The sequence below is a fragment of the Eutrigla gurnardus genome (assembly GCF_963514095.1).
Source record: "Eutrigla gurnardus genome assembly, chromosome: 12".
Lineage (NCBI taxonomy): Eukaryota > Metazoa > Chordata > Actinopteri > Perciformes > Triglidae > Eutrigla > Eutrigla gurnardus.
Genome location: NC_139926.1, coordinates 24,026,067 through 24,087,014, shown reverse-complemented (window position 1 = coordinate 24,087,014; position 60,948 = coordinate 24,026,067). Strand labels below are relative to the sequence as shown.

The 60,948-nt window shown below is 43.2% G+C and overlaps 9 protein-coding genes across 10 annotated transcripts; 7 read left to right on the top strand and 2 right to left on the bottom strand.

Annotated features, from left to right (window-relative positions):
• Nucleotides 1–253: 253 nt before the first annotated feature.
• On the bottom strand, nt 254–3,764 carry LOC311022129 (putative methyltransferase). Its single transcript, XM_084023161.1, has 6 exons — nt 3,391–3,764; nt 3,152–3,312; nt 1,600–1,816; nt 693–796; nt 472–609; nt 254–385 (listed from the first exon to the last, which is right to left on the bottom strand). Exons 1-6 carry the CDS (start codon nt 3,499–3,501, stop codon nt 289–291), a joined length of 828 nt encoding a protein of 275 aa, XP_083879287.1. The 5' UTR covers nt 3,502–3,764; the 3' UTR covers nt 254–288.
• A 766-nt stretch (nt 3,765–4,530) lies between these two features.
• LOC311021827 (putative methyltransferase) lies at nt 4,531–6,832 on the bottom strand. Of its 2 annotated transcripts, none has more exons than XM_084022665.1 (6): nt 6,567–6,832; nt 6,315–6,472; nt 5,402–5,618; nt 5,143–5,243; nt 4,859–4,996; nt 4,531–4,754 (listed from the first exon to the last, which is right to left on the bottom strand). In XM_084022665.1, exons 1-6 carry the CDS (start codon nt 6,675–6,677, stop codon nt 4,667–4,669), a joined length of 813 nt encoding a protein of 270 aa, XP_083878791.1. In that variant the 5' UTR covers nt 6,678–6,832; the 3' UTR covers nt 4,531–4,666. The 2 variants fall into 2 exon arrangements, with proteins under 2 accessions (XP_083878791.1, XP_083878790.1); XM_084022664.1 differs by having other exon boundaries at nt 6,315–6,475; nt 6,567–6,831.
• Nucleotides 6,833–12,894: 6,062 nt separating this feature from the next.
• LOC311021536 (olfactory receptor 6N1-like) lies at nt 12,895–13,824 on the top strand (the record flags this gene model as incomplete). The annotated part of the gene is made up of 1 exon (XM_084022139.1): nt 12,895–13,824. One exon carries the CDS (start codon nt 12,895–12,897, stop codon nt 13,822–13,824), a length of 930 nt encoding a protein of 309 aa, XP_083878265.1.
• A 2,994-nt stretch (nt 13,825–16,818) lies between these two features.
• Nucleotides 16,819–17,736, top strand: LOC311021535 (olfactory receptor 6N1-like; the record flags this gene model as incomplete). The annotated part of the gene is made up of 1 exon (XM_084022138.1): nt 16,819–17,736. The coding sequence occupies one exon, from the start codon at nt 16,819–16,821 to the stop codon at nt 17,734–17,736; it is 918 nt and encodes a 305-aa protein (XP_083878264.1).
• Nucleotides 17,737–25,601: 7,865 nt separating this feature from the next.
• LOC311021534 (olfactory receptor 6N1-like) lies at nt 25,602–26,528 on the top strand (the record flags this gene model as incomplete). The annotated part of the gene is made up of 1 exon (XM_084022137.1): nt 25,602–26,528. One exon carries the CDS (start codon nt 25,602–25,604, stop codon nt 26,526–26,528), a length of 927 nt encoding a protein of 308 aa, XP_083878263.1.
• Nucleotides 26,529–29,292: 2,764 nt separating this feature from the next.
• On the top strand, nt 29,293–30,219 carry LOC311021532 (olfactory receptor 6N1-like; the record flags this gene model as incomplete). Its single annotated transcript, XM_084022133.1, has 1 exon — nt 29,293–30,219. The coding sequence occupies one exon, from the start codon at nt 29,293–29,295 to the stop codon at nt 30,217–30,219; it is 927 nt and encodes a 308-aa protein (XP_083878259.1).
• A 3,069-nt stretch (nt 30,220–33,288) lies between these two features.
• Nucleotides 33,289–34,218, top strand: LOC311021531 (olfactory receptor 6N1-like; the record flags this gene model as incomplete). The annotated part of the gene is made up of 1 exon (XM_084022132.1): nt 33,289–34,218. The coding sequence occupies one exon, from the start codon at nt 33,289–33,291 to the stop codon at nt 34,216–34,218; it is 930 nt and encodes a 309-aa protein (XP_083878258.1).
• Nucleotides 34,219–44,794: 10,576 nt separating this feature from the next.
• On the top strand, nt 44,795–45,724 carry LOC311021530 (olfactory receptor 6N1-like; the record flags this gene model as incomplete). The annotated part of the gene is made up of 1 exon (XM_084022131.1): nt 44,795–45,724. One exon carries the CDS (start codon nt 44,795–44,797, stop codon nt 45,722–45,724), a length of 930 nt encoding a protein of 309 aa, XP_083878257.1.
• Nucleotides 45,725–57,589: 11,865 nt separating this feature from the next.
• LOC311021529 (olfactory receptor 6N1-like) lies at nt 57,590–58,519 on the top strand (the record flags this gene model as incomplete). Its single annotated transcript, XM_084022130.1, has 1 exon — nt 57,590–58,519. The coding sequence occupies one exon, from the start codon at nt 57,590–57,592 to the stop codon at nt 58,517–58,519; it is 930 nt and encodes a 309-aa protein (XP_083878256.1).
• Nucleotides 58,520–60,948: the final 2,429 nt, after the last annotated feature.

The following is a 60,948-nucleotide window of genomic DNA, read 5'->3' as shown; positions in this document are numbered from 1 at the left end:
TTTTGATCAAATGTCTCACTATGTACTCCACTTGGACACTTTGTTCACAGTGGTTTAGTCTTTCCCTGATATCAGACAGATTCACACAAAGACTTCCTGTATGTGCATGTTTTTGTTAACAGAAAACAGCTGATCGTGGGTATAACATGAAAGCAAACGGAAGTATTTCAGATGATTCCTTTGAACTAATTAGCATTAAAAACCTTCACATACAAACACGACTAACACAAATCTAACACACTTTTACTTTCAGAACTTTGATGTTTCTCCGTGACTTTGTGGAAGCTGTCAGGCTTCCCGCGGTTTGCAGGCCAGAAGGTAAAAATACTTGACGGCCACAACCACCTCGGTCTCCGCAGAGCTCGCCCTCATTATGGACATCAACCTGAGGGGAGACAGCGGGTCATCGTCCAGTCAGGACCTCTAACCTCTGCATGATGTCAGCTTTAAAGATGTGGTAATGTAATTTACCTTTGACAGATATCCCCGGACAGTGTGGCGGCCTTCTGGGGGTCTTCCCTCAGCAGAGCCTGATAGCTGGAGAAAGACTCCACCAAGCCCATGTAGCTGGACAGAGGCATGGGCCTTTCCACCCACACACACTCTCGCCTGTAAACACCATTAAACAGTCAGTGTGTGCCCATTCACCATGTGCTAACTTGTATTTTATGACATTTATAACATGCTCTCACCACTCCTTGTCGGGGTAAGCGATGGATTCATGGGCCTCCCGGTATAACTCCATGGAGCTGGGGCCGAGGTGGGGGCTGCGGTACGCCTGCAAGGCTGCATAAAACTGGCAGAACCAAGAGACACCATATAATAATGATCAATACAATATGGTATGTAAACAGCATGAGACAAATATGTTTTACTCAGTGTGTTTGCTTCAGCCTGAGCTTTAATACCTAGTTATAGTGTCTTTATACAATATATTCAGAGTATTTGTACTTTTGTAGGTTTTCTTTTTTAATGTTTTAATAGTGTCAGAATTTAACTTTAATCTACATTTTGACAATGTTTTGTTGAAAAGTATATGCAACCTGACTGAGGCATTTGAGTTAACTGTGCCACAGATGTATCTACTTTCTTAATCGGCCACTAGATGGTGCTATTAATCAATGGGAGACATCCCAGATGAAAAGGGTTCAACACACTGAAGTAATAGATATCCCCAAGAAATGTATCCAGTGAATAACAGACGATAGACAATAATTTTTTTGTTTTTTGCAAGTTTTCTGAAAAAGTATGTTTGATATTTAGAATGAGTATAGATAGGACTTCCTTTTGGAATGTTTGGTGCTACTGAAGTGGAGATTTCTGGCTCAAAAAAAGAAGAGAAACTCTGGACTTTAAAGCTTCACAGGTGAATAGACAATGATTTTTTTGTATTACAGGTTTCCTGAAATGCTTAGTTTCAATATGCCAATGAGCCATTATAATACTCACTTTTGGCCAAATTTAGTATAAAAAACACACAAAATCTCTAAATAGACGAGCGCTGTGGTTGAGCTCCACAGTACGATGCGTCTCCATTTCTGATTTAACGATGTCGGGAGTTCACAATGACTTGTCTCATGTGAATGTCCCAGTAAGCACCTCTTTGCAGACTTGGTTGAGTGCATGTGGGCAGCAGTCTGGGTGGCTGAGCTGCATGTCGATGGTGTAGTTGAGCAGAGCCAGGCAGCCGCGGGGCTTCAGGACTCTGTGGGCCTCCTGGAGGAAGCGTGGACGGTCGAACCAGTGGAAGGCAGACATGGCTGTCAGCAAGTCCACTGAGCCGTCAGCCAACGGCAGCTCCTCAGCCGCACACTGTCTGCAGATCAGATCAGACTTCAGACCACCGCTGACCATAGAAAGGATAACATGTAGGTCTGCACTTCACACACACTTGTACATTTCAGTCTCGTGCTCAATGAACCAAAAACTCCGCCAGCAGCCAGAATCGACCAGTGGCTCGTCTCATTCGTGCATTCAAGTTTGGTTTCACAGATAAAATACAGCTGTGCAGGTATGGAACCCCAAAGTGTTCTATATTAATCATATTAAGAAATGGTTTGAGATACAAAAACTAGCAATTTGTGAAATAACTGAAAATATTAAAACCATTATTACTTATTTATTACTTGATATTATTTTAGCATTCATTTATAGGCTTATGATAACATTATATCATTTATTCATCGAGGTATTTTCATTTCAAAATTACTTTTATAATGTACCCCCTTTCTAGCAAGCTTGGCAACTTTTAAGTCAACCAACAACAGTACAGATTCACAGCAACTAAACCTATTTCGTTTTTAAAAAAGATATATCCAAGATGAAAAACTGACTCAGCAGTAAAAACAGGCTAAAAAGATAAAGACAGAAGATATTATACTCTGCTCACGTTTAAGCAGTAGTTGCATTCTGCACCCACACCACTAGATGTCACCAAATCCCACACACTGGCCCTTTAAAAGCTTGCTATTTTGAAATTGCACAATGTATATCTGGGTTGATTGTTAACTTTGCTGTCATTTATTTGCGTAGCAGGTCACCGTTTCTTATCTAGTATTCTCTGTAAATGATTCACTCACATCAAATAAAGTGTGGCGGCAGGAAGTCCCAGCAACACAATATAAAACATTCTATTGAAATGATGAATAACATACTAATTAACATTTGAAAGTTTTGTTTATGTCATGTGCTAAATAGTAGAATCTGTGCTGATAACAGTCATTTGTGAGACTCTTATACCACACAATAACAATACAGAATCTGTTACATTTAACAATTTATCAATTATCAATTTGAATGTTTTTGAAGATTTCTTAGTTCGCCCACCAACTCCGTGCGATGTGAATATGAATATGAATATGTTGTGAGGATTTGGCCGTCCTGTGCTGACTGCACATTTCTTACTGCATGACCGACTTCCACCAGACAAGGGCCACATTGTTCTCGCTCTGGCCAAGACTCAACAAAGTAGCTTACCGGATTGTCGGAGCTGAACAAATGTTGTGATGTTAATTAATGGTAATATTTCAGCATAATTAACATCAGCTTGCTTTAAAAACACAGTTTTGAGCCTGAGAAAAGAAAACTTTGTTTTCTTAATGTCTTTTCCTTTTCTTTTAAATGTAAAAAGATGAATTTGATCCGTGCTCACCTATACGTGATGTTTGGCTCTTTGGCATGCTGCAGAGCTACTTCCAGCTGGGCAGGGCTGACGTCCGTCCCCACCACGGAGGCAAAGTGTTTGGCCAGCAGCGCTGTGCCTTGTCCTGAGCCGCAACCGACGTCCACGGCCAACTCAAAGGGCTGACCTTTCTGACAAAAACACTGAGCATGTTATTCAACCTCTCTGTGAAGTAAAGTAAACGCCACAATCTCTCCACCGGCCCTTACCTGTTTTCCCAAGAAGTCGAGCACCTGTTGCATGATATGATCCGATGGAGAGATCCTGTACTTCCAGTAGGAAGAAGCATGCTTCTTGCCTTCAAACAGACGGTGAGCCATAGCCGATACCTCTCACAACAACTGATCTACCGTACGTAGAACAGAAAACACACAGAACAGGGAAACTGGGGTTCCTGGGAACAAAAACATCCCACTACTTCCACTGGTACGTGACTTGCTTGACAATGACTCGCTTTAAAGGGGCAGCCTCACACTTTACAGGGTTTTCCCCTTTTTTTCTTATAATGCGTCCAACAATGCCATGTGTTGAATGCAATGCACACTAATGAATGGAAATCAAGGTCAAGCTCAAAGGTCAGCTCATGGTATGCATTTCTGTCAGAAGCAATAAAAACCCTGGAGGTGACGAGGTGAGCTATGAATGTGCAACTCTCCTCTGTCCATAACAACCACAAGTTATTTATTGACAAGTATATTTGCACAAACAAGGAACAATAAACAGAAGTAAAAAAAAAGATGTATAGGAAAACATAAAAACATGTTTTTTATGAAAGGTTTTGTGTGTGTGTGTGTGTGTGTGTCATGATGGTACTCTTTCAAGTTCAACAACGGTTTTATTAGTCAACTGTGTTTTAAAAAGCGTGTCTTCTCATTTAAACCCATTTAGCAGACACTTATTTCCAACGCGACTTACAATAACAACACATTTTTGAAAGAAAGAAACCACAACATACTGTATCATTGCAAATAAAGTAAGAGCGAAAAAATAGTGTTAGTAGTAAGGAGTTAAAGTGTTCGGTCCTCATCTGAGTAAAGTTTTCAGGCATCCTAGTGCCCCCTTCTGTGAAACAACAGTGTTTGGTGTCCTGTATTTCAAAATAATTCCCAGTTATGTAACCTCTCGGTTAGCTGCAAAGGATCAGCTGTTCTTTTGGGAAACTATTTGAGAGGTGAAAATGAAACTTTAAGACCAGTAAAATATAGTAGAGGTTGCCTATGATGCATTAATAGATGCACTAAGTTACTAAACGTTTGTTTCTAAGAAAAAAAACACTGTGTGAAGAATTATTAATATGATAAGTCAGCGGTATCAGCTGTCCGTTACACAAGACAATCACTGGAGATGGTTCTAAAAAAGGGTTTATTTAAAAATGTCCACATTCAAACAACGCTCTCATTCATGCATCAATAAGTAACATTTTTTATACTCATAAATGCAACATATAAGACCCCAAATAAAACACTTCCGGCGCCCCCTTGGTGATCATGGTTTTGATGCCAGGACACAGAAGTATTCCAGTTCCTGCTCTATTTCAGAGTCGGGAGACGAGACTCCCATCTCCTCCAGGAACCTGTGAGACAGCGAGCGATCTCTGTGGTTAATGTTTACATTCAAAGGATCATTGTGTGTGTGTGTGTGTGTGTGTGTGTGTGTGTGTGTGTGTGTGTGTGTGACCTCTTCTCGGTATTACGCAGCAGGTCTTCAGCAGTCTGGGGATCTTTCTTCTTGTAACCTTGAAACATGGACCAGGACTCAACGAAACCCACCAGGTTCCTCACCGAGATTGGCGAGCTCACCCGGCAACTCTCGATCCTGTTGTATTTTATATATAAAGACGATTAAACAATTACTACTGGCATACAAACAATATATGACATAATTTATTCCAGTAAAATTACAATATAATTTATTACATAATATCATTTATAACATAATGTATTACTCTGTGTGGTGATTACCTCTCTTTGTCGGGAAAAGGGATGGCTGAGTAGAGTTCGTCCAGTTTGCCGTCGCTCACGGCGACTCGATTGCTTGTGTATGGCAACAGCTGTTGCCTCACCTGGAAGAGAGTTTACGCAAACACAAACTATTCCACTTTGTTTCTGGACGTCTTGTATAAATGCTTTTTCCCAAGTTTTTAACTAATCCCTTAAATCCCCATCGAGGTAATTGCTCAGATTGAAACCCAACTCCCACAGACCTAAAATCTGCACCCACCTCTTCATATATGTTATTGAGTGTCTCTCCACAGTCCCGGTAACGGAGACTGGTGCTGCATTGAGTGAAGCCCAGCAGAGCCACGCAGCCCCGGGGTTTCAACACCCGACTCGCCTCCGCCAGGAACCTGGACTGATCGAACCAGTGGGCCGCCGACGCCGCCGTCAGCAGGTCTACGGAGCCGTCTGTGAAAGGAAGCTCCTCCGCTGTCCCCTTCCTGCAGCAGAGAGGTCACATTTCAACGTAATAACACAAACAGAGCACAACCGGCAAAAATAAAAGAAATACAAAAGTAAATCCACAAAAACTTGAATTATATTACTGATAATCCACATTTAAAGTAAAAAGAAACTAAAGCACATCATGTGATGGATTTTGGTGAAATTAATAATAATAAAATAAAATAAAAAATACCAAAATATGTTGTTTCCTTTTTCTATCTGTTACATGTGCACATATGTGTAATTAATTGTCCAGAGGGTGTGTGTGTGTCATGATGGTACTCTTTCAAGTTCAACAATGGTTTTATTAGTCAACTGTTTTCAAAAGCGTGTCTTCTCATTTAAACCCATTTAGCAGTTCAAAACGACTTACAATAACAACACATTTTTGAAAGAAAGAAACCACAACATACTGTATCATTGCAAATAAAGTAAGAGCAAAAAAATAGTGTTAGTAGTAAGTAGTTAAAGTGTTCGTTCCTCATCTGAGTAAAGTAGTAATCCAAGCATCGGTGCCCCCTTCTGTGAAAAACAGTGTTTGGTGTCTTGTATTTCAAAATAATTCCCAGTTATGTAACTTCTCGGTTAACTGCAAAGGATCAGCTGTTCTTTTGGGAAACTATTTGAGAGGTGAAAATGAAACTTTAAGACCAGTAAAATATAGTAGAGCACAACCGGCACACACTACCTACCTGTACGTGATGTTGGGGAACCCCGGCACAGCCCTGGCCTCCTCCAGTTGACACTCGCTGATGTCGACGCCCACCACTTCCTGGAAGTGCGGCGCCAACAGCCGGGAGTTCTGACCCGTCCCACATCCCAGATCCACCGCCAGCACATGTGGCGATCCCTTCTGGGGGATAGGAACCAATGTGTTTGTTTTGTGCATCGAATAAGGCAGAATGAATGCAGCGTGATGACAGTATATTCACAGTGGCGTATACCTTTTTATCGAGGTACTGAAGGATGATGTCCTTGAGCTCATTCGGAGGCGTGAAGCGATACTTTTGGTAGGCGGAAGCATGATCCTTCCCCTCAAACAGCCGGTGTGTCATGATGGCGTGTTCTCCGTCCTCGGCTCTGAAACGGTCTCCTCTGTTTGTCTTTTTACCTTCTATATGTCTTGGTCCTCGTATTGCACCTCCGTGTCCTCTTGCTGCTGTAAATCCACACACACTCACATTCTGTGAGCTTTGAACTCTTCACCCACCCCAGCTGCAGATTAGTTAACAATGCCTAGCAGAGGCCGGGCCTCTCGCTTAACCCTTTCATGGCCAGAGAATATCTGCAAACTGTATTTTTAACAGCTGCATATTGACATCATAATGAAAAACATCTCAGACTTTCACTGCACACACTTTCATTGCATGCTATGACACAACCTGGTTTCTTATCTATGCATTGTTAACAGACTGGTGCCAAAGTTGCATTCGCACACAGAATCTCAGATGTGCACTCATCGAGATACATCTTTAACTCGTTTAGGTCATTTATGATTTGTGTATAAAGGACAATCAGAGGACAGAATCCTACCTCAAAGGTCCACTTACTGTCTTTTCAGATCTTTTAATTGTCTTCATTCAGGCGGTGCGTTATAAAAAAGTAATTGAAGAGAATATTGTTAAATTAATCTTGCACGACCGGCCCATATACTGTTTGACCAGGTTTTAAATCCGGCACGTCATCCATCACAATTGGACCATGAGTCCACGACGCGTTAGTCTCCATCTCATTTCACCTTTTGTGTGAAAAGTGTTGCAAAGTCACTACAACTGCCATAATAACCTCATAGAAATATGTGAAATGACGGAGCTTTAGTCGGCACATAATGTGTAAAAAATGCCACAGAAACGATTTAAAGTCCAGCTGAAACGGCATTTTCAGAGTATCTGTCTTCTGTATGATATTTATAAATCATATACAGGGTCGCCCATGAAGTTGGAATAATTTGCAAATATCTTGTCTTTTATAGCGCCAAACAAATGTTATGCATGAATACATATCACCTGGGTCATTGGGAGACATAATGTAATTATTACACCTGATAAAAGGTGATTACTGATGCATTTAAATAGGAATAAACAGAGGATTGCGTCTGAAAACAAAATATTCCAACTTTATGTATTAACTAAGATATAATATTACCTTATGAATGCTGTTATAACGTTAGCTAGCTAAACTGTCTATGTTATTTCTGCTGACACGCTAACATGTTGCTAAGGTTGATCAGTAGTGTTTACTGTCTAGTCAGTCCGTTTACTGTCCAGTCAGTCCGTTTAATGGCTGCGTTTAACACGAAAGAGTGTTTTCAACAACAGTATTCTAGAAAAATGAAGATGATCTTTTTTTGCCTTCATATTCTGACCTCCTAGGACACAACGAGACAAATGATTCGACTTGTTTTTCTGCCACCACAATGCACACGCAACTGCCGACACGTAATTTTATTGTGCTTTCTGAGGCGTTGTGATCATTTCACATATATGTATGTGAGATTGCGCTGTTTATAACAATCTCAGCAAACGTGTGAGATCACTTGGTCAAACAGCTGTTTGCACAAACCACCAACTTACCTTTTGTGTTTTACACTTATGTGTGTTTGTCAGAGTTTGATCATTTGCAAAACTGAAAAACATCTTTGTTTTGGTCTGGTAACCCGGGGTGACCCTCCAGGGCAGCAAAGCAGAGTTTAATTGCTCTCAAAGGGACGAATGGAGATAATGGCCTGTTGACCATTTCCAACTTAGTTATTCTATATTAATAACCTCGGAAAAATAAAAGCATTCAGTGTCCCATCCCGTGGGATCTCATTAGTGTTGACATCATTACACATCAGGGGCGTTGAGCAAAACCCATAATTTATTACATCTAATGCCTTTTTACATTTTCTTCCACTAAAACGTATCTCGAGCAAGTAAACAGTGACACTATGCCCCTGAGTTCTGGTTCAACTCCTAGTGAGGCCACAAGAGGGGTGTCGGGACAGTGGTGGGCATTAAGGAGGGCTGAGGGACTAATACAGTTATTACAGTAACCTTACATCACTCTGGACATGTGTGTGTGTGTGTTTGTGTGTGTGTGTGTGTGGCACCAGTTATTTTAAACTTTGAAAACTGTATTAGGTCTTAAAGATAAGGAAAAGATTACATCATGCGTGTTACATAATCATTTGTTTTTCCTCTGAGCTGTGATTGTTGGATACTTTCATGAGGCTCCACCAATGCTTTATTATTAGGAATCTACTATTCTGTACTATAAGTAATACAAAAAACACATTAACAGAGCTGATGTCTAGCAACATTTTGCTGCTTTGCCTCATGTTTCTATCAGTATTTATTGATCCGTATATATTGATATATTTGAAGCCTGCATGTGTCAGAGATCATGTCATTGTGCATTTGTTCCCTCATTGATTTGGTCATTAAAGAATAATCCTGATGTGAGGGTGATTTTTTTTCTTACTGTCAACAAACTTGCGGCCCGCGGGCCAATTGCGGCCCCTGGAACGATATTTTGCGGCCCCCTACCTAAAGTCAAAGCTTGGTGTTAGTGCAACATTTTTTTCTTCACTTTATCTGCGTGAGTCGTTGCCCTGTGCGTTCTGTATTTTTTAACACTTGTGAGCTACCATAGCTCAGGCTTGTGACAACAACACAAATTAGCAACGTTGGTCACTTGTACCATAATATTCCGGACTATTGAGCACACCTGAATATACACTCACCGGCCACTTTATAGGTACACCTGTCCAACGCAAATTTCTAATCAGCAAATCACATGTTAGCAACTCAATGCATTTAGGCATGTAGACATGGCCAAGACGATCTGCTGCAGTTCAAACCGAGCATCAGCATGGGGAAGAAAGGTGATTTAAGTGACTTTGAATGTGGAATGGTTGTTGGTGCCAGACGGGCTGGTCTGAGTATTTCAGAAACTGCTGATTTACTGGGATTTTCACGCACAACCATCTCTAGGGTTTACAGAGAATGGTCCGAAAAAGAGAAAATATCCAGTGAGCGGCAGTTCTGTGGGTGCAAATGCCTTGTTGATGCCAGAGGTCAGAGGAGAATGGCCAGACTGGTTCGAGCTGATAGAAAGGCAACAGTAACTCAAATAACCACTCGTTACAACTGAGGTATGCAGAAGAGCATCTCTGAATGCACAACACGTCGAACCTTGAGGCGGACGGGCTACAGCAGCAGAAGACCACACCGGGTGCCACTCCTATCAGCTAAGAACAGGAAACTGAGGCTACAATTTGCACAGGCTCACCAAAATTGGACAAAGACTGGAAAAACGTTGCCTGGTCTGATGAGTCTCGATTTCTGCTGCGACATTCGGATGGTAGGGTCAGAATTTGGCGTCAACAACATGAAAGCATGGATCCATCCTGCCTTGTATAAACGGTTCAGGCTGGTGGTGGTGGTGTAATGGTGTGGGGGATATTTTCTTGGCACACTTTGTGCCCATTAGTACCAATTGAGCATTGTGTCAACGCAACAGCCTACCTGAGTATTGTTGCTGACCATGACCACAGTGTACCCATCTTCTGATGGCTACTTCCAGCAGGATAACGCGCCACGTCATAAAGCGCCAATCATCTCAGACTGGTTTCTTGAACATGACAATGAGTTCACTGTACTCAAATAGCCTCCACAGTCACCAGATCTCAATCCAATAGAGCACCTTTGGGATTTTTAGTGAACGGGAGATTCGCATCATGGATGTGCAGCCGACAAATCTGCAGCAACTGCGTGATGCTATCATGTCAATATGGACCAAACTCTCTGAGGAATGTTTCCAGTACCTTGTTGAATCTATGCCACGAAGGATTAAGGCAGTTCTGAAGGCTAAAGGGGGTCCAACCTGTGTACCTAATAAAGTGGCTGGTGAGTGTAAGCCGCACCTACTAACATTGGTCCCCCTTTTTTATGGAATATTTGATGTGGCCCAGCCTCACCCAGACTCTACATTTAGCGGCCCACAGATTAGTTGAGTTTGAGACCCCTGCTTTATAGGGTTACTTTGAAATAGCTTGTGCTGTCAATAATCTATCTTTCATTATCATCGTCAACCGCTTATCTGGTGTCGAGTCAGGGCAACAGCTCCAGCAGGGAACCCGAACTTCCCTTTCTCGGGCGAGAGATTATATCGGGAGATATAATCTCTCCACCTAGGCCTGGGTCTTCCCCGTGGCCTCCTCCCAGCTGGTCTTGCTGGAACACCTCCCTTGGGAGGCGCCCAGGGGGCTTCCTTACCTGGTGCCCAAACCAATTCAGCTGGCTCCAACGAAGATTGACCAGTAGATCGATAGCTTTGCCTTCCGACTCAGCTCTCTTTTCTTTGCGGAACGGTGCGGTAAAGCGAATGCAATACCCCCGCTGCTCTGATTGTCCGGCCAATTCCACATTCCATTGGCCCCTCACTTGCAAACAAGATGCCAAGGTACTTGAACTCATTCACTTGGGGTAGGAACTCATTCCCTTCCTGGAGAAGGCAGTCCATCAGCATCCTGCTGAGATGGCCTCAAGATTTAGAGGTGCTGATCCTCATCCCGACTGCTTCACACTCGGCTGCAAACCGATCCAGTGAGTGTGGGAGGTCACAGACCGATGGTGCCAGCAGGACCACATCATCTGCAAAAAGAAGCGATGACATCCCCAGCACACCAAACTGCAAACTCTCCTCCCCCTGACTATGCCTCAATATCCTGTCCATGAATAACATGAACAGGATTGGTGACAAAGCACACCCCTGGCAGAAGCCAACCCTTACTGGAAACAAGCTTGACTTACTGCCGAGTACCGGAACACAGCTCTTGCTTTGGGAGTATAGAGATTGGATGGCCGGGTCTTCCACTCCTCAGGCACTGTCCCTGACTTCCACGCAATGTTGAAGAGACGTGTCATCCAAGACAGTCCCTCCACACCTAGCATTTCTGGACGGATCTCATCAATCCCCGGGGCTTTGCCACTGAGGAGTTGTTTGACTACCTCAGTGACTTCCACCAGGGAAATTGAAGATCCTCCATCAGCTTCAAGCTCTGTCCTGCTGATTACCTCCTCAGTTTAGGTCAAGATTTAGGTCCAAAACTTACTGTATACAGCTTGGATGGTTCCCTGTTTCTGCCTTCTGAGGTGCCGGACGGTTTTCCAGAAGTACCTTGGTGCCGACCGAAAAGTCTTCTCCATGGCTGCTCCGAACTCCGCCCACACCCGCCGCTTTGCCTCCCTCACGGCAGAGGCTGCAGCCCTTCGGGCCTGTCGGTACCTTGCAACCGCTTCTGGAGTCTTCCGAGATAACATATCCCAGAATAACCCCTTCTTCATTCAGCTTCCCTCTCCACCACGGTGTTCAAGGTTTACCATTCCTTGAGGCATCTGAGACCTTTACACCACAGTTCACTGCAGGCCCTCCGTCTGGGCGTGGCTCCAGATTGGGACGACAGGCTTCCTCTGGGCCGGGTCACCACTGCTCTGCCTCAATTGGTCATAGGGTCTTTTTTAAGTATTCTTAGTCTGGCCCCTCGCCCAAGACCAATTTGCGATAATAAACCCTACCAGGAATTCAAAGCTCCAGACAACACAGCCCTCAAGGTCATAGGGACACACAAACTTCTCCACCATGGCAAGGTGATGGTTCACGGAGAGGTCAATACTTTATGTAATATAAAAATGATAGCTGACTCGTGATCAGACGTCTTCCAAATCTAAAGCTGCAGAATTCAGTGGGAAACTAGATGTCAATATTTAATTTCAACTTTTGTATGATATTGCCATTACACAGTTCGTTGGAAATGTTTATCGTCAAAACGATCTTTATAACGATCAGCGAAATGAAGTGAGTATCAAAATTGTTTTAAAGTTTTGTTTTTTTCATGTATGCATATTTGCCATTGTCGATCCCAGGTGGGGAGAGATGGGGTGACGTAACTATGTGTTTAAAGATAATCAGGCTCTCAGCAGCTCCGCTGAAGCCAAAGAGGTTTCAGCTGCCGGAACACACACAGACAGCATGTAGAATATTTAGGGGTTTTACAGTAAATACAACTGAGAATCTATATCCATTGGAATAAACTTAATTAAATGTTAACTTGTTGATTATAAATGTATGTTTCTTGCTGTTTATCACTGTTCTTTCATTTGGTTCACTGAACTAATGTCAAACCCAACCGACTCAAACAGGTAACAAGGAGTTGCATTGAAACTGTTTATATCCACCTGTAGAATTGTCTTTTATTCATAAAACAGTCTCTGCTGCTGTCTGGGGTAAATGGAAAACAGTACTAACCCACCGTATTTTAACCTCACTATGTTTGTGAACATAGGCAACTACCGCTATCCAGCTTTTGTCCTCTGTCTGCTGCTGTACACTTTCATTGTCACAGCCAATCTCATCATAATAGTGGTGATATTACGAGAGAAAACGTTACACGAGCCCATGTACATTTTTATCATCTGCCTGTCCATTAACTCTCTGTACGGCTCTGCCGGCTTCTTCTTCAGATTCCTGAGAGACCTCCTCTCCGACACTCACCTGATCCCACGATCAGCCTGTTTCACTCAGATTTACATCATTTACACCTACGCGTCATATGAGCTCACCCTGTTGGGCATCATGGCCTATGATCGCCACGTTGCTATATGTCAACCTTTGCATTACCACGATAAAATAAGCCCCAGGATGCTCTCCAAGTTGATTGCCTTTGCGTGGATCTATCCCGTTGTCGCTGTCGCCCCGTGCGTTTATTTGGCCTCCAGACTTCCACTGTGTGGCAATAAGATCCCGAAGGTATTTTGCGCCAACTGGCCCGTCGTAAAGCTTTCGTGTGTCAGTACTGTCGTCAATAACCTTGTTGGCATGTTAATTTCCATGAGCATGTTCTTCCTGCCGCTGATGTTCGTCCTGTATACGTACATACGAATCATTCTCATTTGCAGGAGACGCTCCTCAAAGTTCAAGAGCAAAGTGGTGCAGACCTGCCTGCCACACATTGTGACGTTCGTCAATTACTCTCTTAACTTGTTTTGTGACGTCACTCTCAGCAGAATTAACCTCGAGGAGCTGAATCCATACTTGGCGATAGTTTTATCGCTAGAGTTTGTCGTGATTCCTCCCATCGTGAACCCTCTCGTGTACGGCCTGAAGCTACCAGAAATAAGAAAATGTATATTTAGGATGTTGTGCTCAGAACCAGATTGAGAAACGAGAGTCAGTAGTGATGTGTCGCAATCAAAGCGGTGAATATTGAATATTATTATGTTGTTTTAATTTGTAATTTAGATAAATGTGGAGAGAAGTTTGCAATGTTGTAATTAAATAAAACAACTCCAAGCTGGTTGAATAATTTTCAGATGCTTATTGTCAGAGAGTTTGTTATTAAAAGTCCCATATCATAGTCAGAAAGGTATTGAGTACATTTGCTTTTAATACTTTAGGTACATTCCTGATTATACTTAGTTACTTTGAATCTGGTTCATAAACTCACTGTGTATTTGAAAACCTTTCCTAGGGGTTCCTCTTAGAAACGAAAAAAAAAGGTGTTTGTATCTATAGCTCAGTGCAGAGGAGCAGCTCAATTGCTCGGTATATTCAGTTGCACTTGTTTTAACCTGCCAAAACCTTGAGAAATATATCTAATAATCAAGAATGAAATTAATTAAAGTGAAAGTAAGAAACAGTTCAACTGTATTAATCCCCATCATCACAGGTGGTTTTGTGGCATAAGTTAAGTGGTTTCTTCATTTTAATATGAAGTATGACTTTAACCTGCAACCTGGGCCTGGGAGCCCAAACTAAAAGGACTCCAAACAGCTATAGATTTAATATGATTACTACTTATGTATTGTATTGAATTATGTTACTATACTAACTCATTGTACCCCCTAAATAACTCACAAAAGCACTTAAAAAGATGCATCTGAGCTGTATAGCCTACTAATAAGTGTGTACTTCTACTTCAGAGAAACATATTGTAGTACGACAATAACTGGACAGAGAAATATCATTGGTTACTTTGCAAATTAAAGTTTTGACTCACGACATAACAACTAAATTAAAACATATTATTATCCATTAAACTATCCAGAATCATCCGAGAATTTAAATTTAACATTGTGTTTATGATGCATCTCTTTCACTCTGCAGTTTGAATGCAGCACTTTTAGGATATTAATAGCTCTACTTTAGAACATTTTTTAAGTACTTCCACTGCTGCCAGATGGAACATTACCAGTTAGAGAAAGGGTCAAAAGTAAAGCTAGATGGTTTTTGCTTGGGGCCCTATAATCACTATATCTGACACATATTCAGGGAAAGACAACAACTTGTTTCTCCTTACTGGATATATAAACTAAGCTATGGAGTCCTAATCCATACGAACGTTTAGTCCCTGATATCAAACTTGCCGTAGACAAGGGAAGGCCCCAGAAAGAAGACCAGTTACTGACAAAACCAAATCCCTGTTCCCTGTAGTGACGGGCCGGGACATACAAGACATAGACTAGAGATACAAATATAACCAGGGCTCTATGAGTTGAGGCCCTCTTTGAGGTTTCACCGATGCTTTATGATAAGGAATCTTTACTATACTGTCCTATAGATACATAAACACAAAATGTTTTCTCCATTTGTACAGTTAATCGTATACCAACACCTGACACACCTACCTAAGTGTGTTGATTTAAATAAAAAAACAACAGCACTAACTATTTTAGCATGTTTAATTCATGAAGTTCAGTGAGGTGTTCAATTTAATTTTATTTAAAGTGTCATATCACAACAGAAGTCATCCCAGGACACAAAACATTGAGCAGGAGTCCCAACATCGTCCAGGGGCAAGCGTTACAGCGATGATGTGTTGCCATGATATGGTGCGTATAGTCATGAAACATGAGTGGATCTATAGGATAGAGATACAACCGCTACTACAGCCGTGCTAGCACTTCTATGAAGCTGTACTTCATAGGCCCAGCGCGACTTTTAGCTAAATGCTAAAGTCACTGTGATAACATACTCAAAATTACAATGCTGTCATGTTGATGCAAAGCAAGTATAATGTTCTTCAGGTTATCTTAGCACGTTAGCATGCTTAGAAGGAAGTCATTTCCATGTTCTTTACATTATCGGGTTATCTATGCATGTTTGCAACTTAAAAGGAGTTCTTCAGGTCATCAGGTTATCTTAGCACGTGAGAATGCTTAGAAGGAAGTGGTTACCATGTTCTTCAGGTTATCTTAGCAAGTTAGAATGCTTAGAAGGAAGTGGTTAACATGTTCTTCAGGTTATCTTAACAAGTTAGAATGCTTAGAAGGAAGTGGTTTTGTTCTTCAGGTTATCAGGTTAGCTTAACATGCCAACTTGCCAAGCAAGTTTAATGTGTACCATGTTCATCATTTTAATTTAGGTTATCTTAGCATGCTACCATGCTTAACAGAGAAAATGCTGTCATGTTTAACGTATCATCAGGTCATATTAGGCTGGTGACAGCTAATGCCGGCTTCTCCGATGGTTCTGTGTAACAAACCATCTGGCTGGCCAGGTTACTTTGAAGTAGCTTTTGGTGTTGATATTTTTGATAAAAATTTAAAAAGATTGCTAAGTCGTTATCAAAGGTCTTTCAAATCTAAACCTGCAGAATTCAGCGGGAAAACCACATGTCAATATTTCATATAAATTGTTGTCTGATACTGCCATTACACAGTTTGTTGGAAATTTTTATCGTCAAAACAATCTTTATTACGATCAGCGATATGATGAGAAGTGAGTATCAAAATTGTTTTAAAGTTTTGTTTTTTTTCATGTACACCTATTTTCCATTGTCGATCCCAGGTGGGGAGAGATGGGGTGACGTAACTATGTGTTTCAAGATAATCAGGCTCTCAGCAGCTCTGCTGAAGCCACAGTGGTTTCAGCTGCCAGAACACACACAGACAACATGTAGAACGTTTAGGGGTTTTACAGTAAATACAACTGAGAAACTATATCCATTAGGAATGAACTTACTTACATGTTTAACTTGTTGATTATGAATGTATGTTTCTTGCTGTTTATCACTGTTCTTTCATTCGGTTCACTGAAATAATGCCAAACCCAACTGACTCAAACAGGTAACAAGGAGTTTGATTGAAACTGTTGATATCCACCTGTAGAATGTTATTTAATTCATAAAGCAGTCTCTGCTTCTGTCTGGGGTAAATGGAAAACAGTACTAACCCGCCGTATTTTAACCTCACTATGTTTGTGAACATAGGCAACTACCGCTATCCAGCTTTTGTCCTCTGTCTGCTGCTGTACGCTTTCATTGTCACGGCCAATCTCGTCATAATAGTGGTGATATTAGGAGAGAAAACGTTACATGAGCCAATGTACATTTTTATCATCTGCCTGTCCATTAACTCTCTATACGGCTCTGCCGGCTTCTTCTTCAGATTCCTGAGAGACCTCCTCTCCGACACTCACCTGATCCCACGATCAGCCTGTTTCACTCAGATCTACGTCATTTACACCTATGCGTCCTATGAGCTCACTCTTTTGGGCATCATGGCCTACGATCGCTATGTTGCTATATGTCAACCTTTGCATTACCATGCTAAAATAACCCCCAGGATGCTCTCCAAGTTGATTGCCTTTGCGTGGATCTATCCCGTTGTCGCTGACGCAGCCTGCGTTTATTTGGCCTCCAGACTTCCACTGTGTGGCAATAAGATCCCGAAGGTATTTTGCGCCAACTGGTCCGTGGTAAAACTGTCGTGTGTCAGTACTGTCGTCAATAACCTCGTCGGCATGTTCGTGACCATGAGCACGGTCTTCTTGCCGCTGATGTTCGTCCTGTATACGTACGTACGAATCATTCTCATTTGCAGGAGACGCTCCTCAAAGTTCAAGAACAAAGTGGTGCGGACCTGCCTGCCACACATTGTGACGTTCGTCAATTACTCTGTTACCGTGTTTTGTGACATCGCTCTCAGCAGAATTAACCTTGAGGAGCTGAATCCATACTTGGCGATAGTTTTGTCTCTAGAGTTTGTCATGATTCCTCCCATTGTGAACCCTCTCGTGTACGGCCTGAAGCTACCAGAAATAAGAAAATGTATATTTAGGATGTTGTGCTAAGAACCAGATTGAGAAACGACTCAGTAGTGATGTGTGTCGCAATGAAGGGGTGAATACTGAACGCTATAATGTTTTTTGAATTCGTAATTTAGATAAATGTGAAGAGATATATTCAATGTTGTAATTAAATAAAACAACTCAAGGTGGTTGGATATTTTTCAGATGCTTATTGTCAGAGAGTTTGTTATTAAAAGTCACATTACATAGTCTAACAGGCATTGAATTCTTTTGCTTTTAAGGTACATTCCTGATTATACTTAGTCACTTTGAATCTGGTTCATGAACTCACTGTGTATTTGAAAACCTTTCCTAGGTTTTCCTCTTAGAAGCAAAAAAAAATGTCTTTGTATCTCTAGCTCAGTGCAGAGGAGCTGTTCAATTGCTCGGTATGTTCAGTTGCACTTGTTTTAACCTGCCAAAACCATGAGAAAAATATCTAATAGTCAAGAATAAAATTAATTAAAGTGAAAGTAAGAAACAGTTCAACTGTATTAATTCCCATCATCAAAGGTGGTCTTATGGCATAAGTCAAGTGGTTACTTCATTTATATATGAAGTACGACTTTTACCTGCAACCTGGGCCTGGGAGCCCAAACTAAAAGGACTCCAAACAGCTATAGATTTAATATGATTACTAATTATGTATTATATTGAATTATGTTAATATACTAACTCATTTTACCCCCTCAATAACTCACACAAGCACTTAAAAAGATGCATCTCAGCTGTATAGCCTACTACTAACTGTGTACTTCTACTTCAGAGAAACATATTGTAGTATGACATTAACTGGACAGAGAAATATCATTGGTTACTTTGCAAATTCAATTTTGACTCACGACATAACAACTAAATTATAACTCATAATAGATCCATTAAACTATCCAGAATCATTCTAGAATTTTAATTTAACATTGTGTAAAAGTAAAGCTTGATGCCCTCTTTGAGGTTCCACCGATGCTTTATTATGAGGAATCTTTACTATACTGTCCTATAGATACACAAAATGTTTTCTCCATTTGTACAGTTCATTGTGTACCAACACCTACCTTAGTGTGGCAATTTAAAGAAAAAAACAACAGCACTAACTAATTTTGCATTTTTAATTTATGAAGTTCAGTGAGGGGTTCAATTCAATAAAATTGTATTTAATAGAATTTCAAAGTCCCAACATCGTCCAGGGGCAAGCGTTACAGCAATGGTGTGTTGCCAAGACATTGTTAGAATTGGCTCTTAAATGTGTTCACTTTAGACTTTTTCACTGAACTCATATACAGTATATCATTGGTTGTGCTCATTAAATCAGAGTGACAGTTAACCTGATAAGCAGGAATTTGTCTTGGTTGTGTATGGTGCATACAATAAACATGTAATAAAAAAGAGAAAAAGTACTGGAATAAAAATTTACACTAAAAAATATATAAGAGACACTATAACATATAACATAAACAGGTATGTACAATATAACTGTTTTGAGGCAGTGCAGTTTGTGCAGGGAGTGCAAAAAATAACAAAACAATGGTGAATAATGAATACAATTATGTTGTTTTAATTTGTAATTTAGATAAATGTGAAGAGAAGTTTTCAATGTTGTAATTAAATAAAACAACACATTTTTCAGATGCATATTGTCAGAGAGTTTGTTGTTAAAAGTCCATTACATAGTCTAACAAGCATTGGATACTTGCTTTTAATACTTTACGTACATTCCTGATTATACTTAGAATCGGGTTCATAAACTCAATGTGTATTCGAAAACCTTTCTTAGGGGTTCCTCTTAGAAGCGAAAAAAAGTTGTCTGTATCTCTAGCCCAGTGCAGAGGAGCCATTCAATTGCTTGGTATATTCAGTTGCACTTGTTTTAACCTGCCAAAACCCTGAGAAAAATATCTAATAATCAAGAATAAAATTAATTCAAATGGAAGTAAGAAACAGTTGCTTTATTAATCCCCATCATCAAAGGTGGTCTTCAATGTATTATTAAGTAAGTGGTTACTTACTTAATAATACATTGAATTTATATAGCGCTTTTCATGGTACTCAAGGTCACTTCACAAAAAAAGGGGGAAGTAAGAGTGTGTATGTGAAAGTGTGTGTGTAGGGGGGGCGGGTCAGAGGTCATAGGCCTCTGAGAAAAGGTGCGCCTTTAGGAGCTTCTTGAAGGACTCCACTGAAGTGGCATAGCGGATGAGGGGGAGCTGATTCCACAGAGTGGGGGCGGATGCACAGAAGGCCCTGTCCCCAAAGGTCTTAAGTCTGGTGCGGGGGGTTACCAGCTGGTCATTAGCAGAGGACCTGAGGGACCGCAGGGGGGTGCAAGGATGGAGGAGGTCAGAGAGGTAATGGGGGGCCAGAGCATGTAGGTACTTGTAGGTGAGTAGGACGATTTTGAACTTGATCCGGGAATTGACTGGTAGCCAGTGGAGCTGCATCAGAGTGGGGGTGATGTGCTGCCAGGGCTTAGTGCCAGTTAAAACCCTGTCAGCCGAGTTCTGAACATATTGCAGTCGGTCCAAGGTTTTAGAGGGGAGACCTGTGAGGATGGCATTGCAATAGTCCAGACGGGAAGAGATGAAGCAGTGGATGAGGGTTTCAGTGACTGAGTCTGAGAGTGAGGGTTGGAGTCTTGCAATGTTTCTCAGGTGGTGGAATGCAGATCTTGTGATGTTATTGAAATGAGACTGAAATGACAGGGTGGGGTAAAGGATGACACCCAGGTTGTGGACTACGGGGGATGAAGTGATGGAGCAGCCATCCACTTCCAGAAGAAGATCCCCAACTTTCCTGAGCAGTGGCTTGGGGGCCACGGCCATGAGCTCAGTTTTATTGCTGTTCAATTTGAGTAGGTTAGAGGTCATCTAGATTTTCAGTTCTTGCAGACAGTTGATGAGTGGAGCAGGTGAAAGCTGAGTTGAGGGTTTGGTGCTGATGTATAGGTGGGTATCATCAGCGTAGCAGTGGAAACTCAGACCGCGGTGACGAATAATTTGACCGAGGGGGATCTAAATGGTGAAGAGTAGAGGGCCGAGCACAGATCCCTGGGGAACACCATGGTTGACTGGTGCCAGGGTGGATGTGGCATCATTCAGTGTGATATATTGTTGGCGGTTGGTGAGGAAGGACTGAAACCAGGAGAGCCACTGAGTCCAATGAGCTCAGCAAGACGGGTGAAGAGGATGGAATAGGATACTGTGTCAAAGGCTGCTGAGAGGTCGAGGAGGATAAGAATGGAGATGAGGCCAATAACTCACAAAAGCACTTAAAAAGATGCATCTCAGCTGTATAGCCTACTTACTAACTGTGTACTAATACTTCAGAGAAACATATTGTAGTACGACTTTGACTGGACGGAGAAATATCATTGGTTACTTTGCAAATTCAATTTTGACTCACGACAATACTAAATTATAACGTATTATTATCCATTAGACTATCAAAAATCATTCTAGAATTTAAATTTAACATTGTATTCATGATACATCTCTTTCACTCTGCGAATGCAGCACTATTAGCATATTAATAGTTCTACTTTAGAAACATTTTTAAGTACTTCTACTGCTGCCAGATGGAACATTACCAGTTAGAGAAAGAGTAAAAAGTAAAGCTAGATGGTTTTTGCTCGGGGCCCTATAATCACTATATCTGACACATTCAGGAATGACAACAACTTGTTTCTCCTTACTGGATATATTAACTAAACTATGGAGTCCTAATCCATACCAACGTTTAGTCCCTGATATCAAACTTGCTGTAGACAAGGGAAGGCCCCAGAAAGAAGACCAGTTACTGACAAAACCAAATCCCTGTTCCCTGTAGTGACGAGCCGGGACATACAAGACATAGACTAGAGATACAAATATAACCAGGACTTTATGAGATGAGGCTGTCTTTGAGGTTCTCAGGTTCTGTACTATACTGTCCTATAGATACATATACACAAAATGTTTTCTCCATTTGTACAGTTCATTGTGTCCCAACACCTGGCCCACCTACCTAAGTGTGGCAATTTAAAGAAAAAAAACAACAGCACTAACTATTTTAGCATGTTTCATTTATGAAGTTCAGTGGGGTGTTCAATTTAAGTCAATTTTATTTAACCCTTTGATGCACAACATATGCACACCCCTTCTAATGCACAACATGGGTCAAAAATGACCCGCATTCATTTCCCAGGTTATATCACGTTGGCTGAGTTTTTCTTTGTTCTATCTTTTGAAATCAATTGATTTTATGATTGAAAATTCCAAGTATTCTTTAAATATCTCATTTTTGATGACCACTGATCATTATTTCCATTTTTCCTTTCATACTTTATGAACAAAAATTGTTTTTATATTAATACATCAAGTTTACAGACATGGGTCAAAAATGACCCATTCATCCAAGTGTGATTTAAAATTAAATGACTTAATATTATAATAATAATTTGTTTCAAGTAATTACTGTAGCAGTGAGTGGGGCCAAACACTTATGTATTTAATATTTGCAACATGTTTATTTCTCATTTTGTCACACATACACATACCTCTAATAACAGATAACACGGCTATTGAACTGAACTTTATCTGTAGTTTAACAACTGTAAACTGATGAAATGTGACCAAACAAAATAAAATACAATTGAACACACCACAAGAGCACAAATTGCCATCTCAATTTTTACATGCCTCACAAATGATCACTAAAGCCCAAGTTATGCTTCCGCGTCGACACAACGCAAGGGGACTTGCGGACCCCCCTTACGTCCTTGCGGACCCCCCTTACGTCCAACGCAAGGGCCTGACGTGCACCTCCCAAAAATCCTAGACGCACGTCGAGGCGACGCAACACCAACGCAACACCAACGCAGCGGCATTGGCTGTGATTGGTCCGCTAACTACATCCGCTGGAGACCGCTATCCGGTATCCACTCATAAACACCGCCATTTAAACTTTTAATATTTTTATTGTTTGCACCTCGTTTTATTGTTTGCACCTTGTCGCTTTTGCACAAAGAAATAAAACACCAAGTTCTGAAAAATAGTGGCTGTTTAAAGCCGGAAAGTAAACAAATAGGCTATAACGAGGCTAACGACAATATATGTCAAGAGTCTCGGTCGGTCGGTCAGTCTTTACAAATAACATAGCGCCCTTTACCGGTGTGGCATTGAATTGCATTTCCACACTTAAACCTAACGCAGAACCATCACGGTCTCCAAGCAACTGCGTGGCCGTTGCGTGGCCGTTGCGTGATCACTACGCGGAAGCATAATCAGGGCTTAAGTGTTTGTGCTCCTTGCACACAGGCCTGGTGCACTGGGAACACCAGCTGCTGACTTTTCTGTCTTTGGAAACTGGGCAGATCGCGCACCTCTTCCTCTTCCTTTGGCCCTCCTGTCTGATGTCCTCTTGTGGCTGGCTGGTGGCTGTGTTTTGTTTTTTTAACCCACATCTTTCCATTGCCTCAATAATATGCTTTTGGAGTTTGGGCGTGCCCTCCATGCGCCTCTTCATATGTGGCATGACAAGCTTCCTGCAGCATCGCTATAACCATCACCGTAGTAAATCTGCGAACAGCCATACTCTGGATAAAGAAAATCAAAAGCATAATAATATTTTCAGATGCACATCAATATACATACACATACATGCAGTTTTATTTTGGTGACTTGGCAAAGTAGCTTCAATAACTACTTAGCTAACTACCATAGTTAGCTAATTACCATAGTTAGCTAAGTAGCTTTGCTAACTACTTAGCTTACTACAATAGTTAGCTAACTACAATAGAATTAGCTAACTAAAAATAGAATATAGAAATATATAATAGAAACAGCTAGCTAGCTAATAGTAGTAAGCTAGCTAGCTAATAGTAATTACTTGTAACTTTCTGACTCACTCTCAAGGTAACCTAAACCTAATCAAATATTATGTACAGTTATCTTTGACAATTGTCATCAAATATTTTCTAAGGTATTAAAAAAACAAGAATAATTGAAAAGCAATACTTATTAGATTTGCAAAGGGAGCTTTGCTGAGCTGTCAAATGTCTGAAACAAACATGTTTCACATAGTTTTCACAGTAAATGCATGTGGGTCGTTTCTGACCCATGTGTGTAAACTTGATATAGAAATACAAAAGCTGTGCTTGTTCATAACATAAGAAAGGAAAAATAAAAATGATGATTTGTGCTAAACAAAAACAAGATATTTACTGCATACTTGGAATAGTAAATGATAAAAATTAATTTATTTCAAAGATGTATCATAGAAACACTCAGCCATACATGAAATAACATAGAAAGTGGATATGGGTCATTTTCGACCCATGTTGTGCATTAGAAGGGTAGTGATACAAAAAGGGTTATTATTTAAAAAGTAAGAAAGGAAAACAATAAATAAGGATGTATGATGATCAAAAAAAAGTTAATTGAGGAATACCTTGAATACTGATTGATGAAATTATTTTATTGCAAAGATATAGAAAATTAAAACTCAGCCGAGTCACTTTTGACCCATGTTGTGCATCAAAGGGTTAAAGTGTCATATCACAACAGAAGTCATCCCAGGACACTTAAGACATTGAACAGGACTAGAATACGCTCATTTTTTTCAGACTTAATACAATTTCAAAGTCCCAACATCGTCCAGGGGCAAGCGTTACAGCGATGATGTGTTGCCAAGATATGGTGCGTATAGTCATGAAACATGAGTGGATCTATAGAATAGAAAATACACCCGCTGCTACAGCCGTGCTAGCGCTACTATGAAGCTGTACTTCATAGGCACAGTGATGCTTTTAGCTAAATGCTAAAGTCTATGATAACATACTCAAAATTACAATGCTAAGCAAGTATAATGTTCTTTAGGTTAGCACATTAGCATGTATAAAAGGAATTCTTCAAGTTATCAGGATAGCTTAGCACGTTAGAATGCTTAGAAGGAAGTGGATACCATGTTCTTCAGGTTATCAGGTTATCTTAACATGCCAACATGCTAAGCAAGTTTAATGTGTACCATGTTCATCATGTTAATTTTAGGTTATCTTAGCATGCTAAAATTCAAAGCAGGTATAATGTCTACCATGTTCAAAGTGATAGCAGGTTATCTAAGCATGCTACCATGCTAAACAGGGAAAATGTTGCCATGTTCAATGTATCATCAGGTCATATAGGCTGGTGACGGCTAATGTCGGCTTCTCTGATGGTTCTGTGTAACAAACCATCTTACTGGCCGGCTTACTTTGAAGTGGCTTCTGGTGTCGATATTTGTGATAAAAATTTAAAAAAATTATAGCTGACTTGTGATCAGATGTCTTTCGAATCTAAACCCGCAGAATTTAGTGGGAAAACCAGATGTTAATATTTCATATCAACGTTAGTCTGATACTGCTATTACAGTTTGTTGGAAATGTTTTTTGTCAAAACAATCTTTATTACGACCAGTGAAATGATAATGAGAAGTGAGTATCAAAATTGTTTTAATGTTTTTTTTTTTTACATACACCTATTTTCCATTGTTGATCCCAGAGAGATGGGGTGACGTAACTATGTGTTTCAAGATAATCAGGCTCTCAGCAGCTCCGCTGAAGCCACAGTGGTTTCAGCTGCCAGAAAACACACAGACAGCATGTAGAACGTTTAGGGGTTTTACAGTAAATACAACTGAGAATCTATATTCATGAGGAATGAACTTACTTACATGTTTAACTTGTTGATTATTAATGTATGTTTCTTGCTGTTTATCACTGTTCTTTCATTTGGTTCACTGAACTAATGCCAAACCCAACTGACTCAAACAGGTAACAAGGAGTTGCATTGAAACTGTTTATATCCACCTGTAGAATTGTCTTTTATTCGTAAAACAGTGTCTGCTGCTGTCTGGGGTAAATGGAAAACAGTACTAACCCGCCGTATTTTAACCTCACTATGTTTGTGAACATAGGCAACTACCGCTATCCAGCTTTTGTCCTCTGCCTGCTGCTGTACGCTTTCATTGTCACGGCCAATCTTGTCATAATAGTGGTGATATTAGGAGAGAAAACGTTACATGAGCCCATGTACATTTTTATCATCTGCCTGTCCATTAACTCTCTGTACGGCTCTGCCGGCTTCTTCTTCAGATTCCTGAAAGACCTCCTCTCTGACACTCACCTGATCCCACGATCAGCCTGTTTCACTCAGATGTACATAATTTACACCTATGCGTCCTATGAGCTCACCCTTTTGGGCATCATGGCCTATGATCGCTACGTTGCTATATGTCAACCTTTGCATTACCATGCTGAAATAACCCCCAGGATGCTCTCCAAGTTGATTGCCTTTGCTTGGATCTATCCCACTATTGCTGTCGCAGCCTGCGCTTATTTGGCCTCCAGGCTTCCGCTGTGTGGCAATAAGATCCCGAAGGTATTTTGCGCCAACTGGTCTGTCGTAAAGCTTTCGTGTGTCAGCACTGTGATCAATAACCTCGTCGGCATGTTTGTGACCATGAGTTCCTTCCTGCCGCTGGCGTTTGTCCTGTATACGTATGTACGAATCATTCTCATTTGCAGGAGACGCTCCTCAAAGTTCAAGAGCAAAGTGTTGCAGACCTGCCTGCCGCACATTGTGACGTTCATCATTTACTCTGTTACCTTGTTTTGTGACGTCACTCTCAGCAGAATTAACCTCGAGGAGCTGAATCCGTTCTTTGCAATAATTTTATCGCTGGAGTTTGTCGTGATTCCTCCCATCATGAACCCTCTCATGTACGGCCTGAAGCTACCAGAAATAAGAAAATGTATATTTAGGATGTTGTGCTCAGAACCAGATTGAGAAACAAGAGTCAGTAGTGATGTGTGTCGCAATGAATCAGAATCAGAATCAGAATCAGTTTTTTGCAAGGAATTTGTCTTGGTTGTGTATGGTGCATACAATAAACATGTAATAAAAAAGAGAAAAAGTACTGGAATAGAAATTTACACTAAAAAATATATAAGAGACACTATAACATATAACATAAACAAGTATGTACAATATAACTGTTTTGAGGCAGTGCAGTTTGTGCAGGGAGTGCAAAAAATAACAAAACAAAAAAGGGGTGAATACTGAATACAATTATGTTGTTTTAATTTGTAATTTAGATAAATGTGAAGAGAAGTTTTCAATGTTGTAATTAAATAAAACAACACATTTTTCAGATGCATATTGTCAGAGAGTTTGTTATTAAAAGTCCATTACATAGTCTAACAGGCATTGGATACTTTTGCTTTTAATACTTTACGTACATTCCTGATTATACTTAAATCTATAGACTCCAAACAGCTATAGATTTAATATGATTACTAATTATGTATTATATTGAATTATGTTAATATACTAACTCATTTTACCCCCTCAATAACTCACAAAAGCACTTAAAAAGATGCATCTCAGCTGTATAGCCTACTACTAACTGTGTACTAATACTTCAGAGAAACATATTGTAGTACGACTTTGACTGGACGGAGAAATATCATTGGTTACTTTGCAAATTCAATTTTGACTCACGACATAACTAAATTATAACGTATTATTATCCATTAGACTATCAAAAATCATTCTAGAATTTAAATTTAACATTGTGTTTATGATGCATCTCTTTCACTCTGCGAATGCAGCACTATTAGCATATTAATAGTTCTACTTTAGAAACATTTTTAAGTACTTCTACTGCTGCCAGATGGAACATTACCAGTTAGAGAAAGGGTAAAAAGTAAAGCTAGATGGTTTTTGCTTGGGGCCCTATAATCACTATATCTGACACATTCAGGAATGACAACAACTTGTTTCTCCTTACTGGATATATTAACTAAACTATGGAGTCCTAATCCATACCAACGTTTAGTCCCTGATATCAAACTTGCTGTAGACAAGGGAAGGCCCCAGAAAGAAGACCAGTTACTGACAAAACCAAATCCCTGTTCCCTGTAGTGACGAGCCGGGACAGACAAGACATAGACTAGAGATACAAATATAACCAGGACTTTATGAGATGAGGCTGTCTTTGAGGTTCTCAGGTTCTGTACTATACTGTCCTAAAGATACATATACACAAAATGTTTTCTCCATTTGTACAGTTCATTGTGTCCCAACACCTGGCACACCTACCTAAGTGTGGCAATTTAAAGAAAAAAAACAACAGCACTAACTATTTTAGCATGTTTAATTTATGAAGTTCAGTGAGGTGTTCAATTCAATTTTATTTAAAGTGTCATATCACAACAGAAGTCATCCCAGGACACTTAACACATTGAGCAGGACTAGAATACGCTCATTATTTTCAGAGTTAATACAATTTCAAAGTCCCAACATCGTCCAGGGGCAAGCGTTACAGCGATGATGTGTTGCCATGATATGGTGCGTATAGTCATGAAACATGAGTGGATCTATTGAATAGAAAATACACCCACTGCTACAGCCGTGCTAGCGCTTCTATGAAGCTGTTCTTCACAGGCACAGTGATGCTTTTAGCTAAATGCTAAAGTTTATGATAACATACTCAAAATTACAATGCTAAGCAAGTATAATGTTCTTTAGGTTAGCACATTAGCATGTATAAAAGGAGTTCTTCAAGTTATCAGGATAGCTTAGCACGTTAGAATGCTTAGAAGGAAGTGGATACCATGTTCTTCAGGTTATCAGGTTAGCTTAACATGCCAACATGCTAAGCAAGTTTAATGTGTACCATGTTCATCATGTTAATTTTAGGTTATCTTAGCATGCTAAAATTCAAAGCAGGTATAATGTCTACCATGTTCAAAGTGATAGCAGGTTATCTAAGCATGCTACCATGCTAAACAGGGAAAATGTTGCCATGTTCAATGTATCATCAGGTCATATAGGCTGGTGACGGCTAATGTCGGCTTCTCTGATGGTTCTGTGTAACAAACCATCTGGCTGGCCGGCTTACTTTGTAGTAGCTTCTGGTGTCGATATTTGTGATAAAAATTTAAAAAAATGATAGCTGACTTGTGATCAGATGTCTTTCGAATCTAAACCCGCAGAATTTAGTGGGAAAACCAGATGTCAATATGTCACATCAACGTTAGTCTGATACTGCTATTACACAGTTTGTTGGAAATGTTTTTTGTCAAAACAATCTTTATTACTACCAGTGAAATGATAATGAGAAGTGAGTATCAAAATTGTTTTAATGTTTTTTTTTTTACAGACACCTATTTTCCATTGTCGATCCCAGAGAGATGGGGTGACGTAACTATGTGTTTCAAGATAATCAGGCTCTCAGCAGCTCCGCTGAAGCCACAGTTGTTTCAGCTGCCAGAAAACACACAGACAACATGTAGAACGTTTAGGGGTTTTACAGTAAATACAACTGAGAATCTATATTCATGAGGAATGAACTTACTTACATGTTTAACTTGTTGATTATTAATGTATGATTCTTGCTGTTTATCACTGTTCTTTCATTTGGTTCACTGAACTAATGCCAAACCCAACTGACTCAAACAGGTAACAAGGAGTTGCATTGAAACTGTTTATATCCACCTGTAGAATTGTCTTTTATTCGTAAAACAGTGTCTGCTGCTGTCTGGGGTAAATGGAAAACAGTACTAACCCGCCGTATTTTAACCTCACTATGTTTGTGAACATAGGCAACTACCGCTATCCAGCTTTTGTCCTCTGCCTGCTGCTGTACGCTTTCATTGTCACGGCCAATCTTGTCATAATAGTGGTGATATTAGGAGAGAAAACGTTACATGAGCCCATGTACATTTTTATCATCTGCCTGTCCATTAACTCTCTGTACGGCTCTGCCGGCTTCTTCTTCAGATTCCTGAAAGACCTCCTCTCTGACACTCACCTGATCCCACGATCAGCCTGTTTCACTCAGATGTACATAATTTACACCTACGCGTCCTATGAGCTCACCCTTTTGGGCATCATGGCCTATGATCGCTACGTTGCTATATGTCAACCTTTGCATTACCATGCTGAAATAACCCCCAGGATGCTCTCCAAGTTGATTGCCTTTGCTTGGATCTATCCCACTATTGCTGTCGCAGCCTGCGCTTATTTGGCCTCCAGGCTTCCGCTGTGTGGCAATAAGATCCCGAAGGTATTTTGCGCCAACTGGTCTGTCGTAAAGCTTTCGTGTGTCAGCACTGTGATCAATAACCTCGTCGGCATGTTTGTGACCATGAGTTCCTTCCTGCCGCTGGCGTTCGTCCTGTATACGTATGTACGAATCATTCTCATTTGCAGGAGACGCTCCTCAAAGTTTAAGAGCAAAGTGTTGCAGACCTGCCTGCCGCACATTGTGACGTTCATCATTTACTCTGTTACCTTGTTTTGTGACGTCACTCTCAGCAGAATTAACCTCGAGGAGCTGAATCCGTTCTTTGCAATAATTTTATCGCTGGAGTTTGTCGTGATTCCTCCCATCATGAACCCTCTCATGTACGGCCTGAAGCTACCAGAAATAAGAAAATGTATATTTAGGATGTTGTGCTCAGAACCAGATTGAGAAACAAGAGTCAGTAGTGATGTGTGTCGCAATGAATCAGAATCAGAATCCGAATCAGGTTTTTTGCAAGGAATTTGTCTTGGTTGTGTATGGTGCATACAATAAACATGTAATAAAAAAGAGAAAAAGTACTGGAATAGAAATTTACACTAAAAAATATATAAGAGACACTATAACATATAACATAAACAAGTATGTACAATATAACTGTTTTGAGGCAGTGCAGTTTGTGCAGGGAGTGCAAAAAATAACAAAACAAAAAAGGGGTGAATACTGAATACAATTATGTTGTTTTAATTTGTAATTTAGATAAATGTGAAGAGAAGTTTTCAATGTTGTAATTAAATAAAACAACACATTTTTCAGATGCATATTGTCAGAGAGTTTGTTGTTAAAAGTCCATTACATAGTCTAACAGGCATTGGATACTTTTGCTTTTAATACTTTACGTATATTCCTGATTATACTTAAATCTATAGACTCCAAACAGCTATAGATTTAATATGATTACTAATTATGTATTATATTGAATTATGTTAATATACTAACTCATTTTACCCCCTCAATAACTCACAAAAGCACTTAAAAAGATGCATCTCAGCTGTATAGCCTACTACTAACTGTGTACTAATACTTCAGAGAAACATATTGTAGTACGACTTTGACTGGACGGAGAAATATCATTGGTTACTTTGCAAATTCAATTTTGACTCACGACATAACTAAATTATAACGTATTATTATCCATTAGACTATCAAAAATCATTCTAGAATTTAAATGTAACATTGTGTTTATGATGCATCTCTTTCACTCTGCGAATGCAGCACTATTAGCATATTAATAGTTCTACTTTAGAAACATTTTTAAGTACTTCTACTGTTGCCAGATGGAACATTACCAGTTAGAGAAAGGGTAAAAAGTAAAGCTAGATGGTTTTTGCTTGGGGCCCTATAATCACTATATCTGACACATTCAGGAATGACAACAACTTGTTTCTCCTTACTGGATATATTAACTAAACTATGGAGTCCTAATCCATACCAACGTTTAGTCCCTGATATCAAACTTGCTGTAGACAAGGGAAGGCCCCAGAAAGAAGACCAGTTACTGACAAAACCAAATCCCTGTTCCCTGTAGTGACGAGCCGGGACAGACAAGACATAGACTAGAGATACAAATATAACCAGGACTTTATGAGATGAGGCTGTCTTTGAGGTTCTCAGGTTCTGTACTATACTGTCCTATAGATACATATACCCAAAATGTTTTCTCCATTTGTACAGTTCATTGTGTCCCAACACCTGGCACACCTACCTAAGTGTGGCAATTTAAAGAAAAAAAACAAGAGCACTAACTATTTTAGCATGTTTCATTTATGAAGTTCAGTGAGGTGTTCAATTCAATTTTATTTAAAGTGTCATATCACAACAGAAGTCATCCCAGGACACTTAACACATTGAGCAGGACTAGAATACGCTCATTATTTTCAGAGTTAATACAATTTCAAAGTCCCAACATCGTCCAGGGGCAAGCGTTACAGCGATGATGTGTTGCCAAGATATGGTGCGTATAGTCATGAAACATGAGTGGATCTATAGAATAGAAAATACACCCACTGCTACAGCCGTGCTAGCGCTTCTATGAAGCTGTTCTTCACAGGCACAGTGATGCTTTTAGCTAAATGCTAAAGTTTATGATAACATACTCAAAATTACAATGCTAACAAGCAAGTATAATGTTCTTCAGGTTATCTTAGCCAGTTAGCATGTTTAGAAGGATTTCTTCAGGTTATCAGGTTAACTTACACGTTAGCACGCTTAGAAGGAAGTGGTTACCATGTTAGGGTTAGGGTTAGTCATCTTAGCACATTAGCATGCTGAGAAGGAGTTCTTCAGGTTAACAGTTATCTTAGCACGTTAGCATGTTGAGAAAGAAGTGGTTACCATGTTCTTCAGGTTATCAGGTTATCTTTGCATGTTCGCATGCTAAGCAAGTAATGTGTACCATGTTCATCATGTTAATTTTAGGTTATCTTAGCATGCTAAAATTCTAAGCAGGTGTAATGTGTACCATGTTCTTAGCATGCTACCATGCTAAACAGGGAAAATGTTCCAATTTTTTTTTTTTAAGATTATATTTTCGGCTAGAGCACCGTTCAAGCCTTTTATTATTTTATTCAGACAGTGTGGAAACAGGGAGAGAGAGGGAGAAGACATGCGGGAAACTGATCCAGGGCCTGGAGTTGAACGTGGGACCACTGCGTCGAGGACGTTGAGCCTCTGTACATGGGGCGGCTGCCCTAAACACTGCACCACCAACCGCCCCAATGTTGCCATGTTTATCGTATCATCAGGTCATATTAGGCTGGTGACAGCTAATGTCGGCTTCTCTGATGGTTCTGTGGAACAAACCATCTGGCTGGCCGGGTTACTTTGAAGTAGCTTCTGGTGTCGATATTTTTGATAAAAATTTAAAAAAGATTGCAAAGTGGTTGTCAAAGGTCTTTCAAATCTAAACCGGCAGAATTCAGTCGGAAAACCAGATGTCAATATTTCAGATCAACTTTAGTCTGATACTGCTATTACACAATTTGTTGGAAATGATTATCATCAAAACAATCTTTAAGATCAGCGATATGATGAAAAGTGAGTATCAAAATTATTTTAAAGTTTTGTTTTTTTCATGTACACCTATTTTCCATTGTCGATCCCAGAGAGATGGGGTGACGTAACTATGTGTTTCAAGATAATCAGGCTCTCAGCAGCTCCGGTGAAGCCACAGTGGTTTCAGCTGCCAGAAAACACACAGACAACATGTAGAACGTTTAGGGGTTTTAGAGTAAATACAACTGAGAATCTATATTCATTAGGAATGAACTTACTTACATGTTAACTTGTTGATTATGAATGTATGTTTCTTGCTGTTTATCACTGTTCTTTCATTTGGTTCACTGAACTAATGTCAAACCCAACGGACTCAAACAGGTAACAAGGAGTTGCATTGAAACTGTTGATATCCAACTGTAGAATTGTCTTTTATTCATAAAACAGTGCTTCTGTCTGGGGTAAATGGAAAACAGTACTAACCCGCCGTATTTTAACCTCACTATGTTTGTGAAAATAGGCAGCTACCGCTATCCAGCTTTTGTCCTCTGCCTGCTGCTGTACGCTTTCATTGTCACGGCCAATCTCGTCATAATAGTGGTGATATTACGAGAGAAAACGTTACACGAGCCCATGTACATTTTTATCATCTGCCTGTCCATTAACTCTCTGTACGGCTCTGCCGGCTTCTTCTTCAGATTCCTGAGAGACCTCCTTTCCGACACTCACCTGATCCCACGATCAGCCTGTTTCACTCAGATCTACGTAATTTACACCTACGCGTCCTATGAGCTCACCCTTTTGGGCATCATGGCCTACGATCGCCACGTTGCTATATGTCAACCTTTGCATTACCACGATAAAATAAGCCCCAGGATGCTCTACAAGTTGATTGCCTTTGCCTGGATCTATCCCGTCGCCGCTGTCGCACCCTGCATTTATTTGTCCTACAGACTTCCGCTGTGTGGCAATAAGATCCCGAAGGTATTTTGCGCCAACTGGTCCATTGTAAAGCTGTCGTGTGTCAGCACTGTCATCAATAACCTCGTAGGCATGTTCATGACCATTAGCACGGTCTGTCTGCCGCTGGCGTTCGTCCTGTATACGTACGTACGAATCATTCTCATTTGCAGGAGATGCTCCTCAAAGTTCAAGAGCAAAGTGGTGCGGACCTGCCTGCCGCACATTGTGACGTTCGTCAATTACTCTGTTACCTTTTTTTGTGACATCGCTCTCAGCAGAATTAACCTTGAGGAGCTGAATCCATACTTGGCAATAGTTTTATCGCTAGAGTTTGTTGTGATTCCTCCCATCGTGAACCCTCTCATGTACGGCCTGAAGCTACCAGAAATAAGAAAATGTATATTTAGGATGTTGTGCTCAGAACCTCATTAAGAAACGAGAGTCAGTAGTGATGTGTGTCGCAATGAAAGGAGTGAATACTGAATACAATTATGTTGTTTAGATAAATGTGAGGAGGTGTATTCAATGTTGTAATTAAATAAAACAACTCCAAGTTGGTTGAATATTTTTCAGATGGTTATTGTCAGAGTTTGTTATTAAAAGTCACATTACATAGTCTAACAGGCATTGAAAAGTTTTTCTTTTAATACTTTAGATACATTAGTGATATACTTAGTTACTTTGAATCTGGTTCATAAACTCACTGTGTATTTGAAAACCTTTCCTAGGTTTTTCTTCTTAGAAGCGAAAAAAAAGGTGTTTGTATCTCTAGCTCAGTGCAGAGGAGCAGCTCAATTGCTTGGTATATTCAGTTGCACTTGTTTTAACCTGCCAAAACCCTGAGAAAAATATCTAATATTCAAGAATAAAATTAATTTAAGTGAAAGTAAGAAACAGTTCAACTGTATTAATCCCCATCATCAAAGTTGGTCTTATGGCATAAGTTAAGTGGTTACTTCATTTATATATGAGACTTTTACCTGCAACCTGGGCCTGGGAGCCCAAACTAAAAGGGCTCCAAACATCTATAGATTTACTATGATTACAAATTATGTATTGTATTGAGTTATGTTACTATACTAACTCATGGAACGCTTAATAACTCCAAAAAGCACTTAAAAAGATGCATCTCAGCTGTATAGCCTACTACTGACTGTGTACTTCTACACAACATGTAACAACTAAATGATAACGTATTATTATCCATTTAACTATCCCGAATCATCTTAGAGTTTAAATTTAACATAGTGTTTATGATGCATCTCTTTCACTCTGCAATTTGAATGCAGCACTTTTAGGATGTTAATTGTTCTACTTTAGAAACATTTTAAGTACTTCTACTGCTGCCAGATGGAACATTACCAGTTAGAGACAGGGTAAAAAGTAAAGCTAGATGATTTTTGCTTGGGGCCCTATAATCACTATATCTGACACATTCAGGAATGACAACAACTTGTTTCTCCTTACTGGATATATTAACTAAACTATGGAGTCCTAATAACGTTTAGTCCCTGATATCAAACTTGCTGTAGACAAGGGAAGGCCCCAGAAAGAAGACCAGTTACTGACAAAACCAAATCCCTGCTCCCTGTAGTGATGAGCTGGGAAATACAAGACATAGACTAGAGATACAAATATAACCAGGGCTTTATGAGTTGAGAACCTCTTTGAGGTTCCACCGATGCTTTATTATGAGTGATCTTTACTATACTGTCCTATAGATACATATACACAAAATGTTTTCTTCATTTGTACAGATCATCGTGTCCCAACACCTGGCCCACCTACCTAAGTGTGGAGATTTAAAGGAAAAAACTACAGCACTAACTATTTTAGCATGTTTCATTGATGAAGTGCAGTGAGGTGTTCAATTCAATTTTATTTAAAGTGTCATATCACAACAGAAGTCATCTCAGGACACTTAAAACATTGAGCAGGACTAGAATACGCTCATGATTTTCAGAGTTAATACAATTTCAAAGTCCCAAAATCGTCCAGGATCAAGCATTACAGCGATGATGTGTAGCCAAGATATGGTGCGTATAGTCATGAAACATGAGTGGATCTATAGAATACAAATACACCCGCTATTACAGCTGTGCTAGCGCTACTATGAAGCTGTACTTATAGGCCCAGCGCTACTTTTAGCTAAATGCTAAAGTCTCTGTGATAACATACTCAAAATTACAATGCTAACAAGCAAGTATAATGTTCTTCAGGTTATCTTAGCCAGTTAGCATGCTTAGAAGGATTTCTTCAGGTTATCAGGTTAACTTACACGTTAGCACGCTTAGAAGGAAGTGGTTACCATGTTCTTCATACCATCTTAGCACATTAGCATGCTGAGAAGGAGTTCTTCAGGTTAACAGATCTATTTCGACCTCACTCAGACCGTCACCACGGTCATTACCTTGAATGATGCCCTCATCTCCCTATCCTCGAGACCTATATATCAACAATGTCATGTGACTGACCTTATGAGGCGTAGCTCCCCGCCCATATAAGCCCCAGGTGAGCACGCCGCTTCCTCTTTGCTTCACTCGCCTTATCCGAGACTCGCAGGTAAGTGGTATGTGGTCGGACTCCACTTCTTACAATCCGTCACGTGTGTGCAGGTGCCTTGTGTCCCTGAGGATTGAATGTGGATTTTCCGCGTTTCTGTCGTTTGTGATCACATGTGGTAGAGAGAGTTGTATGCGTTACTCTCTCTCCTCTTTGTTTCAGGAAGACGATTGATTGCAAAGAGCCTGACGGCTCGTTGGGATCGATTAGAAAAAAGAAACATTTACGAAAAAAAAAAAAGAAACATCTGTCTTTGTTTGTTTGTTTGGTTGCTTCCCCATTGACTTGCTGTTCGCAGTGAGGGGGGTTTTTTGAGGTCCCCCTCCCGTGCGTTCGCGCACACTGAGGAGTGGTGGTGCCCAGTTTTGTTTGAAAATTGTTTGATGACTGTTAGTGTTGATTTACCTAACTAAGATATAAAAATAAAAAATAAGGGATAAACTTTATTTATTTTGCTGTTTGGCGAAAGTGGGGTTGCTGTGAGCAGCCTTATTATTATTTTCTCCTTTCCCTTTATCGGCTATACGTAGCTGTTGGGTTTTGCCATAATGGCGCCACATTTGTGCCGGCTCTGTCAGGTGGTTATGGACCCCTGTGATGGTCATCGTGAATGCCCGAGCTGCCTAGGCATGTCACATCTGCTGCAAGATATTGAGGATCCCTGTGCGGCAGCCATTGATCTACCAATGGCAGTGCGCATTCGGAGGGCCACGGGGCTGGAGCAGTCCAGTCGTGCGTCAGTGGTGCAACCTCCGGCGGAGGAGCCTGGAGAGGAAGGACATGCTTCAAAGAGCAGTTCGCGGAAGCGGAAACGGGGCCGCTCCCCTGGCCACAAGCGGGGCTCAGGCAAGAAACACACTGTGCAGTCGGGGCCTAGCTCGGCTAGTAGCTTGACTGATCCACCAGTGGATGTTCAGCAACAGATCCTGGCTGCCATACGTGGTTTGTCAGACAGGCTGGGTAGAGGGGAGGCCCAATGTCCTGCTGCAGCACCCGCATCAGCGCGTGAGTGCTCAGAGGATCCCTCCCCTGATGTTCTCTCTCTTTATGCAGACAGGGATTCAACCCTGGGGGGTGATGATCTGTCTGAGGGTGCTGTTGCATCGGACCGGCCTAGGTCCACTCACCCTGAGGTGGCGTCCAGTCGCAGCACCGCAGAGGAGGAGGGGGACCTCTCGCCCACAGACGTCATTTCCAGAGTACTGAGTGCAGCAAAAATTGTAGGGCTTGATGTTCCGGAGGAGGCTCCTGCCCCGGTGGAGGGGGTTTGGGCAGGTATTTCACAGTCCCAGCCTTCTCAACGACCTGTCTCTGTCCCTGTGGCAGGGGACTATTTACAGATGCTCAAGAAGACATGGAATGCCCCCAGTGGCGCTCCACAGTTTAATGCTGGTTGTCGGAGGTTGGCTAAGACTCAGTATGATCCAGAGACTGGGTTAGGGGATATGCCTCCAGTAGAGCGGGAAATGGCGGCCCTGACATCCCTAGGGCCGGAGCGTGTGACTACAAACCCGCACTGTCCAGTGAAGGAGTGTGAGAAGACTGACCGACTGGTGTGTCGGGTGTATAATGCGGCCACACGAGCAGCCCGTTCTGGGAATGCTCTGGCTATTCTGTTGGCAGCCCTTCGGAGAACGGCCAATCCAGACGACAGAGACACCATGGGCCTGATTGACTCTGCTCTTGTCACCCACTCTCAACTGACAAGGGATGTTGGCGCTTCCATGTCGGCGGCGATGATGGCACGACGACAGGTTTGGCTGGCACAGACTTCTCTGCCAGAAAACATCAGAAAGGAGTTGACCCATATGCCAGTAGTGCCGGCATGTGTGTTCCACCCGGGCTCCCAGGGTGTGCTGGATAAGGCTGAACAGTCCCGTCGGACACGGGAGTCCGTTCAGCGCACGTTCAGCAGAGCGGCTGCTGCCAGGTGGAAACCTAGGGGTTCCCAGCCTGCCCCTCAGTCATCCTGGACTCGCCAGGAGCCATGGGTGCATGGCAGGCGACAGGGGTCAGCGTTCCCGGCTTCGGGTACATCTCGGCAACCGCAGCAGCGACGCCAGGGGTCCCAGTCACAGTCCTCGCCTAGAGCTCCACCACAGAGGAAGCGCCCCCCCAGAGGTCCAGGACCTCAGGGGGGCGTCACCTAGGGGGACGGGGGGGTTAGACGCCGAAGCTTGTTCCCGGCTTTGCCTGGAAAGCTGGGAACGCACTGTGTCGGACCCTTGGGTACGGGCTACAGTGTCAGAAGGGTACAAGATACAGTTTCGGCGGCGCCCCCCTCCTTTCTCCAGGGTTCACATGACTTTTGTCAGGGACCCAACCCAGGCGCAGGTATTGTCAGAGGAAATTTTGGCACTTCTCCGGAAGGTTGCCATAGTGAAGGTCGCTCCAGGCGAACAGCTCGCTGGGTTTTATTCCACGTATTTCCTGGTGCCGAAGAAAGATGGTGGGATTCGTCCCATCTTAGATCTCAGGCGACTGAACGCGTACATAAAAGTTCTTCCATTCAAGATGCTAAGCACGTCTCAGGTCCTGGAAGGCGTGGAGGGAGGCGAATGGTTCACATCAGTGGACCTGAAAGATGCATATTTTCACGTGCCAATCCATCCACTGCACAGACCCTTCCTTCGTTTTGCCTTTCGAGGGCAGGCGTATCAGTTCAAGGTCCTGCCATTTGGCCTCTCCCTCTCACCACGGGTGTTTACCAGGGTGGTAGGGGCGGCCTTGTCTCCTCTCCAGTTGGCAGGAATAAAGATCCTCCCCTACTTGGACGACTGGCTGATCTGCGCTCCGTCCCGCAGCCAGATTCTGGAAGACACAGAGAGAGTGGTCTCACATGTGCAGTCCTTGGGTTTCAAAATAAATGTCACCAAGAGCAACCTCGAACCGAGGCAGGAGGCGGTTTTTCTGGGTCTCCGTTTGAACTCCCTCACGATGTTGGCGTCCCTCACCCCTCAGAGGGTGATGAAAATTCTGGCCCTCCTGGACCAGTTTCGTCTTGGCAGGAGGCTGGAGCTAGTCCACTTTCAGAGGCTCCTGGGGATGATTTCGGCTGCAGTAGCTGTTGTCCCTTTGGGTCTCCTCAGGGCTCGGCCACTGCAGAGGTGGTTGAACGCTTTCCAACTCGACCCCAAGTTGCACAGACGTGTGAAACTTCGGGTTACACGCACATGTCTCAGTGCACTACGTCCCTGGAGGAACGAGAACCTTCTATCCCAAGGAGTTCCGCTTGGGAATGTTCCATCGAGGAGGTCGGTGGTAACCACGGATGCCTCCCTCACAGGTAGGGGGGCAGTCTGGGAGGGCAGGACGGTGCAAGGGCGTTGGGTGCCACCCTGGGATGGCGAGCACATCAACGTCCTGGAATTACGAGCAGTTCAGCTTGCCCTGATCGCTCTACTTCCTTTCCTGCGGGGCAGACATATTTTGGTCAGGACAGACAGCTCTGCCACAGTGTATTATGTGAATCATCAGGGAGGGACACGGTCTCTGCGTTGCCTCCAGGTGGCACAGGACCTTCTGTGTTGGGCTCATCAACATCTGGCCTCACTCAGGGCAGTCTTCCTTACGGGAGTTGCGAATCAGGCCGCAGACCTCCTGTCCAGGACCGGTCCTCCCCCAGGAGAGTGGAGGCTCCACCCAGAGGTGGTGACCCTCTTGTGGATTCGGTTCAGCAGGGCTCGGGCCGACCTGTTTGCATCAGCGGCGACAACCCACTGCAGCATGTGGTTCTCCCTGGAAGGTCAGGGGGGCCCACTGGGGCTGGATGCGCTGTCTCACGATTGGCCGGAAGGGTTGTTATACGCTTCTCCACCGTTCCCTCTGATTCCTCAGTTGCTCAACCGGGTGGCTCAGGGCCGCTACAGGGTGCTGTTGGTGGCCCAGGAGACATTGGTTCACCACACTTCTCCGTCTGGTTCACGGCCAGCCGTGGGCCCTGCCAATCAGGGCAGACCTTCTCTCCCAGATAGGGGGTCAAATTTGGCACCCCAAGCCGGCGGTTTTGCAGCTTTGGGCCTGGCCCCTTCTCAGTCCCTCCCTCGCGACTTAGAGGAGGCCGTCCTGAGGACCCTGGGTAATGCTCGGGCTCCCTCCACTCGGTCTAATTATGACCAGAAGTGGAAGGTATTCTCGGCATGGTGTGGGAACAAACAGGTAGATCCGTTCGTTTGTCCGATTGATCTGGTTCTTGCCTTTCTGCAGTCACTTTTTGACTCGGGCAGGACTCCTAGCACGATCAAGGTTTATTCTGCTGCTATTTCTTGTTTTCATCAAGGGGTTGATGGTGCAACAGTGGGGAGACACCCACTGGTCTCTCAGTTCATTAGGGGGGCGTGTCGGCTGCGCCCACACAGGATACCCAGGGCTCCATCATGGGACCTCCCTGTGGTGCTGAGATCCCTGATGCAGGCTCCGTATGAACCGTTGGATCAGTGCTGCCTTAAGTTTTTGACCTACAAAACGGCTTTTCTCCTGGCTGTGTGCTCGGCCAAGAGGGTCAGTGAACTGCATGCTTTGTCTGTTAGTGACACTTGTTTGCGGTGGAAGGCTGACGACTCTGGGGTGTCTCTATGGCCGAACCCTTCGTTTCTGCCAAAGGTGGTGACCCCTCAAACAGTCAACCAGGTGATTGAAATCAGCGCCTTTCGGCCTGGTCAGACGGACGCTGGGTTGTCTGCGTTGTGCCCGGTCAGAGCGTTGAGAGCTTATGTTGCACGCACTCAGGTTTTGAGGCGCTCGCACTCTCAGTTATTTGTATGTTTTGGGGGACAGACGGTTGGTCATCCTGTGTCTAAACAGAGATTGTCCCATTGGATTGTCGGTACCATCGTTGAGATCGATCGTCATTCCACCAGGGGTGTTGCCACTTCCTGGGCTGCCTTAAAGGGCGTTCCGCTGTCTGAGATTTGTGCGGCGGCGACCTGGAGCACCCCCTGTACGTTCTCCAGGTTCTATCGGGTCAACGTGGCGTCCCCTGCACCTTTGGGTTCTGCTGTGCTGCTTTCGCTTGCTGGGCAAGGTTCTGAGGAAGGGGAGTCCTCTGCTCTTTGCGACACTGCTGGCACTAGTCATCCAAGGTAAGAAAATGTATATTTAGGATGTTGTGCTCAGAACCTCATTAACAAACAAGAGTCAGTAGTGATGTGTGTCACAATCAAAGGGGTGAATACTGAATACTATTGTTGTTTGAATCTGTCATTTAGATTACTGTGAAGAGAAGTTTTCAATGTTGTTATTAAATAAGACAACTCCAAGTATGTTGGATATTTTTCAGATGCTTATTGTCAGAGAGTTTGTTATTAAAAGTCACATTACATAGTCAAAATGGTATAGTGTACTTTTGCTTTTAATACTTTAGGTACATTATATAGGATAATACTTAGTTAATTTGAATCTGGTTCATAAAGTCACTGATTATTCAAAAACCTTTCCTAGGTTTTCCTCTTAGAAGGGAAAAAAAGGTTTTTGTATCTCTAGCTCAGTACAGAGGAGCAGTTCAATTGCTTGGTATATTCAGTTGCACTTGTTTTAACCTGCCAAAACCCTGAGAAAAATATGTAATATTCAAGAATAAAATTAATTTAAGTGAAAGTAAGAAACTGTTCAACTGTATTAATCCCCATCATCAAAGTTGGTCTTATGGCATAAGTTAAGTGGTTACTTAATTTATATATGAAGTATGACTTTAACCTGCAACCTGGACCTGGGAGCCCAAACTAAAAGGGCTCCAAACAGCTATAGATTTATTATGATTACTAATTATGTATTGTATTGAATTATGTTACTATACTAACTCATTGTACCCCCTAAATAACTCACAAAATCACTGAAAAAGATGCATCTCAGCTGTATAGCCTACTACTAACTGTGTACTTCTAGAGAAATATCATTGGTTACTTTTCAAATTCAATTTTGACTCACGACATTTAACAACTAAATTATAACGTATTATTATCCATTTAACTATCCAGAATCATCCTACAATTCAAATTTAACATTGTGTTTATGATGCATCTCTTTCACTCTGCAGTTTGAATGCAGCACTTTTAGGATATTAATAGTTCTACTTTAGGGACATTTTAAGTAATTCTACTGCTGCCAGATGGAACATTACCAGTTAGAGAAAGGGTAAAAAGTAAAGCTAGATGTTTTTTGCTTGGGGCCCTATAATCACTATATCTGATACATATTCAGGGAAAGACAACAACTTGTTTCTCCTTACTGGATATATTAACTAAACTATGGAGTCCTAATCCATACCAACGTTTAGTCCCTGATATCAAACTTGCCATAACAAGGGAAGGCCCAAGAAAGAAGACCAGTTACTGACGAAACCAAATCCCTGTTCCCTGTAGTGACGGGCCGGAACATACAAGACATAGACATACAAATATAACCGGGGCTCTATGAGTTGAGGCTGTCTTTGAGGTTCCACTGATGCTTTATTATAAGGAATCTTCACTATACTGTCCTATAGATATATATACACAAAATGTTTTCTTCATTTGCAGTTTTTTCTCGCCACTGTCGCTGTAAAGCTTGCCCCTGGGTGATGTTGGGACTTTGAAATTGTGTTGACTCTTGAAATTTTGAGCGTATTCTAGTCTTGCTCAATGTTAAGTGTCCTGAGATGACTTCTGTTGTTTGACACTATAAAATTGAATTTAATTAAATTTATCATGTAAGGTGACCTTGGGTGTTTGAAAGGCGCCAACAAATAAAATGTATTATTATTATTATTATTATTATTATTATTATTATTATTATTTGTACAGTTCATCGTGTCCCAACACCTGGCCCACCTACCTAAGTGTGGTGATTTAAAGGAAAAAACAACAGCACTAACTATTTTAGCATGTTTCATTTATGAAGTTCAGTCAGGTGTTCAATTTAATTCAATTTTATTTAAAGTGTCATATCACAACAGAAGTCATCCCAGGACACTTAAAACATTGAGCAGGACTAGAATACGCTTATGATTTTCAGGGTTAATACAATTTCAAAGTCCCAACATCCTCCAGGGTCAAGCGTTACAGCGATGATGTGTAGCCAAGATATGGTACGTATAGTCATGAAACATGAGTGGATCTATAAAATAGAAATACATCCGCTACTACAGCTGTGCTAGCGCTACTATGAAGCTGTACTTCATAGTCCCAGCGATGCTTTTATCTAAATGCTAAACTCTGTCTTAACATACTCAAAATTACAATGCTAACAAGCAAGTATAATGTTCTTCAGGTTATCTTAGCCAGTTAGGATGCTTAGAAGGATTTCTTCAGGTTATCAGGTTAACTTACACGTTAGCACGCTTAGAAGGAAGTGGTCACCATGTTCTTCAAGTCATCTTAGCACATTAGCATGCTGAGAAGGAAGTGGTTACCATGTTCTTCAGGTTATCAGGTTATCTTTGCATGTTAGCATGCTAAGCAAGTTTAATGTGTACCATGTTCATCATGTTAATTTTAGGTTATCTTAGCATGCTAAAATTCTAAGCAGGTGTAATGTCTACCATGTTCGAAGTGATAGGTTATCTTAGCATGCTACCATGCTAAACAGGGAAAATGTTGCCATGTTTTTTTTTTGAAGATCATATTTTCGGCTAGAGCGCCGGGAAACTCATCCAGGGCCGGGAGTTGAACCCAGGACCACTGCGTCGAGGACGTTGAGCCTCTGTAAATGGGGCGGCTGCCCTAAACACTGCACCACCAACCGCCCCGATGTTGCCATGTTTAACGTATCATCAGGTCATATTAGGCTGTTGACAGCTAATGTCGGCTTCTCTGATGGTTCTGTGGAACAAACCGTCTGGCTGGCCGGGTTACTTTGAAGTAGCTTGTGGTGTCGATATTTTTGATAAAAATGTAAAAAAGATTGCGAAGTGGTTATCAAAGGTCTTTTAAATTCTAAAAGAATTCAGTGGGAAAACCAGATGTCAATATTTCATATCAACTTTAGTCTGATACTGCTATTACAGTTTGTTGGAAATGTTTATCGTCAAAACAATCTTTATTACGATCAGTGAAATGATAATGAGAAGTGAGTATCAAAATTGTTTGAATGCGTTTTTTTTTGTTTTTTTTCATGTACACCTATTTTCCATTGTCAATCCCAGGTGTGGAGAGATGGGGTGACGTAACTATGTGTTTCAAGATAATCAGGCTCTCAGCAGCTCTGGTGAAGCCACAGTGGTTTCAGCTGCCAGAACACACACAGACAACATGTCTATGTTCATGAGGAATGAACTCACTTTCATGTTTAACTTGTTGATTATGAATGTATGTTTCTTGCTGTTTATCACTGTTCTTTCATTTGGTTCACTGAACTAATGCCAAACCCAACTGACTCAAACAGGTAACAAGGAGTTGCATTGAAACTGTTGATATCCACCTGTAGAATTGTCTTTTATTCATAAAACAGTCTCTGCTGCTGTCTGGGGTAAATGGAAAACAGTACTAACCCACCGTATTTTAACCTCACTATGTTTATGAAAATAGGCAACTACTGCTATCCAGCTTTTGTCCTCTGTCTGCTGCTGTACGCTTTCATTGTCACGGCCAATCTCGTCATAATAGTGGTGATATTACGAGAGAAAACGTTACATGAGCCAATGTACATTTTTATCATCTGCCTGTCCATTAACTCTCTGTACGGCTCTGCCGGCTTCTTCTTCAGATTCCTGAGAGACCTCCTCTCCGACACTCACCTGATCCCACGATCAGCCTGTTTAACTCAGATCTACGTCATTTACAGCTACGCGTTCTATGAGATCACCCTTTTGGGCATCATGGCCTACGATCGCTATGTTGCTATCTGTCAACCTTTGCATTACCACGATAAAATAAGCCCCAGGATGCTCTCCAAGTTGATTGCCTTGGCCTGGATCTATCCCACTATTGCTCTTGCAGCCTGCGCTTATTTGTCTTTCAGACTTCCACTGTGTGGCAATAAGATCCCGAAGGTATTTTGTGCTAACTGGCCCATTGTAAAGCTGTCGTGTGTCAGTACTGTCATCAATAACCTTGTAGGCATGTTCTTGACCATAAACACGGTCTTCCTGCCGCTGGCGTTTGTCCTGTATACTTATGTACGAATCATTCTCATTTGCAGGAGACGCTCCTCGAAGTTCAAGAGCAAAGTGGTGCAGACCTGCCTGCCGCACATTGTGACGTTCGTCAATTACTCTGTTACCTTTTTTTGTGACATCACTCTCAGCAGAATTAACCTTGAGGAGCTAAATCCATACTTGGCCATAGTTTTATCGCTAGAGTTTGTTGTGATTCCTCCCATCGTGAACCCTCTCGTGTACGGCCTGAAGCTACCAGAAATAAGAAAATGTATATTTAGGATGTTGTGCTCAGAACCTCATTAAGAAACGAGTCAGTAGTGTGGTTTGTGGCAATCAAAGGGGTGAATACTGAATATAATTATGTTGTTTCGATAAATGTGAGGAGGTGTATTCAATGTTGTAATTAAATAAAACAACTCCAAGTTGGTTACATTTAGGTCATTTAGCAGACGCTTTTGTCCAAAGCGACTTACAATAAGTACATTTGTCAAAAGAAGGAAACAAAGAAACCACGACGTATCATTGCCGATGCAGTAAGAGCTAAAAATAGAACAAGTGCTAGGTCCTCATCTGAGTAAAGTAGTACTTCAAGAGTAACAGTGCTACGATCCGAGTTTTTTTTTTTTTTTTTTTGCGCGGGGGGGGGGGGGGGGGTCGAGGGAGGGTGTTAGTGGGTCATGCTATGTAGAGTCGAGGTGAAGTCTGAACAGGTGAGTCTTGAGCCTTTTTCGGAAGATGGCAAATGACTCTGCTGTCCTGACATTGGTCGGGAGTTCGTTCCACCACTGAGGCGCCAGAACAGAGAAGAGTCTGGACTTTGCTGAGCGACATTTGTTTGATTTCAGCGAGGGTGGTACCAGCCGGCCAGCTGAAGTAGAGGAGCGGAGTGCTCGCTTCGGGGCATGAGGTTTGACCAGTGTTTGAAGGTAGGCAGGTGCCGTTCCATTGATGGCCCTGAAGGCCAGTGTCATCGTCTTGAATTGGATGCGTGCTGCAACAGGGAGCCAGTGGAGGTCACGGAGGAGGGGGGTCACGTGGGAGAATTTGGGTAGATTGAAGATAAGGCGTGCTGCAGCGTTCTGGATACGCTGCAATGGTTTAATCGCATAGGCCGGGAGTCCGGCCAGGAGAGAGTTGCAGTAGTCAAGGCGGGAGATGACCAGTGCTTGGACCAAGAGCTGCGTTGCATCCTTTGTGAGGAAGGTCCGAATCCTGCGGATATTGTAGAGGGCAAATCTGCAGGATCGGGCCACAGCAGTGATGTTGGGGGTGCAGGATAGTTGGTCATCGAGGATTACACCCAGGTTCCTCGCAGTTGAGGAAGGAAATACTGTGATGCCCTCAACAGTGACCGACAGGTCCATGTGAGGGCAGTCTTTCCCTGGGATGAAGAGGAGTTCGGTTTTATTCAGGTTAAGCTTGAGGTGATGTGCAGTTGTCCAGACAGAGATGTCAGCCAGACAGTCCGAGATGCGAGTTGCAATGTGAGCGTCAGAGGACGGGGGAAAAGAGAGGAACAGCTGGGTGTCATCAGCGTAGCAATGGTAGGAGAATCCATGCGATGTGATAACAGAACCTAGTGATCTGGTGTATAGTGAGAACAGAAGCGGTCCTAATACTGAGCCTTGAGGGACACCCGTGTCCAGAGAGCAGGGTTTGGACATAGAGCCATTCCATGTGACCTGAAAGGTGCGGTTTGTCAGGTATGATGTAAACCAGGTGAGAGCAGAGTCGGTTATGCCAAGTTCAGCCAGAGTGGAGAGGAGAATTTGGTGGTTGACTGTGTCGAATGCAGCAGATAGGTCAAGGAGAATGAGAACGGAGGAGTTGGATGATGTTTTGGCGTCTCGCAGGGACTCGGTCACAGTGAGGAGGGCCGTCTCAGTGGAGTGGGCAGTCCTGAATCCTGATTGATTAGGGTCTAGGAGGTTCTTCCGCAAGAGATAGGATGACAGTTGATTGTAGGCAGCACGTTCCAAGGTTTTAGAGAGGAATGAGAGAAGAGATACAGGTCTGTAGCTTTGGATGTCAGTAGCGTCAAGGGTGGGTTTTTTCAGGAGAGGCTTCACGATAGCGGTCTTAAAATCCGCTGGAATGACACCTGAGGTGAGGGAGGAGTTGATCAGGGTGGTGAGGAATGGCAAGATGTCGTGTGAGATGTCCTGGAGAAGAGAGGAGGGAATCGGGTCAAGGGAGCAGGTGGTGGCACGGTTAGATGTAACAAGTGCGTGAACGTCCTCAGAGGTGAGGGGGCTAAAGCTGGTAAGACCATCCGAGTTGAGAGTTGGGGGAGATGTCTTCTGGGAGGGAATAGGCGTGAATGATGAGCTGATGTCATTTACTTTCTTGGTAAAGTAAGTTGCAAAGTCATCGGCAGTAAGGAAGGAAGGGGGCGGAGGGGTAGGAGGGGTGAGGAGGGAAGAGAACATGGAGAAGAGTTTCCTGGGGTTGGAGGCAGAAGAGTTGATCTTTGCCAGGTAGAAGGCAGATTTAGCTGCCGAAACAGTTGAGGTGAAGTCAGAGAGGAGGAGGTGGTAGTGAGCAAGGTCCTCGTGCTGTCCCGATTTCTTCCATTTTCTCTCTGACGCTCGCAACAATGATCTGTTGGTTCGCAGAGGTTCAGACAGCCAGGGAGGGGGGGGAGATGATCGCGCCGGTCGTGCGATTGGGGGACAGAGAGTGTCCAAAGAAGAGGCGAGTGAGGACATCAGGATAGAGGAGGCTTCCTCAGTAGGCATTAAGGAGAACTGTTCCGAGGATGGGAGCGAGGAGATAACAGTTGAGGAGAGAGCGGAGGGAGTGAGGGATTTCAGGTTGCGGCGGCTGGTGACCATTCGAGGCGTAGAGGGGAGGGATGTGGTGGGCTTCATGGGGAGGGAGAAAGTCACAAAGTGGTGGTCGGACACGGTGAGCGGGGTAACAGAGATTGCCGAGATGCCACAGGATCTTGTGAAGACAAGGTCAAGTTGGTTCCCGGCCCGGTGAGTTGGTGGAGAGGGGGAGAGCGTAAGGTCAAATGCGGAAAAGAAGTCGATGAATTCAGATGAGTGTAGCTTTCCCGAGTGGATGTTGAAGTCACCGAGGACGACGAGCGGTGTGCCATCATCAGGGGAGCAGCTCAGGAGGGCATCCATCTCATCCAAAAAGTCACCAAGAGGACCGGGTGGGCGATAGATCACTATGATGTTGAGTTTGAAAGGAATGGTGACAGCGACGGCGTGAAATTCAAGCGTAGATTGGGGTAGGTGGTCGAGAGGAAGGACCTGGTAGGACCATGTGGGTGAGATGAGGAGCCCAGTTCCTCCTCCTCGCCCTGTTCGTCTTGGGGAGTGTGAAAATGAGTAGGCAGTTGAAAGGGCAGCTGGAGTGGCAGTGTTTTCTGGGGTGATCCAGGTCTCTGTGAGGGCCAGGAAGTGGAGAGACTGCAGGGAGGCATAGGCTGAGATGGTGTCCGCCTTCTTGACTGCAGACTGGCAGTTCCACAGCCCCCCTAGTACTTCAAGTTCCTTACCGGTGGAGATTGGTGGGTAGCAGAGATTGGATGGGTTACAGCCTCGAATGAAGGGACTTCGGTAAAATCTTCTCCAGTGCGATGTCCTGACTGGGATAAGACACATGGCTGCGAGGGGGGGGGGGGGGGGGGTTGAGATGTTATACCTACCTCAATGGGCTTCCTCGATGGACTCCCACAGATAGACTCCCTGTGTCTTTGTTCAGCTGTCTTGACTCCCACAGATAGACTCCCTGTGTCTTTGTTCAGCTGTCTTGACTCCCACAGATAGACTCCCTGTGTCTTTGTTCAGCTGTCTTGACTCCCACAGATAGACTCCCTGTGTCTTTGTTCAGCTGTCTTGACTCCCACAGATAGACTCCCTGTGTCTTTGTTCAGCTGTCTTGACTCCCACAGATAGACTCCCTGTGTCTTTGTTCAGCTGTCTTGACTCCCACAGATAGACTCCCTGTGTCTTTGTTCAGCTGTCTTGACTCCCACAGATAGACTCCCTGTGTCTTTGTTCAGCTGTCTTGACTCCCACAGATAGACTCCCTGTGTCTTTGTTCAGCTGTCTTCGTTCTGATGGCCCGACGCTGCAGCTGACGCTGTAGTGACAGCCTTTTAAGTGCTCAATTTACCGCAAGTACTGACTGTGGCTCCTCCTTCCCTCTAATCAAGTCTATTCACTACAGGTGAGCTGGCTCAAACAAGCTGATTGCTCACTTACCATAGACAGCTTCACAAGAAGTTCAACAACAAGCTATCAATACTAGACTAAATGTTACCACTAGCTTTACACACACAATGCCTAAACCCAAATCTACAATTAGTTTCTGACTTACCAACAAGAGACAAAGCAGCTTCCTTCCTTTCTCCAGACCAAATGTGGTTTGAAGAGAACTACTGCTGTCCTTTAAGTTCTGACTGTGGCTCCTCCTTCCCTCTAATCAAGTCTATTCACTACAGGTGAGCTGGCTCAAACAAGCTGATTGCTCACTTACCATAGACAGCTTCACAAGAAGTTCAACAACAAGCTATCAATACTAGACTAAATGTTACCACTAGCTTTACACACACAATGCCTAAACCCAAATCTACACCCAAATCTGGTTGAATATTTTTAGATGGTTATTGTCAGAGTTTGTTATTAAAAGTCACATTACACAGTCTAACAGGCATTGAAAAGTTTTTCTTTTAATACTTTAGATACATTAGTGATATACTTAGTTACTTTGAATCTGGTTCATAAACTCACTGTGTATTTGAAAACCTTTCCTAGGTTTTCCTCTTAGAAGTGAAAAAAAGGTGTTTGTATCTCTAGCTCCATGCAGAGGAGCAGCTCAATTGCTTGGTATATTCAGTTGCACTTGTTTTAACCTGCCAAAACCCTGAGAAAAATATCTAATATTCAAGAATAAAATTAATTTAAGTGAAAGTAAGAAACAGTTCAACTGTATTAATCCCCATCATCAAAGTTGTTCTTATGGAATAATTTAAGTGGTTACTTCATTTATATATGAAGTATGACTTTAACCTGCAACCTGGGCCTGGGAGCCCAAACTAAAAGTATTGTATTGAATTATGTTACTATACTAACTCATGGAACGCTTAATAACTCACAAAAGCACTTAAAAAGATGCATCTCAGCTGTATAGCCTACTAATAAGTGTGTACTTCTACTTCAGAGAAACATATTGTACAAATTTAACTGGATGGAGAAATATCATTGGTTACTTTGCAAAATGAAATTTTGACTGACGACATTTAACAACTAAATGATAACGTATTATTATTCATTTAACTATCCAGAATCATCTTAGAATTTATATTCAACATTGTGTTTATGATGCATCTCTTTCACTCTGCAGTTTGAATGCAGCACTTTTAGGATATTAATAGTTCTACTTTAGAAACATTTTAAGTAATTCTACTGCTGCCAGATGGAACATTACCAGTTAGAGAAAGGGTAAAAAAGTAAAGCTAGATGGTTTTTGCTTGGGGCCCTATAATCACTATATCTGACACATAATCAGGGAAAGACAGCAACGTGTTTCTCCTTACTGGATATATTAACTAAGTGTTGGGGTAGTAGCAGGAGCAGATTTGGTTATCAACAGCTAATTATTAATGTCAATATGATTATCGATATTAATAATTATATTTAATATATAATCATGATATAATCATGGGGCTGCACGGTGGTGTAGTGGGTAGCACTCTCGCCTCACAGCAAGAGGGTCCTGGGTTCGATTCCCGGGTCGGCCCAGGCTCCTTCTGTGTGGAGTTTGCATGTTCTCCCCGTGTAAGCGTGGGTTCTTTCCGGGTTCTCCGGATTCCTCCCACAGTCCAAAGACATGCAGGATGGGGATAGGTTAATTGGTGACTCTAAATTGCCCGTAGGTGTGAATGTGTGTGTGAATGGTTGTCTGTCTCTACATGTCGGCCCTGCTATACCCTGGCGTCCTGTCCAGGGTATACACTGCCTTCGCCCAATGACAGCTGGGATCGGCTTCAGCTCCCCGTGACCCTAAATACAGGATAAGCGGTAGAAAATGGATGGATGGATGGATGGATATAATCATGAATAAACGGGGCACCACACTGGGATCAGGGAAAAGATAACCTAAAACTGTATTCAGTCTCAATATAAAGGTTTTATACTCACATGCCAATCATCGTGATCATTGGCATAGAAGTATAAAAACAATCGAACAATTAAAAAGGAAATTCGAGCACTAGCCTTCACAACCTGCTGTTATCCAGTGATATATACACAACAAGCACAAGAGACCGCTAGTTATAATATAATAAGATTTATTAAAATCAGTAATAATGATCACAATCAATAACACTGCAATTAACAAAGCCTCATTACCTAACTACCTAACACACAAAACTTAGCTAAACAAAGGAAGAGACACACGTGGAGTGTGTGTGTGTGCGTGTGTGTGTGTTTGTGTGTGTGTGTGTGTGTGGAGAGAGAGAGAGAGAGAGAATGGCCGGGCGCGACCACCAGGTGGAGCTATTCCTCACAGCGTTCAGGGGCGGAGTCACTGACGTCGGATAGAATCGCGAGAGAGGGAGAGAGAGCGAGAGATGGCCGGGTACAGCCACCAGATGTAGCTATGTCCTTAGCATCCGGAGACGAAAACATCTGGCGTAGGATACGTGTGGGGGCGGTGTCTGTGTGTGCACATGTGTGTTAGCCAGAACAAAGAGAGAGAGAATGCGCGCGTAATACACAAAGGATCAATAAGCTATTACCATCACACGGGAGCTCGTGAATGAACTGGCGTTCATTCGGCGGGACCCCGGTCCTTTAACTGATGATAGATCACTTACTGAGCTCGTGAATGTGTCCAAGGTCGGACACGCATTGTGACCGAGATGAAACCCAGCGGTGTGGGTGCACAATCAGCATTCAAATACAACAACACAGGAATCAACGGACTCGGCAGTCCATGATCAAAACTTAAAACACGTTAACAAGGATTACAAGCGTATCCTACACTATCAAACTTATGTCTCTGCCCAGACTGATAGCCTCTTACTCATGTTGTTGCGTAGGCTGCGAGTCCGTCCCGGCGATGGCGGGCGGCGGCGGTAGTTTGTGAGTCCCCGGCGTCAGCGGGGGACGTGATGAGTCGGCTAAGTCCAGACGAGAGCGGGGCGTGTTTCCTCTCGTTGATCAAGCTCGAATAAAAAAAACAGTTCGCGTTTCTTCCTTCCGCGGGCAACAATCTTGGCGATTTGGTCAGCTGACATCAGACAGGAGCTGGTAGCTGGAATGCAGGAACCGGTTTTGTTCCTCTTCTGCAGGCAAAAACAAAGATAATCGCGCGGTCGTGGCGATCTCTCAGGATCCAAAAACGAGTAAAAGAAAAAGGGGCGAGTCGCAGAAAACGGGGAACAACAGTCTGTCGCTCGTCCAGCGAGATCGGGGAGAAGACTGTGGCCTAGGACAAAGGAAACGCTGCAGACATTATAAGTTGGCCTCCTGTTGCAGCGGTGTGCTGCGGTGGAGGAGTCGCCTCCTGTTGTAACGTGGTGTTGCGATGCGAGCTGATTTCTTAAGGCGGCGCCGGTTTATATAGCTCACGGCTGCTCCCGGGGACCCCCTGGGGTACGGGTGGTTGTCAGCCAATAGGGCACCAGTTGTGTGACGTTGCACTTCGCACCTAGGTGCGAGGTGAAACCAAAAAGGCAGTTGTGGTTTTTTATCTCCTTTGTTCCTTTGTTCTGACCGCATGTGGAGGCTTTTGTAGGCCGCATTGTGTAGTCCTAATGGTGAGGTCCCAACATTCCCCCTTTTGGTCTGAAGGTTGATGTGTGGTACGCAACCTTCGGAGCAACATAAGGGCCGAACAGTCCATGTATTCCTTGAAACACGTGGGAGTCCAAACAGTCTGTATATTCCATGGAAAAGAGGTCAAACAGTTAATTCAGGTTAGAGTACATAACTTTGATGGAGGCATTGTCTGGGCAGAGATTGAGGCCAAGTCTGGGCAGAGATTTCTACGGTCTGGGCAGAGATTTCTAACCATCTAACCTATATCAAACATCTACTAAGACACAATTTACACAAACATCAACATTATCATTACATTCAGGTAGTTTCAAACAGGACACACCCCTACTATGAAAATGGAACGAAGGAGGAAAAAGGAAAGCGAGGAAAAGGAGAAGGGGTTAGTGGTCGGTTGGTTTACTCCTGGAGAAGGTTTGAGTTAGCCATATTTACTATGTTGTGGCTCAGGGCTGTAACGCTCCATGTAGCCAGAAACAGAGGAAATGTCAGAGGCGCTGTCATTATCTGAGTTGTCATGTTTGTAAACTACTGGTTTCAAGTGACTGGGCCAGAATTTCAGAGTAGGACTTCCTACTACTTCTGTGTGAATGCCTGTCTCGACGCAGTTGGTGGACATGTCGGTGATGCTCAGTGTCCCCACGCCGTCTCTTGCCAGGCTTCTGGGGGGAGTTTAGTGATGGTTGGGATGTAGCTCTATCGCTTTTATCAGCTTCTCGATCGGGTTGCACAGATCCCTATCTTCGTTAGTTTGGGAGTTTGTCTGATTCCAGGGGCATGCTGGCCGCTCACCCCCTTTCGCGTTGTTATGAGGGCTCTGCTTTAAGGCAGCAGATGTTTTGGAGTTATTCTCGTTTCTTGGTTTTGTCTGATTCGGACTCGGCGGTCCGTGATCAAAATTTAAAACACGTTCACCGGTGGTTGTCAGCCAATAGGGCACCAATTGTGTGACGTTGCACTTCGCCCCTAGGTGCGAGGTGAAACCAAAATGGCAGTTGTAGTTTTTTATCTCCTTTGTTCCTTTGTTCTGACCGCATGTGGAGGCTTTTGTAGGCCGCATTGTGTAGTCCTAATGGTGAGGTCCCAACATAAGCTATGGAGTCCTAATCCATACAAACGTTTAGTCCCTGATATCAAATTTGTTGTAGACAAGGGAAGACCCCAGAAAGAAGACCAGTTACTGACAAAACCAAATCCCTGCTCCCTGTAGTGATGAGCCGGGATGTACAAGACATAGACTAGAGGTACACATATAACTGGGGCTCTATGAGTTGAGGCCCTCTTTGAGGTTCCAACGATGCTTTATTATGAGGAATCTTTACTATACTGTCCTATAGACAGTGTTGGGGCTAGTTACTTTAAAAAGTAATAAATTACAGATTACATATTACTCTCAAAAATAGTAATGCCTTACACTACTATATTACTCCCTGGAGAAAGTAACTAGTTATATTACTAGTTACTTTTTTAACTAGTATCCTGCCCCTATACAGGCAATCGAACCGGGCCGGAATGTCGGGACCCGTGCCCTCAGACCCGGGCGAAAAGTCCGTGCAGCTCAGTCCAGCTCCGGCCGCTCCAGGTCCGCGCAAAGACACAATTGACCTCCGCGAAGCCGGGCTTCGGCTCCGCCGTAGACCCGTAGACCCTCGGACGCGTTGCGGGGAATCCGGACGTTAAATAGACACAAGAACCCAGCCGAACTCGCGGCCCTGATGCCACCAGACCATGGTGAAAAGCCCTCGGACATCGGTCAAACAGCGGCCAGCCCAGCCCCACGCGAGTCCACACAGGCGGACTCTCGGTCGAACGCGAAACGCACACGCGCAGCACGCAAACCAGCCGGGAAACAGACTGCTGAACACGGCCGAACTCGGCCCACTTGTGCCCACAAATGTAACGCAAGTAACGAGCCCGGAAAATTGTAATATTATTACTATTTTCAGTAGAGTAATGCCTTACACTACTAGTTACTTGAAAAAGTAATCTGATTACAGTAACGCGTTACAAAGTAACGCGTTACACCCAACACTGCCTATAGATACATATATGTGGCGTGGTTAAAAATTACAAATATTAAAATAGATCCAGAATTACATAGATAAAATGTTTAAAAGTGTTGCCGACAACGCCACCTAGGTTAAAAAGAGCCTAGGACTCTAATAAAAGCACAGGTTCTTTTACATCAGGGTTGAGCAGAGTTAAAACCACGATTAGGTTAAAAGTTTAAAAGATTTATTACAAAAAGACCATTTAAAATGGTGAACCCAGCCCAAAGTTTTCCCGATGTCTCACAGTCCCTTAGTCCGTCCTCCACCAGTCCAAGCATCCGAAGAGGCCCTCAGTCGCTTCCGACACACATGTATGGGGGCAAAAGAACAGGGGTAGTTAGGGGGGGGGCTAAAATGCGTCGGGTCAGACAGGAATGTCCAGAGTCTAAAAATTCCTTATAAAAAGCCAACCAGTGTTTTAAAATAGACAAGAGGGGTACTTATCCGGGAGAGGGGTGCGTCGTGACATACACCCCTCTACGATCCCACGGTGCTTCCCCTCTACTCTGGCCGGTGGAAACCGTTTCCGCCTCGTCGTAGCCCACGCTCCCTCCGTCCTCCCTGCTCTGTCCCCGGTCCGTTGCCGTCTTCTATTTGTCCGCGCCCGTCGTAGCCCACGTCCTCTCCGTCCTTCCTGCCCTTTCCCCGGTCCGTTGCCGTCTCCGTTGCTCCGTGTCTTCCTCCCCCGCCTCCTAAAACAAAAACCTTATACCTGCTTGCTTTAACCACCTGCGGCTTGTTGCCCTTGATTAGCTCGTCCGTGGGCAGGTCAAGGTCAGCTCGTAAAAAGGGAACATTTAAAAACAATCACCACAAACCCCAAAAACTAAAACATGCAATAAAACCGATAAATTCACAACACTCCACACAAAATAAGCACACTAAAAACTGACCCCGTCACATATACACAAAATGTTTTCTTCATTCGTACAGTTCATCATGTCCCAACACCTGGCCCACTTACCTAAGTGTGGTGATTTAAAGAAAAAAACAACAGCACTAACTATTTTAGCATGTTTCATTTATGAAGTTCAGTGAGGTGTTCAATTAAATTTTATTTAAAGTGTCATATCACAACAGAAGTCATCCCAGGACACTTAAAACATTGAGCAGGACTAGAATACGCTCATGATTTTCAGAGTTAATACAATTTCATGTTCTTCAGGTTATCAGGTTATCTTTGCATGTTAGCATGCTAAGCAAGTTTAATGTGTACCATGTTCATCATGTTAATTTTAGGTTATCTTAGCATGCTAAAATTCTAAGCAGGTATAATATGTACCATGTTCGAAGTGATAGGTTATCTTAGCATGCTACTATGCTAAACAGGGAAAATGTTGCCATGTTTTTTTTTTAAGATTATATTTTCGGCTAGAGCGCCGTTCAAGCCTTTTATTATTTTATTCAGACAGTGTGGAAACAGGGAGAGAGAGGGAGAAGACATGCGGGAAACTGATCCAGGGCCTGGAGTTGAACCCAGGACCACTGCGGCGAGGACGTTGAGCCTCTGTACATGGGGCGGCTGCCCTAAACACTGCACCACCAACCGCCCCGATGTTGCCATGTTTAACGTATCATCAGGTCATATTAGGCTGGTGACAGCTAATGTCGGCTTCTCTGATGGTTCTGTGGAACAAACCGTCTGGCTGGCCGGGTTACTTTGAAGTAGCTTGTGGTGTCGATATTTTTGATAAAAATGTAAAAAAGATTGCGAAGTGGTTATCAAAGGTCTTTTAAATCTAAGCCTGCAGAATTCAGTGGGAAAACCAGATGTCAATATTTCATATCAACTTTAGTCTGATACTGCTATTACAGTTTGTTGGAAATGTTTATCGTCAAAACAATCTTTATTACGATCAGTGAAATGATAATGAGAAGTGAGTATCAAAATTGTTTGAATGCGTTTTTTTTGGTTTTTTTCCATGTACACCTATTTTCCATTGTCAATCCCAGGTGGGGAGAGATGGGGTGACGTAACTATGTGTTTCAAGATAATCAGGCTCTCAGCAGCTCCACTGAAGCCACAGTGGTTTCAGCTGCCAGAAAACACACAGACAACATGTAGAACGTTTAGGGGTTTGACAGTAAATACAACTGAGAATCTATATCCATTAGGAAAGAACTTACTTACATGTTAACTTGTTGATTATGAATGTATGTTTCTTGCTGTTTATCACTGTTCTTTCATTTGGTTCACTGAACTAATGTCAAACCCAACTGACTCAAACAGGTAACAAGGACTTGCATTGAAACTGTTGATATCTACCTGTAGAATTGTCTTTTATTCATAAAACAGTCTCTGCTGCTGTCTGGGGTAAATGGAAAACAATACTAACCCGCCGTATTTTAACCTCACTATGTTTGTGAACATAGGCAACTACCGCTATCCAGCTTTTGTCCTCTGTCTGCTGCTGTACGCTTTCATTGTCACGGCCAATCTCATCATAATAGTGGTGATATTACGAGAGAAAACGTTACACGAGCCCATGTATATTTTTATCACCTGCCTGTCCATTAACTCTCTGTACGGCTCTGCCGGCTTCTTCTTCAGATTCCTGAGAGACCTCCTCTCTGACACTCACCTGATCCCACGATCAGCCTGTTTCACTCAGTTCTATGTCATTTACACCTACGGGTCCTATGAGCTCACCCTTTTGGGCATCATGGCCTACGATCGCCACGTTGCTATATGTCAACCTTTGCATTACCACGATAAAATAAGCCCCAGGATGCTCTCCAAGTTGATTGCCTTTGCTTGGATCTATCCCACTATTGCTGTCACAGCCTGCCTCTATCTGTCCTCCAGACTTCCGCTGTGTGGCAATAAGATTCCGAAGGTATTTTGCGCCAACTGGCCCATCGTAAAGCTGTCGTGTGTCAGTACTGTCGTCAATAACCTCGTAGGCATGTTCATGACCATAAGCACGGTCTTCCTGCCGCTGGCATTCGTCCTGTATACGTACGTACGAATTATTCTCATTTGCAGGAGATGCTCCTCAAAGTTCAAGAGCAAAGTGTTGCAGACCTGCCTACCGCACATTGTGACGTTCGTCAATTACTCCTTCACTGTGTTTTGTGACGTCATTCTCAGCAGAATTAACCTTGAGGAGCTGAATCCGTTCTTTGCGATAGTTTTATCGCTAGAGTTTGTTGTGATTCCTCCCATCCTGAACCCTCTCATGTACGGCCTGAAGCTACCAGAAATAAGAAAATGTATATCTAGGATGTTGTGCTCAGAACCTCATTAAGAAACGAGAGTCAGTAGTGATGTTGTGTGTGATGATTTTTTTTAGTCTAACAGGCATTGAATACTTTTGTTTAATACTTTAGGTACATTCCTGATTGTACTTAGTTACTTATAATCTGGTTAATGAACTCACTGTGTATTCAAAAACCTTTCCTAGGGGTTCTTCTTAGAAGCGAAAAAAAAAAGGTGTTTGTATCTCTAGCTAAGTGCAGAGGAGCCGTTCAATTGCTTGCTATATTCAGTTGCACTTGTTTTAACCTGCCAAAACCCTGAGAAAAATATCTAATATTCAAAAGTAAAATAAATAAAAGTGAAAGTAAGAAACAGTTCCATTATTATCCATATATTATCCATTGGTTACTTTGCAAATTCAATTTTGACTCACGACATATCTAAATTATAACATATTATTATGCATTAAACTATCCAAAATCATCCTAGAATTTGAATTTAACATTGTGTTGATGATGCATCTCTTTCACTCTGCAGTTTGAATGCAGCACGTTTAGGATATTAATATTTCTACTTTAGAAACATTTTTAAGTACTTCTACTGCTGCCAGATGGAACATTACCAGTTAGAGAAATGGTAAAAAGGAAAGCTAGATGGTTTTTGCTTGGGGCCCTATTGTCAAACCAGGGCATGGAGGGAGGACTCAGATGCAGGGCAAGCAGTTTTCAAAAAGGCTTTTATTCGTAACATAAAAAGGAACAAACAAAAACCGCTCCAACCGGAGGAAAAACAGGCTCCGGGAATAAACTATAAACAAAATGAACAAAGACGGCAAAAACACAAACTTAACAAAAGGCGTGACGTGACGTGCCGTGACGTGACGTGCCGTGACGTGACGTGACGAGGACCGTGACGTGGATCGTGACGAGAGACAGGACGAACTGGCACAAGACAAGGGGAGACGCAGACTTAAATACACAGAGGGATAACGAGCAACAGGTGACCACAATCAGGGACCAGGGATGACATAAGACCAGGGAACACATGAGGAAGGGCAAGTCACCTGAAACGAGAAGGGAGTTATTTTCAAAATAAGACAGGAAATGACAAGACAAAAACCCAAGACGAGACATTACCTCACCGGCGTGACAGTACCCCCCCCTTAAGGGACGGATCCCAGATGTCCCTATGGTCCATGATACGTAGGGCGGGTGGAGGGGGCCAGGAGGAGGGGCTCAGGAGGCCGGGCATGAGGGCGACCCAGCAGACGGGGTCGCTCAGGAGGCCGGGCATGAGGGCGACCCAGCGGGCGGGACCGCTCAGGAGGCCGGGCATGAGGGCGACCTAGCGGGCGGGACCGCTCAGGAGGCCGGGCATGAGGGCGACCTAGCGGGCGGGACCGCTCAGGAGGCCGGGCATGAGGGCGACCTAGCGGGCGGGACCGCTCAGGAGGCCGGGCATGAGGGCGACCTAGCGGACGGGACCGCTCAGGAGGCCGGGCATGAGGACGACCTAGCGGGCGGGACCGCTCAGGAGGCCGGGCATGAGGACGACCCAGCGGGCGGGGCCGCTCAGGAAGGCGACGTGGAGCAGGCGTCGGACGACCCCCCGTCGGAACATGAACGGATGACGAGCGGACCTCCCGAAGGCTGCGCGGAGCAGGCGTCGGACGGCCCCCCGTCTGGACAGGAACGGGTGACGAGCGGACCTCCCGAAGGCTGCGTGGAGCAGGCGTCGGACAGACCCCCGTCGGAACAGGAACGGGTGACGAGCGGACCTCCCGAAGGCTGCGTGGAGCAGGCACGGGCGATCCTCCGCCGGGACTGGTGACGGACGGGCCGCCGACTGAAGACCACTGGAGAGTGTCGACCGGGCCGCCGACTGAAGGCCAATGGCAGGTGTCGACCGGACCGCCGACTGAAGGCCAATGGCAGGTGTCGACCGGACCGCCGACTGAAGACCACTGGCAGGTGTCGACCGGACCGCCGACTGAAGACCACTGGCAGGTGTCGACCGGGCCGCTGACTGAAGGCCAGTGACCGAGGCGTGGGCTGGATGCTTGGCTGTGGCTAAGGCGTGGGCTGGATGCTTGGCTGTGGCTAAGGCCTGGGCTGGATGCTTGGCTGTGGCTAAGGCCTGGGCTGGATGCTTGGCTGTGGCTAAGGCCTGGGCTGGATGCTTGGCTGTGGCTAAGGCCTGGACCATTGGCTTGGACGGGCGGGCCTCCGCTGGAACTGGTGACGGACGAACCCCCGTCAGAACCGATGAGCGCAGAATCGGGGAGGCTCGCTTCCTCGTGCCGCCCCTCCTCGAGGCCGGCAACCGACGAGCCACCTGCCGGTTAGCCAGCTGGACGCTCCTTGGCCCTCCCCGGGCCAGGCGAGTACCCCAAAACGGGTCGGGGCCCGGAGCCGGGAAGCTGTGCGGTGGCTGCGACATGATCCGGTGGCATGACTGTGACTGCGGATGGCTGGAGCT

Coding starts and splice junctions, on each gene's coding strand:
- LOC311022129 (XM_084023161.1), bottom strand. CDS start 3,501: ATGGCTCACCGTCTGTTTGAAGGCAAGAAGCATGCTTCTTCCTACTGG. Junction 1,817..3,151: donor GAGCCAAACATCACGTATAG/GTGAGCACGGAT, acceptor TCTGATCTGCAG/ACAGTGTGCGGCTGAGGAGC. Junction 610..692: donor GCTTACCCCGACAAGGAGTG/GTGAGAGCATGT, acceptor TGGTGTTTACAG/GCGAGAGTGTGTGTGGGTGG.
- LOC311021827 (XM_084022664.1), bottom strand. CDS start 6,677: ATGACACACCGGCTGTTTGAGGGGAAGGATCATGCTTCCGCCTACCAA. Junction 6,476..6,566: donor TTCAGTACCTCGATAAAAAG/GTATACGCCACT, acceptor CCTATCCCCCAG/AAGGGATCGCCACATGTGCT. Junction 4,997..5,142: donor CCTTTTCCCGACAAAGAGAG/GTAATCACCACA, acceptor AAAATACAACAG/GATCGAGAGTTGCCGGGTGA.